This window comes from Mesocricetus auratus, unplaced genomic scaffold (genome assembly GCF_017639785.1).
Source record: "Mesocricetus auratus isolate SY011 unplaced genomic scaffold, BCM_Maur_2.0 Super-Scaffold_100015, whole genome shotgun sequence".
NCBI lineage: Eukaryota > Metazoa > Chordata > Mammalia > Rodentia > Cricetidae > Mesocricetus > Mesocricetus auratus.
The window spans coordinates 9,846,698-9,918,786 of record NW_024429198.1 but is presented as its reverse complement, the minus strand read 5'-3'; the positions used below and the strand labels follow the sequence as shown (position 1 = coordinate 9,918,786).

Below are 72,089 nucleotides of genomic sequence, written 5' to 3'. Positions count from 1 at the left end.
AACAGATTGGAAACACGGCAGGAGGTGGGGGGGGGAGCGGGAACTGGGAAGAAGAAAGGGGGAGAAGAGGAAGAGAGAGTAGGTCATGGGGCAACAGGAAGGTATAATGAATGACATTTTTGAAAATTTCTGTTACCTTGGTGATATTGAGAACATTGCAATGCCTTTGTGTACTATATTTATGTATTTCTGGAGATGCTGGTATAAACAAACTCACTGCATCAGCAGTTGTAGGAAAACACAACACATGCAATTATGGATAACACATAACAGTGATCACAAATGATTTGTCATTTTTTATGTTTTACTCTACAATAATTGATACTACTTAACCATTTAATTATTTGCAAAGTGTACTTTGGAATAATGTGATATATGATATTGGAGCAGCATCAAGCTGCTTCTGTTCATTGTTTCTTCATTGTACTAGAGATTAGTTTAAGTGAATAACTTCTACCATCTAGGTTTATGTCAGTACAGTGCTTAACTTAACACAACATAAAACTGCCCAACTCGACAAATCGTTTTAGTACTCACCATGTGGCCTATGTTCAATGGTGCATTAATGTGTGTGTGTGTGTGTGTGTGTGTTCTAAATGGGTCAGCAGATAAAATTCACCTTTGATCATAAATAAATGTTAAATTATTTCTACATCCATGACACTAATATCCTCTATACTGTGGTGATAATTAGGTATGTGTACCCTCCTGAGGTCCTGTATCTAGTAAACTATTTTATTGACTGGATTGGCTTCCTGTATCAGCAAGGACAATAGAAGGCATTCCATGTCTGGAGAACATCTCATCTGGCCAAATAAATTTGGCCTATGAACATCAACATTATGGTATATTGAATATGCATCAAATTGTTCATTAATGTTTGGATCTTTTGCGATCATTACTGAGTAATTTAATTGGCAATCTTTGGGGCCTCAGGTACTAGATCAGGACTTATCCCTGGCATCCAAATGGACTTTGGGAGCCCTTTCCACATGGAGGGATGCTCTCTCAGCCTAGACACATGGGGGAGGGCCTAGGCTCTGCCTGAGATGATATGACAGACTTTGGAGATCCCCCATAATGGACCTCACCCTCCCTGAAGAGTGGAGTTGGGATTAGGTAGGGGGTCAGGATGGGGGTAGTTTGGAGAGGGAGCTGGGATTGACATGTGAAGCAAGTTTGTTTCTAATTTAAATAAAAAAGAAATAATCAAAAAATGAAAAAAAGAATTAGGAATTAAATGGGGATTTGATTTGGTATAAACAGTCCCTTGTCCAGTTTTGTTAGTATCATCATGGATGGTAAAAAATTGATTAAGTAAAAATCATTATGAGTAATAATTTTTATTTAAAGAAAAATCTCTAGAATCTTTCATGTTTATAAACTGTTTTAAAGTAATTCTAGCAAGATTCCAGATAAATTGGTTACCTCCATTATGATACAATGTAATGCTTAAAATGCACTCTCTAGCGTGATCAGCCTGCGCCGACTCTGTGTGCTGCCCACAACCTGTGCAGAGGAGGTGCTCGGTACTGCTATGGCTCCTAGCGGGGTGACGGTGAGCGCTCCCGGCTCGGCCAGCGAGGCCCCTGAGGTTCCAGACAATGTGGGAGACTGGCTCTGCGGTGTGTACCACTTAGCCACAGATAGGAACGACTTCCGGAGGAACTTGATCCTCAATTTGGGACTGTTTGCTGCGGGAGTTTGGCTGGCCAGGAACTTGAGTGACATTGATTTGATGGCACCTCAGCCAGGGGTGTAGCCAAATAATGGAAATCCTGTGTACTCAAACTTCCCAAAGACAACTTACTGTCTGTGACCACAGGATACTGCCCCGTGGCAGCTGAAGTGGATTCCACTCCTCTGCTTGCCTGAATCTCCACCCCTGGCCAGTCCCCAGCCCTGGCTTAAACGTTACCTCTGCACAGTTCTGCAGAGGGTGATCTTTGCCCATGTCCTGAGGTCTAGTAATGGTTCTTGGAAAATATTTCAAATAAAACCTGCACACAACAACAAAAACAAAAACATAAATAAATAAGATGCACTCTCTACTCATGCCTCCTATCACTAACTCATCTTAACATCCATGGTTGTGTTGCCATTGGGAAGAGCCTATTACTATTTTTCTGCTGACTGAATGTAGTATTACTTCCCATAAGTTCTTACCTTTATGTCCATAGCTTAGAACATTTTTCAAAGATCATTAGAGAAATTTCTATTTGTACTAGAGAGTGATTAATATAAGAACCACAACTCAGAATAAGAGAATGTGGAAAGGCAAGTTCTATATAATGCATTTATATCACACTCTCCCAAAATTTCAGGCATCAATGAAAAGAGGGATCGAAAGAGGGTTAGACTCAGAGGTGACGGCATCTACAGTGAAGCCATATTTGCTTGACATGGCAGGATGATTGTACATGTGCGTTCACAACAGCTTTGACTGAATATATAAGGCCCACACAAGAGCTAAGGAACCAAAGTCCCATAATAGAATGGGAAGTGGCTTATGAGGTACCACCCTAGCTGAAAACTGTTCAACACTGATTTCTATTAAGGTAGAAAAGTTTCTGTTTGCTTCAAGAGTGGCATTTCTTAGAGGCAGCCAGGCTTGACTACATGGACCTTTATCCATTCACATATAGGGAGCACTATATAGTACAGTTTTAAAAAATAACATACAAACAAGTAAAGTTATATTAACTAAGTAAGCTGTATTTATATTTTCAGTAATAAAATCCCCTACATATACACACCCTACCCCTACGCCCCACACAAATTGACAATTAAGAAATAGAGACAAAGTATGGTATATGGGAAGGGTTGGAAGAGGAAAGGGAAATAAGAAGTAATGTGCTTATATATTATTTGAAAAAAAAAAGAACACATGAAGTTGAGAGGGAAAAGTTGTAGGATTGAGGGAAGGAATTGGAGGGATAAAATGGAGGATGCCTCTAATAAAATGCATGTATGAGATTCTCAAACAATAAAAATCAAACAAAGTTGAAACATACAATAAAACAAGGAAGCATATTGACTGACAAATTGAAGGAATTTAGAATCACCATGATGAATATTCTCTGTTCCTGTCTATGAGAGATTATGCAGATTCAATTAAGAGAAGAGGGATAACCCACCTTAAATGTTACAATAGCTTTCTAAGTTGTAGGACTTGGGTCAAACATACCAATACTACTACTACTACAACAACTACTACTACTAATACTACTACTAATAATAATAATAAAAGACAACAAAAGAAAGCAGCCCAGAAGGAGAATTTATTTACCCTTATAGCCCCACTTTCGATGCAATTCGATCATTCACATCAAGCTCCTGATGCCATGTCCCTGCCTTGGAGGTTTCTAGCCATGGAATGTCATCCAAAACAAGTTCATCCTTTCTTAAATTGCTTTTGTATGGTGTACTGTCACAGTGGGTAAACGTGAAATTAATATGCTTCTATGACTTAAAATGTTTTCCATGGTGCTTCTAAGAAACTAATTTTGAAGGTTAGGTTATTTCAACGCGCATGAGCTTTGGGAACTGTGAACAGTGGGGTAAAAGACAATGATGACATCTTTGCAGGTACCACTTCTAGATTAATGTTTTGCACTAAGTAGCAACATTTTTCATAATTGAAAAACACTTCCATTATATCTCTGGCCTTAATATTTCACAGTATTCTGAAAGAACCTTATATCTTTTTAATTATTTTACCTTCAGTTTATTTTTCATAAGACAGAAGTAGATAACTTTGGAAACATTTGTGAAATCTTAACAAAGAGCATTGTCAAATTAAAATTTTTATGTAATTACCAGCAGTTGGCCTATTTTAACACAGGTGGTTGTCATTTAAATATAAAATTATATTATTTTATATTCGAAAATTATACATACAGGAGCATTCTCAAAGACAAATAAAATCTGCATGAAATAATTCTGAAATCTAAAACCTCAGAGAAAGTGACCAGTCACAGTTTTATGTCCTTGCACTATAACACTCCAACACTGTGAAAGGTAATTTTTTTCCTCTGCAGTGCTAGGCTGCCTTGCAGCAGAAAATGAGATCTATTACACTGAAGAGGGAATATATTACAAAGAAACACGTGGTCTCTTATTCAAAATAATTGTCTTATTTGATATGTGATCACTGAGACCATTTTTTATTTTAAGTTTAAATAGCTTGTTTTACATGTCAATCCCAGTTCCCTCTCCCTCCCCTCCTCCCGTCCCCACCTCACTATCCCCCCCCATCCTCCCACCCTATTGCCAATTCCTTCCACATAGGGGATATCTGGAGTCTATCATTTCACTCAGGGTAGGGTCCAGGCATTTCCCTAAGAGTCCAGGCAGAGAGAGCAACCCTCTTTGTGTTATGGACACACGATGTCTGTTAGTATTCGAGGGATAAACACTGAGACCATTGTTATATGACTGAAATTTTACTAAAACAAAGGAAAATATTCCAAGACATGGGACATGGCTTTGGAATGTAAGATACTAATGGTTATATACTGATTTTTTAGTTTCCAAAAGGATAAAATGCAAATTCACCTCATCTTAGAATCCATAAGATAGGGAAGCCAGGATAATGTGAAACTTTGTATTTAATTAAGATGACTGTCAATTATAACAGACACATTATCTTTCTTTGGTACTTGACGTTTGAAGAAGGAAGCTTCAGGAAATGCTCTGATGGGCTGTCTGTTCTAATGTCAGACAATAGACAGCTGAATTTCTTACATAGCACATCACCATGAAGCCCAATTCCAACATTTTAGAAAATATTCTTATGGTAGCTCTTATTTGGTACTCTCTGAATTCAGATACTATACCTCTTTGGATAATTTGAATAACCTAAGTCTACAGATGTTATCACTGTGTATCCATGTACTACCCAATTTCATATTTATATTAATTATTTCATAGAAACCAACCTCATTAATTCTATTGATTATTTTATAGAGATCAATCACATTATGAATATGAATTTCTAGTATCTAGGAAGCATGCAGTCTTCGTGGATATATAGAAAAATTAGATGAACTAGATCACACAGCTGTTGTATTTTTTTATATTATAACCTATATAAAGTTTCCAACACTATTCACAACTTTAAATTTTCTCCAAGATTACATGAAATGGTAATTTCTTCATGTTTATTGCTATTAGTCATATTCAGTATAGATTTTATTTCTAAAGGATGATTAGTGGTATTGAACAACTCTTTCATGCTACTTAGCACTCCATATAGCATCTATGAAGATATGTCTGTACAATTACTTCATATAAATGTGTGGGTGTGTGTTTTCTTCACAATGGGTGTCAATACCCAAAGATTGTAAGTAGGTTCTGCAGCTCAATAGCATAACAAAAATACAAATGTACCTTTTAACATGAGAAAAGCATTTTAAATATCTTATCTTAGCATGAAAGTATGGATTTTTATGCAAAATGTTCCTACTTGTCTATGTTTTGCTAGTTGCAATTTTCTTAAACAGCAGAGATAATTTTTGATAACAGTGCCATGATTTTTCTTCTCACAAGTATATGCATTTAAATATTTCTTATTTTTAACCTGTTAGTCTACTTTGAACTATTTTTATGTATGATTTAAAAGATTCTGAAGTTATTGGTATGTATGTGAATATCAGACTTCCTCAGAACAATTTAAGAGACCATTTCTTTCTATATTGTGAATTTTTAGCACCCTTGCTAAGGATCAACTGTTCACTTTGGGTGTTTTTCTATCTGAGCACTTACTCCATTCTTTTTATAAGTCTATTATGCTAAGAGACTTCAAGGATTTAGGTTTGTATTAGATTTTCTCCAGGTGGGGGATGGAGAATTACATTGAAATTTTGTTAGCTTTTTATTTGAATTTTCATTTTAATCCTTTTAAAATGTTTGAATGTATTACTTATACTGAAATAAAAATACAATCTTAATTAAACCTTATAAAACTGAAAGTTTTGATGTTATAAATTGTGATTGAATTATTACAGCATTATTCTTGTTTTACCACAGTTCTTTAACGATTGGAGATCTTTTTGTGGTTGCATAAAGTTGAGACATTTTTTAAAGAGATTGCCACATACCTCCAGTAAGTACATCATTCTCAGTAGCCAATATTTAAAAAGTAGGTTAAATGGCCATTTACAAAATATCACTTTTTTCCTCCTACATATATTTATGTTGGTGGAATTCTGTAAAGCTTTTTGATAAAGGAAGAATAAAGGAAGGAAGGAGGAAAGGAAAGAGAGAATGAATTAGAAAGAGAAAAGGGTTATAATTTGCTAGACTTAACTCAAATTTAATTTTATTATATATTATTATAACATTATCCCTCAGAAGCCTGTTTGTTTCCTTTTTAATTAATTAGTTAGATAAATAGATAGATAGATGATAGATAGATAGATAGATAGATAGATAGATAGATAGATAAATGATATTTTAACTGGCCCACTGTTTCTCATTCTTCCTCTCCTCCCAGTATCTCACCCAACACATCTACTCCTCCTACATTTCAAATGAGGGAACCTCCCACGGACATCAACCAAACATGGCATATCAAGGAGAAGGCTGGACATGGCTTCACATATGAAGATAATTGTCCCAAAATTCGGCAAAAGAGTCAGAGCCAGTTCCTGCTCCTATTGTTAAATATCCTACAAGAAGTCCAAGCCAGACAAGCCTAGCAAAAATGCAGTGCCTTGGTCAGTTCGATGCAGGTTCCAGGTTGTTGGACCAGTGTCTGTGAATCCCTGTGATCCCAGGTTTGTTGATTCTGTGGGTTTTCTTGTGGTGTCCTTGTCCCTGCAAGCTCCTAATCATTCTTTCCCATGATGTGTAGGATTCCCTGAGGTCTGTCTAATATTTGGCTGTGGATCTCTGCATCTTTTTCCATGCATTGCTCAATAAAGCCTCTCTAATGACAACTGGGCTAAACACTGGTATATGAATATAGACCAATATCATTATGAATCATTTCATTGGGTTTTTTTGCATGTTGTATTCGGTTCTATTCTATATCTCTGGGCTATCTAGCTTCTAGGTCCTGGTCCTCAAGACAGTAAGTAGCATGGATCTTAAGCTGGACCAGTCTTTGGTTAGTCACTCCCATCAATTCTGCACTGTTAACACCCATGCACATCTGGTAGGCAGGATGAATTTTAGGTTAAATGTTATATGTGACTGGGTTTGTGTTCTATATAACCACTGTAAGTCTAACAGGAGATGGTTAGTTAGATTCTTCAGAGTTTACATTGCTCTGGGTTTCTAGCTCATCTAAAAGATATCAAGATTCCAGTACTCTCTTCTTCTATTTTTCCCCCTTTTGTTCCCCCTACCCCTCTTCCACTTGTGATGTCTATTCTGTTCCCTTTCCTAGGGAGATTCATATGTCCCCCATGAGCTCTACTTGTTGGAGGACACCATCAACAGGACAAAACAGCAGTCTACAGAATGGGAAAAATCTTCACCAACCCCATATCACACAGAGGGCTAATATCAAAATATATATAAAGAACTCAAAACCTAGATATCAACAACCCAAATAAGCCTATTCAAAAAAAGGTACAGTTCTACACAGGGAATTCTCAACAGAGAAATCTCAAATGGCCAAGAAACACTTAAAGAAATGTTCAATATCCTTAGGCTTCAGGGAAATGAAAACAAAAATGATTCTGAGACTCCTGAAGATATGAAATATAATTACACAGTCTGTGATTTAAATGACTGTATTGTATAAGTTTGGTAAGTCAGTCAGGTAAAAGCTAATTTTAAATAATAATATTTTTGAAGCACTAGAATTGTCTAGCTTAAAATTATTTAGAGTATTATCTGTTTAAATTGAAATTTGTGGTTAACTAAGATTGTATATACTTGAATGTTATAACTTGTATGTTGAGACAGTATAAAAGTTTATTAAAGTTAACAAGAAATGGTAGCAATCAACGTTTAACATTGTTTCTAGATGAACAAATGAATTTCCATTCAGAATTTTTTAAAACTACATAGGTAAAGAGAGAAATGGTTTATTTGTTAACAATGGTAAAATAATTCATTAATACCTCTCTCTTTTGTTGGTTGGGCTCTAATAGCCAGATGGATGGCAATAAACATGAACCCCTCAGGTGAGATCTTCTGCGGAAAGACAGAGTAGCCAGAATTGCATTTATATTCTAGGTAGAGGTGCCAGCCACTGTTTTCTAGTGTTTCAGTGGCTATTGCAATTCCCTTCTCTTCAGGCATCAGCTTTCTCACAGATTTCATTCAGAAATTTAATATACTATATGTCAAAATTTGATATAGAACTATATTTTTTCTCAAATTCACAGGAAATGATGGAAAGAGCCACCCACCCAAAAAGAAAAAAATCACTAAAACAGAGATCATCTCTCCATTAAAAATAATACAGTGAATTTCTACTGCAAGAAAGAACAAATCAGAATTGCACAATCATTTTCCATAAGTACCACCTCTACCTTACATGAATTTTTGTTTTGACTAGTTAATATATGATTCACTACTAAATAAATGATATTGATCCAATTGCAGACACTTGGGGAATTGTGGTTTATCCTTTCTAACAATATTTTGTTTTTTTCCTACTAATCTATATAGGAACTTTAGATAACAGCATTCTGAGCATTTCTCACCTCTTCCAGATAACTTTTAATACTAACTTATTTTAGGCTTTCCTCATTTTTTTTTCTCTTTGGACAAAATAAATGTTCAAAGAATGACAAAATTGTTATTCTTCAACTTTTGGAGTTCTCCAAATAAAGCAAGTCTTTCTGTGATCAGTTGGAGACAAAAACAACATAAATTTTAAAAAAAGTTCTTTTGGTTTTCAGGCACTTCATCCATCTGCATGCCTGTTTTTGAGAATTCTTAAGCTGAAATTAATAAGTGTTGGATTATCTGTCAGAGTTAGAAGAACAGACTGAATGCTCCACATAGCTGAAAACTATCAGTCTGAAATTTTCAAAGCTGAAAATAAAATAATTATATCGTTCTCTACTAAAACTATCAAGGCTTATTTTGAATTTCAATCAATTATGTAGTTGAAAGAAATCTTTCATTGTTCTTTCACAACAATTTTTAACCTAAAAGTAATTTTATTACTTGAAAAAATTGACAAATGACATGAATAAGTCTTTCATTTCTTAGATTGGTCAGGATCTCAATATGCTTTTATTTAATTTTCTGAAATATATTTCTCTAATTATATACTGTGATCATTCCAATGCCTGACTGTTCTCTTTTGATAATAAAAGAAAAGGAAAACGTTTTGGGGATTCATTTTAACTTTAAGTCAAATATAAAATACTATGAGAAACTTCAAATACAACTTCAGTAAATGCTTAATACTTTATGTTTTCCACTTAGATATTTTTGAAAAGGACAGATGTGGTACAATATTAGTTCAAGTGTTGTGACTTTTGTTTTTGCTGTACTTGTTTAACTCTAAAGCTGTGATACTTTGCCTGTCTGAAACACCTGATGGTCTAATAAAGAGCTGAACTGACAAATACATAGGCAGGAGCAAGGATAGGCAGGGTTGGCAGGCAGTGAGGATAATCAGGAGAAACCATGAGGAGTAAGAAGAAAGCATCAAGAGAATAAGGAGCAAGGAGGACTTCAGGGGCCAGCTACCCAGCCACCCAGCTAACCACAGAGCAAGAAGGCATATAAGGTATACAGAAGTAAGAAAGGTTAAAGCCCAGAGGGAAACTGCAGATGTGTTAATCTAAATTATAAAAAGCTGGCTAGCAGCAAGACAAGCTAAGGGCAGGCATTTGTAAGTAATGATAAGACTCCCTATGTGATTTATTTGGGAGCTGGGTGGCAGGCCTCCCAAAAGGGAAAAACATAGCATAATATGTAGGGAGAGAGCTACTTACCCATAGCACTGACCATGTCCATTTGGGTGTGTTCACAGGTACACAGAATGTACAGAGGAATAAAAGAGCTGGCAGGGGAAGGGGTGACTTTCTCTTTGGGTTCCAGATGTGGCCTGGAGAGCAGCATGTGGACCTTGATTCTCAGCTTTCGTTCTTGGCTTCTCATGTAAATGATTTCTCCCTCAATAAAACATCATAGTACATCCCTATTTTGTGTAGCTTAATATTTCCTCATTATTTGGTGTTGGAAGTGGGATAGGAACCCATGCCTCCATATATCACTCTACACATGTCCAGTCTAATTAACTGATTTGTTGCACCTTCTATACTCTGGCCAGAGCCTCAGACAAGAACTTCAATCAATATTAGAACTTCTGAACAGAACTTCAGTCAAGCATCTTCTCCCATCAGTGACTGAGTACAAATGTTGTAGCTAGTCCACTTGAGACTTTCACTACATAAACATTTTCTTCCTACAGGATCCCCATGAGGTTATTGTTTTCCCATTTCAGCAGGAAGTAATTCTGAGAATACTATGCCCCTTTTCCCTACTGTTGACATTACACCTGTTAGAGTTAGTTTTCAATTATTTAGGCTTGGGATTGGAAGGAGGTATTCAGACTTAGGCATCTCTTTCAGATATGTTTAGGGTTTAGATGGGATAGACATGCTTAGGATATGATATATAGATTATAATTTGTTTATCATCTACTGTGTATTCATGCTTTATATATGTTTGAGGCATTTTGTATATTGACACAATTTAGTTTTAAGTCTAAATCTTTTCGTAAGACTAAAAAGGGAATTGTAGGGAGAGGTCTACATATCCGTAGCACTGACCATGCCCATTTGGTTGTGTTTACAGGTACATAGACGATATAGGGGATAAAAGAGCTAGGGGGAGGAGATGTTTTCTCTTTGGGTTCCAGTTTCAGCCTGGAGAGCAGTGTGCGTACCTTTGGTTCTTGGCTTTCTTGGCTTCTCACGTAATTTCTCCTCAATAAAATATCATCAGATATGCCTATTTTGTGTAGCTTAATATTTCTGTATTAGCGATAGACTAGGGTGTTAAGTTTTATAGTTTTTTTATTCACTTTCAAAACATCAAAGGGTCTTAGATATCAGTTACTTAACTAAAATAATGAATCAACCAAAATGCTATACAAAACATCAAATATAGAATATTGATTAACTATCTTAGAGGTATACACTCTATTTTAAAAACAGTAGGCCATATTAGATATTTTTAATTAGATATTTATGTGTCCTATCTAAATACAGTAATTTCAACGTATGGACTAGACGGACTCCTACTACCCATCACCTTAAAGTATAGAATTTAAATACATTCTAAAGCAATAACAATTTGAGTGATTATGGCTAAGAAACACTTGTGTGATTATGAAGTTAAAACTAGTTACTGGTGGTCCCTAACTCTCTAATAAGTAGATATAACGATTAGGCTCATTTTTATGAAGATCTCCAAATCTATTCTCAAGAGAGGAATTGGTTACGTTATAGATGCTTATCATTTTCATGTTTCTCCATGAATGTGTGGGTACAAGGAGCTGTGAACGTGTGGAAAGGTACAGTAAAGAATCAATAAATCATGTCTAGAACCAGATGAATCTATAAATAGCGAACATACAGTGTATATAGCTATAGCATTAAATAATCGGTAACCTGGTAATGGAGTATAGAGACTTATCATCAATAAGAAATTAATCAGAATAGAAAGCAAAAGGTTAAGTTAGATCCTTACACACAAAGTCAGAAATTCTGCAAAATTATATTTTAAAATGGTAATTGCTTAGTCACACTTAAAAGAGACTTGTTGGGTGACCTACTCTATTCCTTAGGATTTTCATTGGTACTCTTCTAGGAGGCCAGCTAAAGAGTTTTGATCATCAGATTTCATCTTTTCTTTCATCTGGTAATAACAACAGGAGACTCTCCATTTTTACATCTCACAAACCCAATGGCTGCTCAGAAGCACTAGTGAGCAAGCATCCAAGAGTGCTTGAACCAAAAAATAGAACAAACAAGCAAACAAAAAATGACTGTAGATTGTGTCTTAGATGAATAATAAGATACAAGTCTTTGTCACATTATAAAACAAGATCAAGGTCTGTTAACTGTGGACTAAGACACACTGTCTACAATACACAACCATCACCAGAAGCCACATCAATCTTATTGCTTTCCACACTGAGAGTGACAGAGGCATTGGGGGAAAAGACAGTTACTCTGTGAGACTTCAACAAGCCCATATCTGCGTTGGAAGAGATTATCTGCTGAAAGGAGACATAGGCACAAGCTCTTCCACTTTTGAGTATGTATCCATAAAAATCATAGTGTGTGGCAATAATATACAAGGAACAAAATTACAGAACCATTCATATTAACATCAATAGGAATGTGTGAAAATATACACATGCATGATTAAGTCATAAATAATAAAAGAATCACATCATGTGTACAAAAATTAGGAGAAACTGTAGGTTGTGAGGTTAAGCAAAATAAATCACAATTGCATGTTTTCTCTTAACTGTGCTGAATTTATAAGAATAAAATAAAGAACTGAATAGCAATGGACTTGAAATAAAATGGAAATGAGGAAAAGTAAAACAATGATGAGAATCAGGGCAAGAAAAGGTAGTAGAGAGTGTGAATATGGTTAACATGTATCATGCACATTGATAGAAAGTTATAATAAAATAAAGACTACAAAATTGCTTCTGGTAATCATAACTACCACCAAACACCTGATCCAAACAGCATTATTGCTTTTTTTTGTTTTTTGTTGGTTTTTTTTGAGACAGGGTTTCTCTGTATTATTTTGGAGGCAGTCCTGTAACTTGCTCTGGTCTTATATGTTGGAAACTTTCTGTTCATTTGTAAACCTAGTTTTAATTGAAAACAAACTACAAAAATTTATGTGAAAATTTCTAAAAATACATTGTAGAACAACAAGAACAAAAAAAGAGAGAACTCATCCAAAAAAGAACTTCTCAAAATTTGTAGGCCAGAGTGTGATTTCTCTAGGATTTCAATGTGCTTTTTTATTGGTGTTCCAAGTGTGATAGTAACATGAATTATGGAAAGTCCAAGTAAACAAGATCCATGTGTTCTTTATTTTTCTATTTTTCACATCATGAAATCAGACAGCTGTGCAAATATTTAATAAATCTACATTTTATTTTTTATGTTTATTTATTTAAATTAGAAACAATCTTGCTTCACGTGTCAATCCGAGTTCCCTCATACTTCCCTCCTCCCCTGCCCCCCACCAACTTCCCCAACCCCCCACCCTATACCTACTCCACTCCCCAGAGAGGGTGAGGCCTACCCTGGGGATCTCAAAAGTCTGTTATATCATCCAGGGCAGGGCCTAGTCCCTGCCCCATGTGTCCAGGCTGAGAGAGCATCCCTAAATTGCAGAATGGGCTCTCAAAGTCCATTTGTATGACAGGGATAAATACTTATTTACCACCCAAGGCTCCATAGATTTCCAAGGCCTACTCACTGACACCCACATTCAGGGAGTCTGGATAGGTCTCATGTTGGCCTCTCAGCCATTAGTCTAGGTTTCATGAACTCTGCCTTGTTCAGATCAGCTGTTTCTGTGTGTTTCACCTGCCAAATCATAACCTGTTTGCTCATCACTTCTCCCTCACTGCAACTGGGTTCCAGGAGTTCAGTTCAGTGTTTAGCTATGGGTGTCTGCCTATGCTACCATCTGCAACTGAATGAAGGCTCTAGGATGGCATATAAGGTAATCATTAATCTCATTATCCTGGAAAGGCACTTACGGTAGCTCTCCACTATTGCTTAGTTTTCTGGTTGGTGTCATCCTTGTAGATCTCTGGAAATCTCACTAGTGCCCAATCTCTCCTCAAACCTATAATGACTCCCTCTATTATGGTATCTATTCTTCTCCTGACTCAAACTTCCTGTTCCCTTATATCCTTCTCTTTCCTCCTCTCCTTACCTTCTCTTTCTCCTAACAATCTCTCTCTTCCCCCCATGCTCCAAATTAGCTCAGGTGACCTTGCCATATTCCCTTTCTGGGGGGAACATGTATGTCCCTCTTAGGGTCCTCCTTGTTTCCTCATTTGTCTGCCAGTGTAGACTGGTAGTCCTTTGTTCTATGGCTAAAACACATACATGAGTGAGTACAAATCATGTTTGCTTTTTAGTGACTGGGTTCCTCATATAGAATGATTTCTTCTAGCTCCATCCATTTGCCTGCAAATTTCAAGATTCCATTGTTTTTCTTTTCTGCTGAGTACCACTGTGTAAATGTACCACATATTCTCTACCCACTCTTCAGTTGAAGGGCATCTAGGTTGCTTCCAGGTTCTGGCTCTTACAAATAATGCATCTATGAACACAGTGGAACCGACCTCATCATTGTATGAATGTGCATCTACTAGGAATATGCCTAAGAGTGGAATTGCTGGATCTTTTGTTACACTGATCCCAATTTTCCTGAGGAAATGCCAGACTAATTTGCAAAGTGACTGTAAGGTTGGCACACCCACCAGGCAGAGTTAATGAATATATTTATCCATTCTATAGACTGCCTTTTTTTCTTGTTGACTGTGTCCTTTGCCTTACATAAGCTTCTCAGTTTCAGGAGGTCCCATATATTAAGTGTTGTTCTCAGTGTCTGCGCTACTGGTGTTATGTTCAGGCAGTAACCTCCTGTAACAATTCCTTCAAGGGTGCCCATTTTCTCTTCTAAGACTTTAAGTGCATCTGGATATATGTTAAGGTCTTTGGTCCATTTGGACTTAAGTTTTGACCATGGTGACAGACATGGATCTATCTGCATTCTTCTACATGCCAACATTCAGTTATGCTAGCACAATTTGTTGAAGACTTTTTCTTTATTACATTGTATGATTTAGATACTTTGGCAAAAAAGCAGGTGTTCATATGTGTGTGGGTTAATATAAGGGTGTTCAATTGGATTCCTTTAGTCTACCTGTTTATTTTTGTGCCAATACGTAGTTGTTTTGAGGACTGTATCTCTATAATAGAGGTTGAAATCAGGGATGGTGGTGCCTCCCAATGTTCCTTTGTTGTACAGGGTTGTTTTGGGTTTTTTTTCCATATAAAGTTGAGAATTGTTCTTTCAAGTTCTGTGAAGTATTGTGCTGGGATTTTGATGGAGATTGCATTAAATCTGCAGATTACTTTTGGCAAGATTGCCATTTTTTACTACGTTGATCCTACCTATCTGAGAACATGGGGGATCTTTCCATTTTCTAGTTTCTTTTTTAATTTCTTTCTTTAAAGACTCAAAGCTCTTGCCATACAGGTCTTTCACTTGTTTGGTTAGCATTACCCCAAGGTATTTTAGGTTGTTTGTGGCAATTTTAAAGGGTGATGTTTCTCTGACTTCTTTCTCAGCTCCTTGATTGTCTGTATATAGTAGGTCAACTTTTTTTCTAGCTCATCTTGTATCCTGTCATTTTGCTGAAGATGTTTATCAGCTGTAGGAGTTCCTTGGTAGAGCCTTTTGGGTCAATTATGTAAACTATCATATCATCTGCAAATCATGAAAAATTACTTTAGACTTTTCAATTTGTATCTCCTTGATCTCCTTTTATTGTCTTATTGTTCTAGGTAGAACTTTAAGTACAATATTGAAGAGTTAAAGAGAAAGGGGACAACCATGTCTTGTTCCTGATTTTAGAGGAATTGTGTTGAGTTTCTGCTCATTTAGTTTGATGTTGGCTTTTGATTTTCAGTAGATGGCTTTTATTATGTTTAGGTATGTTCCTGTTATCCCTGCTATCTCCAAGATCTTTATCATGAAGGGATTTTGGATTTTGTCAAAGGCTTTCTCAGGATCTAGTGAGATAATCATGTGATTTCTGTTTCTCAGCTTGTTTATATGGTGGATTACATTGTTGTATTTTTGTATGTTGAACCACTCCTGAATCCTTGGAATGAAGCCTACATGATCATGGAGAATAATTTTTCTGATGTGTTATTGATTTCAATTTGCCAGTATGTTATTGAGTTTGTTGCATCAATGTTCATGAGGGATATTGGTCTTAAGTTCTCCTTCTTAGTTGTGTCTTTGTGTGGCTTGGATATGAAGGTTATTGAAACCTCATAACAAACAGTTTGGTAATGACCCTTCTGCTTCTACAATGTAGAATACATTGAGGAGAATTGGTATTAGCTGTTCTGTAGGAGGAAAACAGAATTCTGCCATTAGCCATGGGACTTATTAGAGGTGCATACAGATGAGGTAATAAAAGGTTGATTTACAACACTGCTAAACACAACCACTTTAGGCATGACTAAAGACATATATGAACATAGGCGGTGAACTATGTTAATAGCCAGGCCCACTTTTGGGCATGGCTAGGGGCATTACGGAGAAAGGTATAAAAGACTGAACAATGGAAGTCTCGGTCTCTTTTTCCGGCTTTCAGCTTCCAGTTCGGTGGCAGAAAACTACTAAGTTCCCCACCACTTTGCTTGGCAAGGCACGATTCCTGCTGCCGGGAACTAGCACCTTCTACCTGCCGTAAGGTTAAGTGGTATTCAGAGATTTCACTCGCTGCCACATGCTCTTTCACTGGCAGCCTGCTGATTTCGGCCTAAATAAAACTCCAATGGTAACAAACTTAACTGCTTTATACAATGTCAACTAACATTATGATGCAGGATGTTAAGAATTTTCTTGTTTTTTGTATGAATGGGATTTTAGAAAGGGTTGAGGACCTACCTGGAAGGTACTTCCTACCCACAATGGTGATTATTAGTTAATCAATATGATTTTGCTAAAGAAATGGTTCAAAAATAGGGTGAAGCTTATACAGGTCATACGGTCATTGCAGGATGGTTATGAAATCCTAGTACAAAGAATTCAGGAAATGGAAAATTCCTTGCAGGATAGTAAGGAAGGTTTGGTAGAAAATATTCAGGATATTAAAAATGATAATGTAGGTCTGACAAACAGGTTTAAAGAGACAGAACACAAAATTGAATTCCTTTCAGGAAAAATGTGTTCAACAGACAGAATAGAAAAAGTGGAACATAATGTTGAAATGTTTAACCAACAAAACTGTTCCATGTTTGATGTTTTCACTAGCAAACTACAAAGACTGGAACATAAGATTGAAATGCTAACAGAAAAGATTTGTTTCATGTCTGAGAGCATTGACAAACTAGCTGATAGAACGCCATTTCTGGAAGGCAGTGTACATGTCATTGAGATACTTTCTAAGGATGAGGATATTAAATATTTGAAATCACATGGAAATGATGAATGCAAAAAAAAGAACAATTCCATGACATCCTTAGAAATTTATTTGTCCCAAGACCTTCAAGAGCTCAGAGAAACAATGATGAATAGACTGCAGGTTTTAGAAGACGTCCAATCTGATACTTCAGAATCAGATATACAGGCAACAGGTCAGGACAGGGGTTTCACAACACCTCTCAAATGCCGGAAAGAACTCCATAAGGCTGCTATGTGTTTACCTATGGTTTTCTTAGTATCTGTAACCAAAAAATCATCAATGAAAAAGCACTCAAATGCTCCCATTGCTTATCAATGGGAACCTATAGAGATGAAGGAACTAAAGAAAATAAAGGAGGCCATTGTTTCATATGGTCTTCATTTTCCCAATGTCAGAGAGCTCCTAACCTCATGGGCCACTGCAAATAAAGTAACCCCAAAAGACTGGGCCCAATTAGCCTCAGCAGTGCTCGAAAATTCTTGTCAAATTAAATGGAATGGAAAGCCTTAGGGATTCAGGAATTAAAGAATGGTCATGACGCACCCCAAGACAAAATTCTTGGGGAGGGTGCTTACGCTGACCTGCAGGTTCAGTCTGCATATGACAAGCACATGTTGTCTTTATGCCGTACAGCTGCTTTGAATGCTTTGGATAAGGTTTGTGAAACATGACAGATAATGCAACCCTATACCAAGGTAGTACAGGGTCCAAGGGAAAGTTTCACTGAATTTTTAGAGAGATTGTCCAGAGCAATATAAGTACAAGTAGCAAATCCAGAATCTAGGCAACTCCTTATAGAATCTTTGGCATATGAGAATGCAAATCCACAATGCATGCAGGTACTTTGGCCATTAAAAATAAGATCAGTACCATTGGAGGAATGGGTCCTATATACAGCAAATTTAGAAGTCAGGATATGGGAGCTTGGGTCGCTGAAGCTACTTCTACAGGCTTGAGGAGGCACCAGGATACCAAATACCCTACCCGTGACAATATAGAGGCCTGGGTAGGGGAGGCAATCTTCAAAAATTTTAACAGACATAACAGACATGCTTTAACTATGGTAAAATAGGACATCTGATTAGCAACTGTAGAGAATGCATTCCTAGAAATAATGCTTTTACCAGGAATGCATCAGACAGAAGGCCTCAGCCTCCTGGTCTCTGCAGGAGGTGTGGAAAGGGAAATAATTGGACTGAGGAATGCTGGTCTACTACAGATAGACAAGGTAGACTTTTACAGCCATGAAACATTAGCAGGGGCCTCAGGAAGGCCCCCAAAATCAAAATTATCCCGTCATTCCCAGTGACAGTGGAGGACAGCCTCTCCCAGGACAATTAGAAGATCCACTGAACATTGTAAATAATACGGCACTGGATAATACATTGGCTCCAAAGGATGAATCAATTATATCAAGAGGATTACAAAACTATATTTGGGCAAACTTCTATACAATATCATAGACCCAAGTTACAAGTTAAAGTAAATAATGGTGATTAATGACATATTGGACAACCTCATTGTTTTTACAATTGCAGGAAATCATCAGAAACAGGACTCATCCTATATATATAACACATATCAGATCCCATACAGGTCTGCCAGGTCCTCTGGCACAAGGCAATGATGAAATTGATCGTTTATTAGTAGGTATTGTGTTGGAAGCTTCAGAATTTCTTAAGAAATACCATGTTAACAGCAAAGGTTTAAAGAAGGATTTTTCTATCACCTGGCAACAAGCCAAAGAAATAGTAAGAAATTGTCCCAGTTGCTCATTCTACAATCAAACTCCATTACCAGCAGGTTGTAATCCTAAAGGTATTCACAGAAATGAACTTTTGCAAATTGATGTATTTCACTTCTCAGAATTTGGCAGTTTGAAATATGTACACCATACCATAGACACATTCTCAGGCTTCCAATGGGCTACTGCCCTCAGCTCTGAAAAAGCTGATTCTGTTATTACACACCTCTTAGAGGTGATGGCTGTTATGGGTATACCTAAAACAGCAAAAACTGACTATGCTCCAGCATATGTCTCCAGTAAATTGGAACAATTTTTCAAATATTATAATATAAAACATGTAACTGGTATACCTTGCAATCTCACAAGACAATCAGTGATTGAAAGATATAATCGAACCTTAAAAGAGATGCTTCATAAACAGCCAGGAAGAGCAAAGACCCCCAAACACAGGTTACATAATGCTTTACTAACACTGAATATTCTTAATGCTGATGAAAAAGGACAAACTACTGCAGAAATACACTGGACTACAGAGAAGACTTCTAAACTGAACCAACCGATGTATTTTAAGGATGTTATGACCTCAGTCTGGAAACCAGGACATGTGTTACGTTGGGGAAGGGGCTATGCTTTTGTTTCCACAGGAGAAGAAAACTTTGGGTTCCATTAAAATTAATTAAGATTTGATCAGAAGAGAAGACATCTCAGGAAGAGGAAGATAACAGTTCATCTACAAAATCATTCTACCATGGGTAAAGTGACCTCCTAAAAGGAAAGAGAAGTGTTTTGTTTTTTGTCTTCATAGGTAAACTCATCAAAGAATACTGGCCATATAGATTCCTGAAGAAGAATGAATAGCTACCCTGAGGACCATCAAACAAACAATAACTCACTGTGTGGTATCAAAGTCTAAATCTCTCTATATTGTTTTTCATAAAACCCTTTTATTTTTGTTTCTTCATATACTTCAGTCCCCATTCATTTAACTGAAGCTGGCTTTGGAGTTGGATTTTCTCTCCTACTCTAAATTCAAGCATATTATTTAAATAAAATTCAGAATTTCTGTATTATAGCAAAGAGCCATTGATATAAGACAGAAGAAAATAAAATTAGGGACTGTTATCTGTGTATTTCTTTTTCTGAAAAGTCTAATTTCCTTCATGTTTACCATCTTCCCTATTGTTACCTCTTCCAGTATGCATACATATAAAAGTTAAATATTTCTTTGTTAACATTAATGTTTGAGTTTTCCAGAGAACAATGGATTTCCTGACAGCAATCTTCAACTGCTTCATAAAGAGAATGAGTATCCACTTCCTTGACTCTACCTGATTCGACTGGAGACATCTGAACTGCCCCACATTGTCGACTCCACCTGACAAGCACTATCCTGAAACTGGCTTGAAACTACATCACTTGACACAACTCCAAACCAAGGAACTGAAACAGCACACCTTCGACAATCTGACCAGATATTCAGATGAGAGCTTCAATCAACACTAGAACTCCAATCAGGAACTTCAATCAGGTATCTCCTGCCAAACAGAGACTGTCTGATCTACTGAAGATTTTGTTACACTAACATTTTTCTTCTCACAGGTCCCCATGAGATTCTGATTGTCCCATCTCAGCAGGAGGTAGTTTTGATAATTCCATGCCCTCTCTCCCTACGGGATTGGAAAGAGGTGTTCAGACTTGGGTGTTTCTTTCAGATAAATGCAGATTTAGATGGGATAGATGTTTGATACATTTTGTTCATTGACACAAGTTAGTTTTTTTTTAAGTTTAAATATCCTTTTTATACTAAAAGGGGAATTGTAGGAGGAAAACAGAATCCCGCCATTAGCCATGTGACTTATTAGAGGCGCATACAGATGAGGTAATAAAAGGGCAGTTTAACACACCGCTAAACACACCCACTTTAGGCATGACTAAAGAAGTATACGGATGTAGGCGGTGAACTACGTCATTAGCCAGGCCCACTTTTGGGCATGGCTAGCGGCATTAAGGAGGAAGGTATAAAAGATTGGACAAAGGAAGTCTTGGTCTCTTCTTCCGGCTTTCGGCTTACAGTTTGGTGGCGGAAAACTACTCTGCTCATCTGGGTTACTTGTGTGGTCTCTTGTGAGTAATTTCTACAATAAATACTTATTTTTACTTTCAGTAAGTGTGCCGTTAATTGTTGCAGCATCACAGTTCTTTGAATTTCTGGCAGAATTTTGCAGTGAGGCCATTTGGCTCTGGAGTATCTGGTTGGGAGACTTTTGATAACTTCTTCCATTTCATTGGGGGTTATAGGTCTTTTTAAGTTGCTTATCTGTTCTTGATTTTGTTTTACATATCCCGTAATCCAAGCCTACAGAATGTTTGGGAAGGAAAAACCCAACACAAGGAAGTTAACTACAACCAGAAATACATAGGCAATTGATAATCCCACTTTGCCAACAGCCAAAAGAAAAGTGATGAAATCTACACACAATTCCACCAACAACAACTCCAAAACAAACAAATATGAGCAATCAATGGTCATTAATATTCCTCAATATTAATGGCCTTAACTCCCCCATAAAAAAAGGCACAGTGTAACACAATGGATTGGAAGAGAGAATCCATCCTTCTGCTACATACAAGAAAACACCTCAGTTTAAAGACAAATGTTACCTCAGAGGTAAAAGTTGGGGAAAGATTTTCCAATCAAATGAACCCAAGAAACAAGTGGGGTAGCAATCCTAATATCTAACAAATTAGAGTTTAAATTAATATCAATAAAAAGTGATGAAGGATATCATTTCATACTCATCACAGAAGAAATCCACCAAGATGAAGTCTCAATTCTGAACATCTATGCCCCACATACAAAGACATCCACATTCATAAAAGAAACATTACTAAAACTCAGATCACACATAAATCTCACTCACTTACATTGGGAAACTTCAACACCACACTCTCACCACTAGACAGGACCACCAGACAGAAACTTAAAAAAGAGACAAATGAACTAATAAAAGTTATGACTCAGTCAGATTCTATATGACATCTATAGAATATTTCATCCAAACACAAAATAAAATACCTTCTCAGCACCACATGAAACTTTCTCAAATATTGACCACATACTTAGCAACATAGCAAACCACAATAGGTAAAAAAATAAATCAAATGGAAGAACACTGTGTATCTTATCAGACCAACATGCTTTAAAGTTAGAATTCAACAACAGCACAAATTGCAGAAAATCTACAAACTCATGGAAATTGGATAATGCACAATTGTTCCATTCATAGGCAAAATAGGAAATTAAAAAAAGAAATTAAAGACTTCCTAGAATTCAATGAGAATGAAGATATAACATACCCAGATGTATGGGACACTTTGAAAGCAGTGCTAAAATGAAAGTTCATAGCACTAAGTGTCCACACGAAGAAATTGGAGAATAGTCACACTAGAGAATTAACAGCACAATTGAAAGCTCTAGAACAAAAAGAATCAAACTCACACTGGAGGAATAGAGGCTAGGAAATAATCAAAATGAGAGCTGAAATCAATAAAGTAGAAACTAGGAAAACAATACAATGAATCAATGTAACAAAGGGTTGGTTCTTTGAGAAAATCAACAAGATAGACAAAACTTTATCCAAACTTACCAAAAGGCAGAGTGTGAACAAGCAAATTAACAAAATCAAAAATGAAAAGAGGAACATAGCAATGCGCATTGATGAAATCCAGAGAATCATCAGGTCATACTTTGAAAACCTGTACTACACAAAATTCGAAAATTTAAAGGAAATGGACAATTTTCTGGATAGATATCAATAACTGAAAATAGTTAATAACACTAACTAGTGAAGGATCTGATGTTTGAGATCTGCCTGGCAGTTATGTAGAGATGCATGTCTTAATAAAAAGAATAAATGAAGTTCCAGTATAGCAGACTGAATGTAATTGGCTCCCATAAGCTCATAGGTAGTGACCCTGGAGATACATTGTCACTTTGGGGGCTGGCTTTGAGGTTTCCTACACTAGGGATACTGCCCAGTGTCTTAGTAGACTTCTTGTTGCCCGAAAGATATAAGACTCTCTGCTATTCTTCCAGTACCATGTTCCTCTTCATTATGATAATTGACTGAACCTCTGAAACTGTAAGCTGGTCACCCAATTAAATATTATTTTTATAAGAGTTGCCATAGTCATGTTGTTTCTCCACAACAATAAATACCCTAATTAAACCAAAATTATTCAGTATGCTTTTAACCAGGAATTGTTTGATAAGAATGAATAAGATTTAAAATTGTAACAATGTACTATATGTCTAAAGAATTCATACATTTTCCTCATATTTTAACCATCAAATTTTCTGTTTTCTTTTCCTCTGATTTAATATATAATAATGTCATCTATCTAAATTGTATTTGCTAAGAGGTAATAAATATTGTTCACATGTCATTGCTTACTTTCTTGATATTTAATGCAATTGAAAAAGTGGTTCTTGCATGACATGTTATATCTGAAAGTATTTAAAGAAAATTGATATTATGAGTCAAATATAATAAATGGCTTCACACTTTATATAATATAATTATTTCAAATTAGTCTAACTATAAGTTGGGTACATTGGTTTTCATTTAAGCAGAACATTCTTTTATTCTTCAATCAGGCAGGTAATACAGCATAATTGAATTATGTACTAACATCAGTGTTTCTTTTTCAGGGTGAGGAGAAGGGAAATCTGCCTATAATAAATGGACATTTCAAATGATTTTCTCTGTACCAAAGGTAGAAAGGTAAGCTCTGTTTTTTCCCTAAAGTAGTGGTTCTCAACTTTTCAGTCAGGACCCCCTTAGAGGTTAAACTCTCCTTTCACTGGAATTGCATATCAGATGTTCTGCATATCAAATATTTACATTGTAATTGATAACACTAACAAAAGTACAATCATGAAGTTGCAATGAAATTATTTTATGATTGGAGATAACCATACCAAAAGGGGAATAAAAGGTTTCAGCATTTGGGAAGATTGAAAACCATTGCTCTAAAGTGTATTTTAACTAAAACTAAACTACTAGAAAATTTCCACTTACTTTACACCTTTCTACTTGGATTCTTTGCCTCCAAGAAATAAGGGATTATAATCGATGTCAAAATAGTCCATTGAATCACTTTAAGTAGAACATATATCTTACTGCCAGTAATGATCACAAATCCTTTTGATTCTGTAGTACACACATTCAATGAAGTAATAAGTTTGCCAGAAAGGAAATAGAAAAATTATTCAAAAGCATGATTTTTAATTAAATTAAGATATGTGCTGCTAATCAGAGTCCTTATGATGTCATAGTTGGAGATCTCAGCCAATCTTTATTTGGAAATAATATCTAAATTCCCAGCTGAAAATATTTCTAATGTTATTTTAATGAGAAATTTTCAAATAGGTTCTGAGAAAAATATGTCTATTTAAATAATCAGTTTGAAAAATCTCTGCATTTCAGAACTCCTGAGACACTGATATGCATCAAACCAACTCACTTAAATCAGACATAATGTTACTACTTTATATCTTTTTATTATTTAATTTATACGTGTCTTATTCATTTGGATATGAATTTATTATTTAATGCATTTAATATCCACGAAAGGAATAGCAATTGCATATGTATTTCTTCTGCTTACTGACATATTCATCCCTCTGTACTGTACATCCCTCTATCCAACCTGCAGGACACATCATGTGGATTCTAAAGTCCCTGCCCAAACATAAGTTGCTACGATGACTGATATGTTGCATCCAAGTGACAAATGAAGCACATAGGAAGCTAATAGAGGGAATCAATGGGTGGAACAGGTTGTTTTATCCCTGAAGACATGCGGCAGGTGAGAAAGAAATTTGCTCCCAATTTAGAAGTTAGGATTTCCAACATCAAGGTCAGCCAATATCAAGAGAGGACAGCATGTCTTCAACAAATTCTTAAGCTCTTCCAAGTGCTGACAGCCCTTCTGTACCTATGCTATATTGTGTCAGTACCGGCTTTTTCAATATGCTGTCTTTGCTCTGTATGCCTCTACTCCCTTATGACTACATCTTTAACAGTTTAATTAATGAACCACTGTGAACCCATACACCCACTAAAACACCTGCAATACACTTCAAGTTAGTAAAAGAAACTAAATAGAATGGAACATAACAATAACGATATGCCAGGGAAAACATAAATTAAATGCAATTCATGAAGTACAGATAATTATTTGTTTAGGTTTAAAGGAGATACAGTTATCCTATGCCTTTGTCACTGAACTTAATTTAACTACTACAGTCAAGAGAAGTTAAACACTCATATTACGTGAAATTCAAATGCTTTCCCATTGCCATAAGGTGTAATCTACACATTTTGAAGTGAATAAAAGTTTACTGTTTAAAGTTCTTTTTTCTCTATTTTCTTTATTCTTCTTTCAAAAAATACATCCTGACACAGCTTCTCCTCTGTCCCCTCCTCCCACGAACCCTCAGATCCACTGATTCTCCATTTTCCTTCAGAAAAGAGCAGGACTACCCATGATGTCAACCAAACAGGGCATAGCAGGATGCAATATGAGTAGGCATAAACCTTCCTATCAAGGCTGGGACAAGGAAACCTAGTAGGAGGGAAAAGGTCCCATGAGCAGGCAAAAAAATTCATAGACACTCCCACCTCCCACTGTTAGAAGTTCTACAAAAATACCAAATTAAGCAAATACAGCATGTATGCAGAGGGTCTAATGCAAGCCCATGCATACTCAGTGGTTACTGCTTCAGTCTCTGCAAGCCCCTATAAGACCTGTTTAGGTGATTCTGTGGACTGTGCTCTTTTGATGCCTTTGACCCCTCTGGCTTCTACTGTCTTTCATCTTTGTGTTCTGCAGCATTCCACAAGCTCTACCTGGTATATGGCTATGGATCTCTGTATCTACTCCTATCGGCTGCTGGAGATAGCCTTTAAGATGATGATTTGGATAGGAACCATCTTCTCATATAATTACTTTGGATCTTTAGATTATAGTGGATGATCCTTTATTTAACAACTAATATACACTTGAGTGAGTACTTACCATGATTTTCTTTCCAGGTCTGGGTCGCTTCATTCAGTATGATTTTTTTTCCTAGTTCCATCTATTTGCCTAAAATTTTCATGATTTCATTTTTTCTAACAGCTGAATAATACACCATTGTGTAAATATAGCACATTTTCTCTATCTGTTCTTTTGTTGAAGGACATTTTTGTTGTATCAAATTTCTGATTACCTGAGGAAGTGTCCTTATAATAGATTGGGACATCTTTTGAGTAAATGTCCTACACTGGTATAGCTGGATATTGAGTTAGATCAATTCCCAATGTTTAGAGGATCTGCTTTATTGGTTTTCATAGTGACTGTACAAATTTGCACTCCCATCAGAAATAGAGAAGTGTTCCCCCTTGTTCCACATCCTTAACAGCATGAAATGTCACTGTATTTTGAGCTTAACTATTCTGACATGTGTAAGATGCAATCTCAGAATCATTTTGATTTGCATTTCCCTGATGGATAATGATGTCCAAAATTTCTTTCTCACCCATTTGAGATTCCTCTAGGAAGAATTCTCTGTTTAGTACTATATCCCATTTTTTATTGGATTGTTTAATTTGGTGATGTCTAGTTTCTTGAATTCTTTCTGTATTTTGGATATTCGTCCTCTAGTAGATGAGAAACTAGTGAAAATCTTCTCTTGTTCAGTAGGCAGTAGTTTTTCCTACTGATTGTATTGTCTGCTTACAGAAAATTGATTTCATGAGGCCCTGTTTATTATGTATTAGTCTTATAGTGCCTGTGCTATCAGTGTTATTTTTAAGAAATTGTCTGCTATGCTGATGCATTCAAGGATATACCCTACTTTCTCTTCTATGAGATTCAGTGTGTTGGGTTTTAAGATGAGATTTTTGATGCACTTAAGAGTTGAGTTTTATGCAGGGTGATAAATATGGATGCATTTGATTTCTTTCACATGGAGACATTCAATTTGACCAACAGTATTTGTTGCAGATGCTTTCTTGTTTTCCATTTTGTCTTTCTGAAATGTTATTACAAATCATTTGTTCATAGATATGTGGCTCTATGTCTGGGACGTAGATTCAACAAGTCTGTTTTTGTATGCTAATACCATGCAGATTTATTTTATAATACCTCTGTAGTACAGCTTGAAATCAGGAATGGTGACACCTCAAGAAGTTCTTTTATTATTCAATATCATTTTAGCTATGATGAATGTTTTGATTTTCCATATGAACTTGAATATTTTCCTTTCAAGATCTGTAAAGAATTGAGTTGGAATTTTGATGAAGATTGTGTGGAATCTGTAGATGACTTTTTGTAGCTTGTGTATTTTTACTATGTTAATTCCACCAAAACATGAGCATGATAGATCTTTCCATCTTATGATATCTTCCTCAATTTCTTCCTTTAAAGACTTGAAATTTTGTCAGTTAGGTCTTTTACACAAGATATTTTATTTTGTTTGTGAAGGGGAATGTTTCCCTGATTTCTTTTTCAGTCTTTTTTTCCACTTGTATAGAGGACTACTGATTTTTTTCTGTTGAGTTAATCTTGTTTCCAGCTTTAAAGTTAATGGGTTACTCTTAGTAAACCTGTAAAATTATTTCAGTGTATGAGACATTCTCTTGTTTGCATGGTGAGAAAATAATTTTACTGATCAAATGAATTCATAAACAAATAAACAATGCTGACTTGTTGAGAGGGATATAAAAATATCTCATTCACAGATACTAAATGAATCCCTAGTTTTACAATCCTTGGAATATGTCTTTCAGTAATTTTTACTAAGTATGCTTTTAAAAACTTTTTATATTATATGATACTTTCATTCATTTATATAATATTCACGTCCTATTCTCCTCCTTCTCCCTCTGAATCCTTACTGCCACCATCCCATTTTTGTCTTCTTTATTGTATGTGACCCAACTAATTGGTTTCTTGGCTATACATTTGTTGGAACTATTTACTGGAGTAAAGGTAAAATATCAGTGTCAAAACATACCACCCCAACACAAGAAATTTTAACTGACACTAATGAGTCTTGACTTATGTTGAGATGTATGGTCCCAAACATGTTAAAGTATTATGAACATAACCACATTATGTTTTAGGATTATAAGGTATCACTTGTCAATTGTGAGCCTTAATCTTGGCCATGTGGGGTCGTATTTAGAATTTCTGGCACTGACATTATTTTCTTTTAGAGGTCTAACATTTAGGTCTTTTATCCTTTTGTAGTTAGTTTTTTGTGCAAGAGAATAGACGCATATCTAAGATCGTTTTTCTGCATGTGGATATCCAGTTTTCCCAGCACCTTTGTTCATGAGATTGCTTTCTCATATATACAATTTTAACATCTCTTGAAAACATTAGATGCCTGCAATTGGGCATACTCATGCTTGGTCTTCAATTTTGTGTCATTGGCCAACATATCTACAGTTTCTTAAGCATTACTTTTTGTTATTGTTTTTAACATAGCTCCAATATCTTAATATCTGTAATGGTATTTCCCTCAGAACTGTTTTTTTATTCTCCTCAGAATTATTTCTATGTCTGAGATCTTTTGTGGTTCCATATAAATTTTAGGATTCTTTCTGTTTCTATGAAGAGTGATGTGAGGATTTTGATTGGTATTTCATCTGATCTTTAAATAGATAGTGGCAGAATGATTATTTTTACATTATTGTTCATCCAATCAAAGGGCATAGATGTCTGTCTAGTTTCGAGTGTATTTATCTATATCTTTATTCAGAGATTTAAAGTATTCATAGTAGACATCTTTCACCTCCTTGATTAAGTTTATTCCTAGATTGTTTTATAGACACAGTTGTGAATAGAAATGAGTTAATGCTGCCTTTCTCTGTTTGTTATTGGTATGTAGAAAAGCTATTGATCTTTTCAAGTTACTACCTAACCTGCCACACTACTGAAATTGTTGATCTTCTCTAAGAGATTTCAGGTAGAACTTTCTGGGTCTCTTCTTGCATACATTGATAAGTAGTCTATAAGTAAGAATAGGGGTTTTTCATTTTAGTTATATCCTTATAATCTTTTTATTAACTTAATTGCTTGAAGTGTACATTTTCAGTCAGGTTTGTTCAAGAGATTCCCAAAACCTGACCTGAAATATCTGGCATTCATGGTTCCATAAAGTGGCATGTAAGCTTCCAAGGGATGGAATTACTCAATAATCCTCCTATCCTATGGTGCTTATAATGTAAAACCAATGAGGCATGCTATCCTTAAGGGAGCAACAGTGGCATGCATACCTTGGCATTAACCAATATCTCTTTAGCTGAATTTTGAGGCCTGTGTAACAAGAGGAAATTCATACCATGTACTGAAAACTTAACCAATTCCTTGGAACTTGTGAAGTTATAGACTTTGGAAGAGAATCTACAATCTTCACTGTTCTAAACAGAATAATTCCTAACTATGTTGTAGTTCACCATATACACATGGATAAGAATATATCTCACCCATCACCAAGGAAATTTCTTTGCAATAAACAGAGTCAGCAATGGAAAATCACAATCAAAATGCAGAGAATAAGTAACTGTGAAGTACCTAACCCAAATGATCATTGAGGAAGATAGGGTAGATTGTTAGAACCAGAGAAACAGAAAGAGTGTTATGAGAGTGTCTCCTAGTATTTTCAAATAAGCCATATCTATTAAGTCTCACTAGCATAGCTTCATAAATAAGACATACACAAGGATAATACTAACAGACACATTAACATCAAAGGGGAGAATCTCAACTCTAGAGTAGAGTCAAGAAACACTGAGAGAAAGAGAAGTAGTCTTCCAGAAGGTTGACTACAAAAATTATTGCTCCAATATAAAACAAAGTGGTTGTCTCTCAAATCATACACATATAAGTAGCATTAAATACATCAAACAGACTGAGGATATAGTGTCAGTATTGTGTATGTGACAACAACTGAAGATTTAGAATTGAATTTAGAGTTGCTATGAAAAATAAATAACAAGGAAGTTCATGTAAAGAGTTAGAGGGAGGAATGGGAAGCTTGAAAATGATGACATTATATTTTGCCTAATCTTTTTGAATGAATAAATATTTATGAATATGTCTCAATGCCAATTCATACCAAAATGTGAAAAGACCTGTTTCAAGATAGGAAAAGGTTTGTCTAAATTTTAGAAAAATTAACTTTTGGCACAGTGCATTTTAAAACGATGATTTCTCAGAAAATCTAATTTAAATTCCAAATTTGCAACTTCTAAGAGATGTGTTTTGACCTTATTTGCTGAATATTTCTTTACGGGAAAGTGGAAAATGTGATATATTTGTTTAAAAGGATTTATAAATGTGAATAATATAATAACTCCTTAATATAGCATCTGACACCTACTACACAGTAAGTGACAGCAGCTTGGCATTATGGGAAAATTTTAATTTTGAATGTATCACTTGAGGAAAAAATACTTTTGTTATGATTCCAGTTATCAGACAGTATGTCATATAAAAACTAAATTGTCAAACAATATTAATGAACATAAATATGAGTATAGATAACATTAAAAACAAAATAATATTCAGCAAACCAGGAATAATAAATGGCTAACAAATGATTTTGGCTCAGAGTTACGTTCATGAATATCTTACTGGGAAGATTTTCTTTGCCAAATAATTATGAATTTATTCTCACTTTGTGTTGCAATTTTCTTTACTCTTTCCTTAAAAGAATTAAATATTTATAAGAAATTCATGTTTTGAAAATTAACTATCAAAGTTACCACAAATAAATGAAATGAAATCAATCAATGGCTAAATAAATATAAGAACTTCTTGTTTATGAGAAAATATTGGATTTTAAATGACAATGTGCTAAAATGTCTATGCTGGATGTTATTTGCCATTGTTGTTTTTTGTTGTTTCTGTTTTTAGAGACAGGGTTTCTCTGTATTATTTTGGAGGCTGTCCTCGAACTAGCTCTGTAGACCAGGCTGGCCTTGAACTCACAGAGACCCACATGCCTCTGCCTCCTGAGTGCTGGGATTAAAGGCATGTGCCATCAACACGGGCTGGATGTTTTTTTGTCAAGGAGTTTTTGTGTCCCTTGCTATTCTCTTTGGAAGACCCAATATGTTACAAAACAACTTGAAGGAAAAAATATTCAATTTGACTCACAGTTTCCTAGGGTTCACTCAAGGATCCTTGGGCTTAGAAGTATCATGATGGCATTGGGAAATTATGTTAGATGAGTATTTTTGACTTCATGGTCTCCTAGGAACAGAAGCAAATGCCCATATAATCCTAAGTACCTAAGTCTTGTGATCCATTTCTTCTACCTTGGCTCTACCTCTTGATGCTTTTACATCCTACTAAAATTAGTGATACTAAATAAAGAGTCATGATATAATAGATTGATTTGTGAAGGACAATTAGTATTCAATATAAAATTGTGAAATTTGAGTGACCCACCTACCAGTAGAACCACTCCATTCCCTAGATTCTGTCCCTGGCAGCTCTTCTCCAGGCTAAAGTTTTCCTAGATTGTCACATCCCTACTGGTGCCACTGATCCCATAGCCCCAATCACAGTGTATTTCAGACACTGAGGCTCAGACCATACAAAGCACAACTGTTGACTGACCATCCTGTCCTGTGGTTCACTCTCTCCCTTCTCAGTACCAGTACCAGTGGTGGGCCCTGCCTCCAACTTCATGCTGCTATGCTGCAGCTCTCACCAGTTGACAAGAAACTGACTGACCCACTACCACCACCCCTAGGTTCTGTCTCCCATGACCCATGCCATCACCAAACCCCTACAACCTCATCATCCCTCCTGTGGCCAGCTCTTCTCTAGACCACAAGAATACTCTATAGGCTCAGACACAATCCACACCAGTTGAAAGAGCTGTCAAAGTAGCTCTATCAGAGGCCAGGCTGGTGTTTGTAATGGGCATTCATCCTATCAGCCTGGTCCCAGAGCTGCATCAACCCCAAATAACACACAGAGACTCTATTAGATACAATGCTGTTGGACAATGTCCAGGGCTTCTCATTCTTCTCATTGGTTAGTTCTGTCTTAAATATTAACCGATAACTACTAACATATATCTATAAGGTCTTATCTTACTGAGGACACAAGCCTCATGCATCCTCTCTTCCTGGGACTACATTTCCCTGAATCCTCCTTGACTCCTAGTCCCACCTATCTGGCTTCACTATTGCCAAACAGTACTTTATTAATCAACCAATAAGACAATCATGTACACAAAAGGACTTCCCCCATCAGGTCTTAGGCAACACAGAAGTCTCAGTATTTACTGGATACCAGAATGCATCAAAGAACCGAAGGTCCCAAAACTCCCATGGAAATACCCTATTGGACCTGAAGACTCACCAGTCACTAAAAGCCTTGGCCACTTAAGCCAGATGACAAGAGAGGCAACAGAACCCAAAGAAAAGTTACAAAAATACCACAGTAAACAACACATAGACTATACTCATCCCAAATCAAGATGCCTAAATGCCAGTGTAAACTAGGATGAGATAAACAAATTAAACACGCTTATAATTACTAACAAAATAGAAGGAGTCTCCCAAACAGAAATGCACAGAGCCAGATGGTTTCAGCACAGAATTCTACAAGACTTTTTAAAGAGCTTAATACCTGTAACAAACTATAGAACAGATCCCTGAAAATATAGGTTTAAAGAGAAATCTGGCAATAGGGAATTAAACAGAGATCAAAAAGGATGACCCCCAACTAGGACACTAAGCACTAGTGGAGAGACTGCCTTAAATACCTGTCCCCTATAATGACAATGAGGACTACTCTAAATGCCATCCTAGAGCCTTCATCTAGTAGCTTAAAGAAACAAAATCAGATGTCCATAGCCAAGCACTGAGCCAAACTCATGGAATCCAGTTTCAGAGAGGGAGGACTAACAAAGAAAGGGGTCAAGACCAGGCTGAGAAAACCCACAGAAACACCTCACCTGAGCAAGTGGAAACTCATGCCTCGCAGTCTGACAAGTGGGGAACCAACATAGGATAAAACCAGGGCCCCAGAGTGTGGGTCTCAGTTTGGAGCACTGCGAAATCTCTGGGGCCTCTGGCAGCATAACCAGCATGTATCCCCAATACATGAACAGACTTTGGGAAGCATTTCCCACAGAGGGATGCACTCTTAGCCTAGATAAACAGGGGAGGGTCTAAGCCCTGCCCCAAATGATTTGACAGACTTTAATGATCTTTCATGCAAGTCCTCAATTTACTTGGAAGTGGATGGGGCATGGAATGGGGGTGTTTGTTTGGGGGTATGGGAGGATGGGAGGAAAGGGAACTGGGATTGACATGTATAATAAGATTGTTTCTAATCTAAGTTATATATGTATATATATGAGAGAGAGCTAATACCAGTACTTCTCAAATTATTTCACAAAATAGAAACAGAAGGAAGACTGCCAAATTCTTTATATAAGGCCACAGTCACCCTGATATCCAAAAGACAAAAAAGACTCAACAAAAGAGAGAGACAGAGAGAGAGAGAGACAAAGAGAGACAAAGAGAGAAAGAGAGAGAGAGAGAGAATTACAAATCAGTTTCCCTCCTGAACATTGATGTAAAAATACTCGATAAAGTAATACTGGCGAACCGAATCCAAGAAACATACAACTGAACATCCGCCATGATCAAGTGGAATTCATTTCAAAGATACAGGGATGGCTTAACATGTGAAAATATGTTAATGTAATCTACTCCTTAAGAAAATTAAAAGAATAAAAGCACATGATCATCTTTCACAATATCTGGCATCCCATTATGATAAAAATCTTGGAACAATCACGGAAAAAAGGACATAACTAAATATTATGAAATGAATATACAACAAGCCAACAGCAAGCTTCACATTAAGTGGAGAGAAACTCAAAGCAATTCCAAGAAAACCATTAACAGGACAAATCTGTACTCTCTCTCCATATCTGTACATTATAGTATTTGAAGTTCTACTAGGGCAACCAAAAAAAGACAAAAATAAGACAACAAAAGAAAACACAGGGGATACAATTTGGAAAAGAAGTCAATGTAACACTATTTGCATATGACACGATAGCATACATAATCAAATCCAAATATTTCCACCAGGGACTTCTACAGCTGATAACACTCTTGTATACAAATAATGAAAGGGCTGTGAAAGAAACCAGGGGAACAGCTGCCCGTTGATGGCGCACGCTTTTAATTCTGGCACTCAGAAGGCAGAGGCAGGTGGATCTCAGTGAATTTGAGGCCAGTCTGGTCTACAGAGCGAGTTCCAGGACAGCCTCCAAAACAATACAGAGAAACCCTGTCTAGAAAAAAAAAGAAAAGAAAAGAAAGAAAAGAAACCAGGGAAATAACACCCTTCACAATAGCCCCAAACAATATAAAATATCTTGAGGTAACTTTAACCAAGCAAGTGAACCTTAAGTCTTTGAAGCAAGCAATTGGAGAAGATATCAGAACATGGATCAGTAGAATTATCATATTAAAAATAGCCATCCTACCAAATGAAATCTACAGATTCAACACAATCTTCATCAAAAATCAAACACAGTTCTTTACAGACCTTGAAAGAACAATACCAAACTTTCTACGGAAAAACAAAAACTCAGGAGAGCTAAAACAAAATTGTACAATAAAAGAACTTCTGGAGGTATCATCATCCCTGATCCCAAGTATTACAGAGCTATAGTATAAAACAAAAACAAAACAAAAAAAACATAACATAAAAATACCAAGTATGGTATTCACATAAAACAGACTTATGGAGCAGTCAAATTGAATTGAAGACCCAAACATAAACCTACACACCACTGGACACTTGAATTTTGACAAAGAAGCTAAAATTATATGAAAGAGAAATTTATGCTAAGCAATGATAATTCTATAATATTATTTATAGACACATACAATATTCTATTTATAGAATATAGCTACTAATTTTAGATATATTTCAGATGTAAATATGCTTTCTTATTAGCCTTCTGAACCCATGAAATTAATATTATCAACTATTTTACCTATTACAACAAATATTTTTATATTAATTAATTAATAATTTATACTAATGATTTTCATAAAATTTGTACCAAAATCTTACCTATTTGGGGGGTGCAGTTTTAAGACAAAGTTTTTCTTTGTAGCTCTGGCTATCCTGGAACTTGCACTGCAGGCCAAGCTTAGCTCAAACTCACAGAGATTCTCGTGCCTTGGCCTCCTACGTGCTGGGATTAAAGATCACCACTTCCCAGAAAAATCTTGCTTTTTGACTTTTTAGGAATAAATGAAATATGCCTTGATGTTTAATTACAAATTCAAGTAAAGTTCATTTGTTCCTTAGGTTTTCAATTGAATTTTATTTCTAAAAATCTTTAATTTTTCAAAAGGGAAATTGGAAAGAATATAAAACAAAAATCGAAAACAAATAAATAACATAATCTTTCATCATGTACAAAGCAATGCAAACATTGTAATTTCAAAAATTTATTGGGACATGTTTAATGAATGTTTGAGCAAACTTAACTTCCCCTTAATAAGTATTATATACATTTTATATTCAGTTTTAACAAAACAAACCTTCATTTTAAAATAAGGATTGGTTACCCTTAAGGATATTTAGTATGTTTTACATATAATTTCTGGATATGTGTCTTTTGTTCAAACAATTGTAGGGAAGTTTATTCATATATGATTATTCATGAGTCTCTGGTAAAACTGTTTTGGGTTTGCATTGGCTGAATTTAAGTACTATCACATTAATTATTTCTCTGTTACCTATGGTATGGCTTTAACAGAAATTTAAATCTTATGCCTAATCAATGTATGTTACAGTACTTCCCTTAGGTTAACACATGTTAGAATTTAATAATTAAATGAAAATTAGTCTAACAGCAAATAACTATGAAAACAAACTATAAAACAAGGGTGAATCCTCTTTCAATAAACAAAACAAACAAACAAAATTCCATAAGTGGTAAGTTTATAAGCATGTAGTTATTTTTCACTTTTCATTTCTTAAACTTTAATTTCCAAGTAGTTACTTAGGACTACTTAATTACTTGTCTAAGAAAGCTTCTTTTAAATTTTCATCTTTGGTCAAGTTGATATTTTTATAAGTAATAATATAGTTATTTATTATTAAATTGTTTAAACAATCTCAAACCTACATAAGCGCCCTCATACTGTACATTTATTTACTTTTTGTGCACATTTGTACATATCAAAATGAGAATAAAATTGTAATTATAATTGTAATATAATTATAATGATAATTGTAAAGATTTTAAAATCAACAACATCCAATATATTTCAATAAAATAAGTGGTTCAATTGTTATTCTACTTATTTCTTTTAAAAAAAAATAAAATTCTTAGGCCTCAAGCACAGTGCTAATTTGTAATATGTTTTACATGTTTATTTTACTGTAATTAAAATATCAATCATATTGTATTACAGTGATGAGTTTTTCATGTCTTCAAGGAAAACATTGTTTAACAAAAATATATGTTTAAATTTCTGATTTCAACATTCATTACTTCACTAAAATTTTCATAGGAATGAAAGATGGATGAGATGTGATAAAGGCAAATACTTTCATAATAGTGTGGGAGTTTGCCTTGTTTTGTACTATGTTTGACAAACTGCGACATCTGTCTAAAATCTGTCAACTTGATGGATGGGAAACATAAATCACATTATCTTATGTCAACATTCCTCTCAGAACAATACTTTAGCATATATTTATTATTGTGTTCTGAACATGACTTGGGGAGAGAAGGAAAACCTGTAACACTGACCAGGATCTTATTATTTTTAAAACCTCTTTTGACTTAAAAATGATAACTTTCAAAGTAAACAATTCAGAGATAGTAAATTTACTCTGAAGAGATTGAGCATCATTGGGATAATACTGAAAAGACTCTTAAGAATATATTCTAGTCAAATGAGCTTTATTCATAAAGGAATCTAGCAGATTCATGCTAAAAGGGACTTGAGCATTCAGTGGAATTTTGGACTTTTAGCAAAATTTAATTCTTACATATTTATAAAAGCTTTATGAAACTGTAATATTTTGGTCCTTATTTTAGAGGAAATGGTTTATGTACAACCCTGTAAAGTATTGCAAAAAATTACAAAACCTATGACTAATAGCAAGCATTACTTCCGATGATGACTTATGGCATAAACAGTAAGTCAGATATAGACCATCATTTGTGGGTATATTAAAAATTGCCATGTGTCTTGGATAAATTAGGTTCTTCAGGCTGATCTAATCTGTATGGGCATAGTAAGCAGATGTGTGTTGTTTAGACATTGGTTTTCATGCCCAACATTAATGAATATATATTTCTCAAAGCATGAAAATAATTGTATTATTCTATGTGAACTCCTTCTCTTCAGTATTCAGACAAATGAGCACTTGAACATGTCTGTCAGTCTGGCATAGGACAGGACTGCCACATCTTTCTCTCATGCTAAAGTGAGAGGAACCAGCATGCTGTTCCTGCACTGACTGCCCAGGTCCTGATGTGATGCCTTCACATTCACCAGTCTCAGCAGAACTGCTTCTGAAAGGAGCAAATTACATAGAGGACCTTAGTGACTGAAACAGATCCAGGCTCTAGCAATGCCTCAACATTTTATGGGCAATTCCTGTTTACATCCTTTCATTTGTAAACTGTAACACTGGGCTTCCAAAAAAGAGAATTCAGAAAATTATTTAACTTCTGTGTATATCGTGATCTTTACTTTCAAAGTCAATGAATATACAGAATCCAAACTCAATGAATTCATAGATCCCGTTTCACATAGCCAACATGGAAACCAGACCGAAAGTTTACACAGTGTAAACAGTGAAGTGTCCCAGCGCCATGTACTATTTGGACAATCAAGAAATCTTTATGAATAAATGAAGAATCCTCTGTATCTCTAGGATTTATTTATTACAATTCACCTCAATGTTTAATACCGAGTCATTTTATATTCATTGGATGAATATAAATTTGCTAATATTTTAGTATATGAAAATTGATATCATTTTCACTACACTGAGAAAAATCAATAATTCTTTTTACCAAACAAATAATTTTCTTCTCTAGTGTTTTATTTCTTTTGCTTCTAAATATACTGGTTACTGTGTTGCTCTGGCTGTTGTTCTAGCTAGAAGCAATTAGCTTCAACTCACGTGATGTAAAATGGAGTGATAGAGTAGTTTAAACAACAACACAATAAATAGAACTACTGCAAACATTAATTAAAGCACCGGGACATTATTCATTGTTTATTATTGTCTATTTTTTGTTGGTGCACTATTAAATCATCAGGCTTAAATTGCATTTGCTAAAAGAAAAGAAACAAAAGTCCACTCTATTTAGTTCTGTGTAGTATTAATTGGATTCTGTCTATTCACTCATTCAGAGAAGAGAACTCAGTTGGCTAAGAATGCAATCTCATTAAATAATTTAAAAATTCACTCCATCCTACCTCACAGATCTTGACTCTTTATTAAATTATAATAGTCACTCAAATTTTATATCTAACTTGGCTACACCTATAATAATCTTGAACAAAATAGTAATCTTATTAAATTAATTAACCTGCAACTAACTTGCAAATAAAATATGGCTTATGTTCAAGTAAATCTTTTAAACTTAATTTTTCTTTATTCATGAGAGATTTTTCACTTCTTATCAGAATGTATACCTCTGAAATGATGTTGTAGAACAGTTTGCAAATATGGATAAAGCATTATTCATGTCTGAAAATCCTCCTTTGAGGTTAACTTTCATACTACTCGTTGCTGTATCTAAGAAAAATAAGTGTTGCTAATGAACTACAAGGTGATCTGAAATTCACAACAGAAGACATATTTTAAGTCAGGGTGGACAAGTCACTATGATAAATTACCTATAGCTCTGACATGAATGCAGTTATGATTTCAAGGAACTTGAGATGTTCTCTTGATATCCTCATTGAAATTGCCACTGAGGCTAAAGGAACCATATCCTGAATCATATAGGTGGCAATGACCTTGAATACAAAAGTACAAAAAAGATATCAAAAAATAGGTTGAAATATTTTCAATCTGAAAAACTTAATTTAACCATGAACTCTCAATTTAAATGTTTTGTTTTGTTGAGTTTTCTTTTTTGTTGTTGCTTGCTTGTTTACTTTTGTGTTGTTTTGTTTTGTGACATGATCTCAAATAGTACTTGCCACACTTTGATTCTAGCATGTATGCACCTGAAGAATGTCAGTCAGATTCTGATCCTTCTGCTTCTACCTCCCCAGAACTGAAGTTTAAAGGGACACACTACCACACCCAAGTTATGTATGCAGTACATACACAAGCACTCTCTGACTGTACTATAGATCCCAGGTCCCAGGAAAATTTTGGCTAAATGAAAACTTGGATTCAAGTACATGCAAGTACATAAATGAACAGGGATATATAATGTAGTAAAAATAGTCATAACCTATACTTTATTGTATAGAAAATATTTCATACAAAAAGTAAATAACTTTAAATGAGATGTAAATGGCATTATTATGTCTTTAAGTTAATTTCTCTTTCAACTGTAATACTTCATAGTCTGAGAACTATGAATTAAGTGAAGTTTTACAAAGAGTTACATTGTTTTAGTAAATGAGATATCAGAGAAAAGGTAAACTTAACTAAATGCTTCTGAAATAACTCATTTGCCAAGAGTGATAAGGGTGAAGCTATGCTATTAGCTACTGGATATGGCAGGAAGGGTTCCTGCAGGGAGCCGAGATGTGTGACCGCCATTCCAAGATGGCACTGGGCCACTGTAGGGTTGGAGTAAACAACTCCATATAAGGCCTTAACTAGAATCGCCAACTCGAGCATGCTCAGTGTCCTCAGGTCACTAGACCAATCAAGGAGCCTGGAGTGTCTGCCGAGTGAGCTCGGCCAATAAGGCACTTGCACGTTGCCTTAGTCCCTATATAAGCAGCTGCAGTTCCCTGTTCACTCTCTCTTCCTTCCTGCTCTCCCTTCAACCAAGTGGCTCCAATAAAACGTGATTTGGGAAGAATCCTCGTCTGGTGGTTGTCTTTCCTGCTGGTCAGGGAGCGCGCCACAGGTTCCTAATATTACTATGCAACTCCAGAGCATTACCATCAGGTCACTGGTTGTCATACATAGGCAACTGCCTAGGCAACTAAATATGCAGTATGATCACTTAACATTCTAAAAGCCAGAGAGTAGAAGACACAAGCTAAACCAAATTATTGACAAGTAACAAATGTATTTCAATGACTCATAATTCCAATTGTTTGTCAAAAAATTACATAGCCTTAGTTGAGCTAGTGTATAATTAGAGTGAAGGCTTTTTTCTTTAACTTTTCTTTCTTGGTGACAAATGGAAAACTCAGAGTACAGCTTATTAACAACCTCCTATGTGTGTCTTTGTGTATGTGTATACTTATATGCATATACAGACACACACACACACGCACTTGTGCTAACATAAACTTGTGTCGATGAGTACATGGATGTAGAGTGTGACGAGGTCTAGATCAATTTTTTCTTTAATTATTCACCTCAATTTTCTTTGAGATAGAATCTGTGCAAACATAAAACTGACATCATTGGCTGAACTGGCTGGCCAGGAAACTGCAGAGATTCTCTTGTGTCTACCTTGTATACTTAGGTATTACATTCGCAAATGTTACTGGCTTTTTCTATTATTTAAAATATTATTTTTAAAAGCAATGTATTCTGATTATGGTGTCTCCTATTTCAAGTTTCTGCAGATCTTTCAATTTTATTATTATTATTTTTTTAATTATGAAGCTGTTGGCTGTTTGCTTGTTTCTTTTTTTTATATTTTATTTTCCACTTTTAATTTAGATAAGAAACGAGGTTGCTTCACAAGTCAGTTACAGCTCCCTCTCCAATTCCCTCCCCTCCTCCCGTGCCCTCCTCCCAACCCCCACCCCCCCGCTTTATCCCCTCATTCCCCCAGGAAGGGTGAGGCCCTCCATGGGGGTGTCCATAGTCTGTCATTTCATATAGGGCAGGGCCTAGACCCTTCCCCAAGAGTTCAGGGTGAGAGTGCACCTCACATTGTTCTATGGGAGTCCAAAGTCCGTGTGTATACTTGGGATGGGTACTGATCTGCTGCCCAAGGCTCAATAGATTCCCAAGGCCTCCTCACTGACACCCAGATTCAGGGGGTCTTGATCAGTCCCATGCTGGATTGCTAGGCTGATGCCTGGGATTCAAGAGTTATCCTTTGTCTGGTCAGCTGTTTCTGGGGGTTAAACCAGCCCAGTCTTAATCCCTTTGATCATAAGTCCTCCCTCTCTGTTACTGGCTTTCTTGAGTTCAGCTCAGTACTTAACCAAGGGAGTCTGCCTCTTCTTCGATCAGCAACTAAATGAAGTTTCTGTTTCCCAGACTCTCTGGCCATAGGATTGTAGAGTGGCACTCCGCAGATCTATGTCTAAAATCCATATATGAGAGCGTACATGCCATGTTTCTCTTTTTGTGACTGGATTATATCACTCAGGATGGTTGTTTCTAGTGTCATCCATTTGCCTGCGAATCTCATGATTCCATTATTTTTATCTGCTGAATAGTACTCCATTGTGTAGATGTACCACATTTTCTCTAACCACTTTTCTGGTGAGGGACATCTAGGTTGCTTCCACGTTCTGGCTATTACAAATAAAGCTGCTATGAACATAGTGGAACAGACATCTTTGTTGTATGAATGGGCATCTTTTGGATATATGCCTAAGAGTGGAGTTGCTGGGTCTTGTGGTAGGTTTATTCCCATTTTTCTGAGGAATCTCCATACTGATTTCCAAAGTGGCTGAACCAGTTGGCACTCCCACCAGCAATGGAGGAGTGTCCCCCTTTCACCACATCCTCTCCAGCATAAATTGCCATTGGTGTTTTTGATTTTAGCCATTCTGACAAGAGTGAGATGGTATCTCAGAGTTGTTTTGATTTGCATTTCCCGGATGGCTAAGGATGTTGAGCCTTTTCTCAAGTGCCTCTCAGCCATTTTAGACTCCTCTATTGAAAACTCTCTATTTAGTTCTGCAGCCCACTTTTTAATAGGGTCCATTGGTGTTTTGGAGACTTGCTTCTTGAGTTCTTTGTAAATTTTGGAGGTCAACCCTCTGTCAGATGTGGGATTAGTGAATATTTTTCCCATTCTGTGGCCTGCCTTTTTGTCTTGCTGACTGTGTCCTTTGCCTTACAGAAGCTTCTCAGTTTCAGTAGGTCCCATTTATTAATTGTTGATCTCACTGTCTGTGCTACTGGTATTATGTTCAGGAAGCTGTCTCCTGTACCAATTCGTTCAAGGGTACCACCCACTTTCTCTTTTAAGAGGTTCAGTGTGGCTGGATTTATGTTGAGGTCTTTGATCCATTTGGACTTAAGTTTTGTGCATGGCGATAAACATGGATCGATCCGCATTATTCTACATGCCAGTCTCCAATTATGCCAGCACCATTTGTTGAAGATGCTTTCTTTATTCCATTGTATATTTTTAGGTTCTTTGTCAAAGATCAGATGTTCATACGTGTGTAGGTTAATACCTGGGTTTTCAATTCGATTCCATTGGTCTACCTGTCTATTTTTGTGCCAATACTAAGCTGTTTTCAGGACTATAGCTCTGTAATAGAGCTTGAGGTAAGGGATGGTGATGCCTCCGGACGTTGCCTTGTTGAACAGGGCTGTTTTGGCTATCCTGGGTCTTTTGTTTTTCCATACAAAATTGATTATTGTTCTTTCAAGGTCTGTGAAGAATTGTGCTGGGATTTTAATGGGGATTGCATTGAATCTGTAGATTGCTTTTGGCAGGATTGCCATTTTTACTACATTGATCCTACCTATCCAAGAGCATGGGAGATCTTTCCATTTTCTGAGGGCTTCTTTAATTTCTTTCTTTAAAGATTCAAAGTTCTTACGATACAGATCTTTCACTTGTTTGGTTAGCGTTACCCCGAGGTATTTTATGTTGTTCGTGGCAACTGTAAAGGGTGATGTTTCTCTGATTTCTCTTTCAGCCCTTTTATCATCTGTATATAGTAGGGCTACTGATTTTCTTGAGTTGATCTTGTAGCCTGCTACTTTGCTGAAGGTGTTAATCAGCTGTAAGAGATCCCTGGTAGAGTTCTTTGGGTCATTGAAGTAAACTATCATATCGTCTGCAAACAGTGAAAGTTTGACCTCTTCCTTCCAAATTTGTATCCCCTTGATCCCCCTTTGTTGTCGTATGGCAATAGCTAGAACTTCAAGTACCATATTGAAAAGGTATGGAGAGAGTGGACAGCCTTGTTTTGTTCCTGATTTTAGAGGTATTGCGTTGAGTTTCTGTCCATTTAGTTTGATGTTGGCTGTTGGTTTACTGTATATAGCTTTTATTATGTTTAAGTATGTCCCTGTTATCCCAGACCTCTCAAAGACCTTTATTATGAAGGGGTGCTGGATTTTGTCAAAGGCTTTTTCAGCATCTAGTGAGATGATCATGTGATTTTTGTTTTTCAGCTTGTTTATATGGTGGATTACGTTGATGGATTTTCGTATGTTGAACCATCCCTGCATCCCTGGGATGAAACCTACTTGATCTTGGTGAATGATTGTTTTGATGTGTTCTTGGAACCCGATTTGCCAGTATTTTATTGAGTATTTTTGCATCAATGTTCATGAGGGATATTGGTCTGAAGTTCTCTTTCTTAGTTGTATCTTTGTGTGGCTAGGGGATCAAGGTTATTGAAGCCTCCTGGAAAGAGTTTGGCAAAGACCCTTTTGCTTCTATTGTGTGGAACACTTTGAGAAGAATTGGTATAAGCTGTTCTTTGAATTTCTGGTAGAATTCTGCTCTGAGGCTATCTGGACCTGGACTTTTTTTGGTTGGGAGACTTTTGATGACAGCTTCTTTTTCCATAGGGTTTATAGGTCTATTTAAATTGCTTATCTGTACTTGATTTAGTTTTGGCAAATGATAGCTGTCCAGGAAGTCATCCATTTCCTTTAAATTTTCGAATTTTGTGGAGTACAGGTTTTCAAAGTATGACCTAATGATTCTCTGGATTTCCTCAGAGTCTGTTGTTATGTCCCCCTTTTCATTCCTGATTTTGTTAATTTGCGTGTTCACTCTCTGCTGTTTGGTAAGTTTGGACAAAGGTTTGTCTATCTTGTTGATTTTCTCAAAGAACCAACTCTTCGTTGCATTGATTCTTTGTATTGTTTTCCTGGTTTCTACTTTATTGATTTCAGCCCTCATTTTGATTATTTCCTGGCGTCTACTCCTCCTGGGGGAGTTTGCTTCTTTGTGTTCTAGAGCTTTCAGCTGTGATGTTAATTCTCTGGTATAACTGTTCTCCTGTTTCTTCATGTGAGCACTTAGTGCTATGAACTTCCCCCGTAGCACTGCTTTCAAAGTGTCCCATAGGTTTGGGTATGTTGTGTCTTCATTCTCATTGAATTCGAGGAAGTCTTTAATTTCTTTTTTTATTTCCTCTTTGACCCAGGGATGGTGCAGTTGAGCATTATTCAATTTCCATGAGTTTGTAGGTTTTCTGCAATTTGTGTTGTTGTTGAATTCTAATTTTAAAGCATGGGGGTCTGATAAGATGCATGAAGTTCCAATTTTTTTGTAGCTGCTGAGGTTTGATATGTTGCCAAGTTTGTGGTCGATTTTTGAGAAGGTTCCATGTGGTGGTGAGAAGAAGGTATATTTTTTTTATGTGGATGAAATGTTCTACAGATATCTGTTAATCCCAGTTGGGTCATTACTTCTATTAGACCCTTTGCTTCTTTGTTGAGTTTCTGTTTGGTATTCCTGTCTAGTGGTGAGAGTGGTGTGTTGAAATCTCCCACTGTATCTGTGTGGGGCTTTAGATGAGATTTAAGTTCTAATAATGTTTCTTTAACGAATGTGGATGCCTTTGTATTTGGGGCATAAATGTTCAGGATAGACACTTTATCTTGGTGGGTTTCACTTGTGATGAGTATGTAATGACCTCCTTCATCTCTTTTGATTGATTTTATTTTAAAGTCTAGTTTGTTAGATATTAGGATTGCTACCCCTGCTTGTTTCTTGGGTCCATTTGATTGAAAAATTTTTTCCCAACCTTTAACTCTCAGGCAATGTCTGTCTTTGAGGGTGAGGTGTGTTTCTTGTATGCAGCAGAAGGGAGGGTTCTGTCTTCGAATCCATTCTGCTAGTCTGTGTCTTTTTATGGGTGAGTTAAGGCCATTAATATTGAGGGATATTAATGACCATTGATTGCTCCTCCTTCTTAGATTTGCAATGGTTGTTGTTGGTGGAATTATGTGGGGAATTTCACCCCTTTGTTCTTTTTGCTGTTGGTCGAGAGGGATTCTCTAATGCTTATGTTTTTCTGGTTGTAGTTAGCTTCCTTGGGTTGGAGTTTTCCTTCCTAAATTTTATGTAGGGCTGGGTTAGTGGACTCATATTGCTTTAATTAGTTTTGTCATGGAATATCTTGTTTTCTCCGTCTATAGTGATTGAGAGCATTGCCGGGTACAGTAGTCTGGGCTGGCATCCATGGTCTCTTAGTGTAGGTAGAATATCTATCCAGGACCTTCTGGCTTTCAGAGTTTCCATGAAGAAATCAGGTGTAATTCTGATAGGTCTGCCTTTATATGTTACTTGACTTTTTCCTTAGCTGCTCTTAATATTCTTTCTTTATTCTGTATGTTTGGGGTCTTGATTATTATGTGGTGAGGGGATTTTTTTTTGCGGTCCACTCTTTGGTGTTCTGTAGGCTTCTTGCACATTCATTGGCATGTCTTTCTTAAGGTTGGGAAAGTTTTCTTCTATGATTTTGTTGAATATGCCTTCTGCCCCTTTGAGGTGGATTTCTTCTCCTTCTATACCTATTATTCTTAGGTTTGGTCTTTTCACGGTGTCCAATATTTCCTCGATGTTTTGTGTTAAGGATTTGTTGGATTTAAGGTTTTCTTTGGTTGATAAATCCATTTCTCCTAGTGTTTCTTCAACACTTGAGATTCTCTCTTCCATCTCTTCTATTCTGTTGGTAATGCTTGTATTGGTAGTGCCTGACTGTGTGTCCAGCTTTTCTATTTTCTGCCTTTCTTCAGATTGTGTTTTTTTTAATGTCTCTATTTCAGTTTTCAACCCTTGCAGTGTTTGCATTGCTTCTTGCAATTTTCTGTTTATCTTTTCTTCCATCTGTTGCCTTTTATGAATTTTTTGGTTTGTTCTTTCTTCCATTTCTTGCAATTTTTGGTTTGCTTTTTGTTCCATTTCTCGCATTTTGTGCTTTGTTTCTTCTTCCATTTCCTGCCTTTTTTGGTTTGTTTCGTCTTCCATTTTTTTTCAATTTTTGCTTTGTTTTTTCTTCCATTTCTTGCATTTTTTGGTTTGTTTTTTCTTCCATTTCTTTGAGGGATTTTCCTATATTCTCTTTTAGGGCCTCTATAATTTTCATGAAAGTGCTTTTAAGGTCGTTCTCTTCTGCTTCGTTTGCATTGGAATGTTGGGGTCTTGCTGGTGTGGGGTCTCTAGAATCTGGCGGTGTCATATTTGTCTTTCTGGTGCTGACTGTGTTTTTGTATTGTCTCTTTCCCATCTCTTCTTCTAGTGGGTGCAGAAAGAGCCCCTTATTGGTCTGGGGACCAGAGTTCCCTTTTGGTGGGTGCTAGCAAGGCCAATAATCTGGTGGTTCTTCTATTCCTTGTCCAAATGCTGGTCCCGTGGGTGGAGAAGAAGAACAGGAATCTGGAGCGCTCAGCCTCCTACCTGGTCCCCTGGACCCTATGCTGGGTCCTGTTGTACCTGATCCGGAACAGCTACTCCCCTGATCTCCCTGCCTCCTCTGGTTTCCTGGTCTCTTTGGTGGGAGAGAAGATCTGGAGTCTGGGGTGCTTGGCTCCCAACAGGATTGGGAGCTCTGTGCAGTTCCCAGGCGATCTGCAGGCACTGGAACACAGGCCGGGAAGCAGGCCTGTTTACCTGATGCTGCTGGAGGAACAGCTGCTTCCCTGGACTCCCTGCCTCCCAATGTTATTATTTTTTAGATGTCTGTGTATATCCCAGTGACAAAGAAGAAAGGGTGTGCATTTGGGGGATTCCAGAATGGGACAAAAACAAATAGAAGAAAAAGAGCCAAAGACAAAACACAAGAGACACACAAATATGCACACAGAGAAATCCCATAAAAGCACAAGTCTAAAAGCATAATATATGCACAAAGGACCTGTAAGATTTCAATTTAAAAGTCCTGACAAAGTATTATGAGAACAAGAACCTTAACAAAATTCCTTTGAAGTGGTGCTAAATTATTTATGGCTTATTAAAGCTAGCATGAGTGTACAGAAAGCAAAGCCAGTCATGCTAGTTAGGTATAGAAGCTAGGCAGTGGTGTCACACTACTTCAATCCCAGGACTCAGGATTAAGAGGTAGAGAGTTCTCTGTTAGTTCAAGGCCCTACTGAGCTACAAAAAAATTGATCCAGTCCTAAAAAGAAACAGCTCACAGAAGAATGGCCACAAAACTTGGGATCACATGCTTTAATCCTAGCACTAGGAAGGAATATAAAGCAAAGGGTCTCATGTGGAGTCTGATGCTTGGTGGTGAGCTTGTGGAGACAGGATCAGCCCTTACAGCCTAAGACTGAGGGTAAGAGGTAGTGGCTTGCCTGCTTTGCTTTTCTGATCCTCAGCTTGAAGCTTAAACCCTAGTATCTGTCTCTGGGTTTTTATTGTTTGGGTTATATTTGAGTTAATTTTGTGCTTGCCAAGAAATACTGGATATGGGACCAGGCTGTAAGAGTGGTTGAGACTACACTGCAAAAACTAATCTTATATTTGAGAGGAGTTATTAATTGAGGAAATCTTTTGGGTTAGAGATGGGATCTTGTGTCTATTTTTCTTCTAAAATCTTGGACCACAATAAGCCAAGAACATTGCCCTGTTCAAGCCGCCACAGTACTTTTGAGTTCATATGTACATCAGTCCTGCTGTGTTTATAAGACTTGTTCCTTTGTTTTTTTTCATCCCCAGGGGCTCTTACAATTTTTCACCTCTTCTGCAGACTGCCTGGAGCCCTGAGGGGTTAGATTTGATAGAGACATCCCATTTGGGACTGAGACTTCTAAGGTCTTTCATTCTTTTCATGTTGTCCAGTTTGGGTCTCTGTTTCTATTCCCATCTGATACCAGAAGAAGCTTCTGTGATAATAGCTATATAAGTCACTGTGAGTACAATATGAGCATAGTAAATCTATGAGTATACTATAGCATCACTGGGAGTCAATTTATTGCTATGTTAATTTAGCAGAATGTTAGTATTTGTTTTTCTCCTAGAGCCAGGTTCTTGGCCACCTAAGTAGTGTTGATATGTTTTTATCTCATGGAGTACACCTTAAATCCAACCAGATACTGATTGATTAGTACCACAAGCTTTCTGCCACTGTTGCATTAGTACATCTTCAGGAAAGTCACTATCGCACATTGAAAACTTTGTAGCTTGGATGAAAATATTGTTCCTGTCTCATTTTGGTTGTGTGCAGAGTACATTCAAGTACCATGAACACTAGTCAGAAGGGATGCAAGCTTTAGATAGTTACCCACTCTGCTTCTCCATACTCAGTTGTATAGGTATTGTCTTCAGCAATAGAACCTTGCCATCATTTTTAGAGAATAGCCTATTTGTTTTGAAGTGTACCTGGGGACTTTTATAATATAACTCATTCCCAGAACTTGAGATTTTATTAGATGCCCCCAGCATGGAAAGAGACACACTATCACCATGATAGCCACAAAATATTTGACCTATGAATTTTCCTGCCTGCAAATATGCTGGGATAATGGTGGCACAAAAGTCATGAGAGAAGCCAACCAATATCTGATTTGACTCAAGACCCACTTATTGAGAAGGAACCAAAACTGAAGACACCTTGGGTAACCAAGAAACACAGATTAGATAGCAAAGACGTCTAGGGTAAAACCATATTCAACTATAAATTTCAATAAAATGACTCCTAATGATATTCTTCTATACACATAGATGAGTGATGATGATCACAGATGGGATCAGATGCAGAAACCCACATCCTGACATTATACATAGAGAGTCTAAATTGAAGGTCTCCATCTCCATCAAATACCTCCCTTGGAGCTCAAGGAATCCTATGGAATTGGGGGAAACACAGATTTTAAGAACCAAAGTAATGGAGAACAATAGGAAAACAAAGCCCTCTGAATAAACTTACCAAGGTGCCAAGAGCTCACAGAGACTGAAAGAGTAAGCACAGGGTCTACATACATAGGGGATTTCATATGGTAGTGTATGTTGTAGCAATTAGCTTAGTATTTTATGGCACTCCTGACTGTAAATGAAAGGCTCTCTGTCTCTTGTACCTAGTCTTGGGACTCCTTTTCTCTATTTGGGTTGTCATGTCTAACTTTGATATGATATTTTGTCATGTTTGGTTGTTGTCTCTTACAAGCCTGTTCTTGTCTAGATAGACAGGGAGTGATTTCAGAGAAGAAGAGAGATGGAAAGGAACTGGAAGGATTAAAGTTAGAAGAAATTATAATTGGGATATATTGTATAAGAAAAGAATCTATTTTCAATAAAAGGAAAAAATAGATCAAACCTACTTAAATGAAAGCATGTCCTAAGCTTTGAATTTTAGGTGTGAGACTCACAGTATTACCTATGAGTTGTAAATGACCTGTATATCCTAGAACATTTTTACCTAACTTTGAACATTAAAAATTCAAGGTCTTATTCTATCAGAAAACAGCATAGATGATGCATTTCTGGCATCAGGTTTAGGAAATATATTTCATGTGCCCCTCCCTGCTCTGTATTAACTCCAGTCAGGCTGTTCACATCACATTTAGTCAACAGTCATTGAATGCTAACCATTTCAATGGCCAATGCTATGAAAGGTGTTTAGGTCTGGGAGGCACCTTTTCACAGGAATGAATAATGGCTAGCAATGAGAGTTTGCCTGGAGATAGTATGGAAGAAAGTAGTATATATTTTATACAAAAATTTCTCCCCCAAAATGATTAATTTCCAAGCCTCAACAGAATAGTATTTGCTGCTAAGCTAGATAAATCATGAATTCCTCCAAAGAAAAGTTTCATCGTTCAGTTAAATCACAGTTGAGAGATTTGCTTGAAATCTATCATTTAGATCAAAGCTGAAAAAAATAAATAGATTTAAAAGCTCTGAATCAGAGTGAAACTGCATATGCAAGAGTTCTTTTTTGGCATCCTGTTTGCATTGTGTGTGCTGGAGTGATTTACTATCCTTGTGTTCATAGTCAGGGAACAGCAAACACTGGTCCCTAACCAGTAGCTGCAGTAAAAGTGCATCGCATGGCATGTACATAAAATGTAATCACTTCCAGGCAGTTTCAGTAAGTGGATGCTTTTAATTGTAGATGTTAACGGTGTGCTAACATTATCTTCCTAGCATGCCACTAACGCATTGTAAGATGACTCTGTCATATGAATTAGAATTTCATGGGGAGATTTGCTTTTCTGCCATGTGACACTAAATTTTTCAGTGTTGCATAATTTACATCCCCATGACTACTGCAGTTTCCTTCACAAATGGCACATGTTATTCATTTATATCTCTGTGATGTTAGACTCATCCATTCATGAAACTCAAGATCCAAATTTTGTATCATGTAGAAAATGCAATGTCATAGAAATGAAAATACCAATACTCACTTCTTTCATTGTGGAGGTGCAAATGAACTTTAAATATCCTTGCAAATTTGAGTTATACATATTATCACCAAGTATTTCTATAATGATATTTCTTAAAGATCTTATGTTTGGTTAAGTGGTTAAATAATGTTTGAGAATTTAAATTAAATAGCCAAGCCATTAAAAGCACTTGTCATATCATCCTAGGACCTGAGATGGATGTGTTGAAAACAAGGTAAAAGAAACATGACTCCTGGAAGTTTTCTTATAAACTTGTGTGTACACCATACTCATACACACACACACACAGACACACACACAATACACACACACATGCACACACATGGGGTGTGGTGATAGAAACACATAATAATAATATCATAAAAAGCAAAACTAATACAATATAATGATGAAATAAAATTGTATTTGAGAAAAGAATTAAATGACAAAATATTTCATGTTGTCTTTTATGCACTGAAAATTATCTAATGTCTATAATTGGTAAACCCCACTATTGTTATGTTAAATATTAAAACCCAAACCTTTTTTGTTTTGTTTTTTATGTTTTTATTTAAATTAGAAACATGCATGCCTCAAATGTCAATCCCAGCTCCCTACCTCCCTTGTCCCTCCACCAGCCCCTCCACTCGTCCCCAGCCCTATCCCCACATCATTCCCCAGGAAGGGTGAGGCCCTCCTTGGGGGGAATCTCCAGTCTGTCATTTCATCCAGGGCAGGACATAATCTCACAACCAAACCTTTTTTTATTTTTCAGTGAAATATAAGTCAAGTCAGATGCACACATATAAACAAACACACATACACTAATGTTATTTATACTTTGAGAATTTCATACTTGTACACAATGTAATCTGATTATATATCCAAATACCAAAACAAGGCTGCACCAAGACCAATTCTACTTGAGAGAGAATTGGGTCTATTTCATTGTAGAAGTAGTTGTAGCATTGCTAGAAAAGTGTAAAATTGCGGGTGCACTCTGAGGTTTCTGAATCCCATGTCAAGCCCAGCGTTTCTCTGTTCCTGCCTCTTGCATTTCTGAATGTAGAACTCTCAGCTGCTTGTCCAGCACTATGTCTTCCCATACACTGTCACACTTCACACCATGATAATGACGCAGTATGCAAACACCAATCAAATGTTTTATTTCTATGAGCTTCCATGGTCCTGGTATATCTTCACAGCAACAGATCATGCAGACAGGAAGAGCGTCACTCTTCAGATGCTGAAAAACAGCGGATTTGTGTCCAGTGATAGTTACTTGAAAATTATTGTGTAAAATGATGATACTCTGGTTACTGGCTTTGGTAAAAGAGTCATGCACTTGGTAATACTCCTGGAGTCCAGTTTAAAGTTGTGAATGCTCCAATATGTCAATTTTGGATCTTTATAAAAAGCACAAAGGAAAGACCAAGACCATAAATTTGGGTGATAGAAAAAAAAACCCCAGGTAACATTTCCATATCCTATATAAGAACTGTTTCCTATTACATGACAACTGTTGTGTTAAGAGTACAGAACAATACATTCATATGAGATCCTTCAAAAGAAAATACCTAATTACTTAAAAATGGGAGTGTAAAGGTAGTCTTTAAATCCAGAGAAACAGAATAATGTTATTAAAGCCTTGAAAGTAAATAACTGCTAATCGATATAGTAATATTCAGAAAGGTGATCCCTTCAAATCTATTGAGGGATAAACACTAAGAAAAGTACAGATGAAAGTAATTCTTAAACACTAACTCAGCATTGCAGAAATGCCTAGAGGAATCCTACACACCAGTGGGGAATAAAGACATTCCCAATTATGAGAGCTTAAGAAAGATTAAATCTCATGAGAAGAATAGATAAATAGATGAGAACAGGAATAAATCAACATTTCAATTTGGCAAGCTAGCAAAAATTTAAGATGAATAAACCACTAAGAACAAAGAATCAACAAGGTAAGAAGCTTACAAAACTAAGATATTAGAGACTGTTACCTCTCAGTGTGAGCACTTAATGACAATAGTCTTAACTCTCCAGTTAAAATTCAGACAGCCAGGCTTACTCAAAACTTGAATTCCTACACCCAAGGGTCTTGTTCAGTCAGATGTTTACATGTTCTAGGTCCAGCTGGTCAGTATAGAGAATTGCAGGCCATCCAGGGAAATACAAAGTGACCACATGTCTTTCAAGGGGTTTCTGTTACTCGAACACAATGCTATGACTTACAGCATGATCTTATGGAGGCTCTTTTATTTTAATTGAGGCTTAGATGATTTTACCTTGTGTCACATTGGCATGAAATTCTCCAGCACAGCCTTTCTCTAACATGCAAACAATTGGGGAAGGAGAGAAGGGAGATGAAGACTCTGATTAAAACCCAAGATCTAGAGAAGCTCCCTTAATAAAGGATACAGACTATACTTACCTATTACCTTCAAGTCTTTGAAGAAAGAAATTGAGGGACATATCCAAAGGGCAGAAAATCCCCCATACCCATGTATCAGCAATATTAATATAGCAAAAATGACAACCTTACCAAAAGCAATTCCAATAAAATTCTTTATACACCTTGAAATGAGTTCTCAGCTTCATATGGAAAAATAAATACAAATAAAGAAACAAAAAAGCAGGTTTGCTAAAACAAACCTGAACAATAAAATAACTGATGGAAGTATCACCATCTCTTATTTCAAGCTGTACTATAGAGTCATAGTAAGAAAAAACATATGGTATTCCATGAAACAGACATGTTGATCAATGGAATTGAAGTGAAGATGCAAGCATAAACCTAAACACATATGGACACCTAATTTATTATAAAGAAACCAGAAATATACACTGGAATAAAGAAAACATCTTCAACAAATGATGCTGGTTAAACTGGATTTCTTCATGTAAACAAATTCAAATAGATCCATATTTATCACCCTCCACAAACTCAGCACTAATTTCATCAAAGACCTCAACATAAACACAGACACACTGAAGCCTATAGAAGACACAGTTGGGAAGAGTCTTCAATGCATTGGCACAGGAGTTAAATTTCTGAGCAGAACACCAATATCACTGCCACAATATTGGAAAGTGGTCTACATTAAGAGTCAGTTACACACTCTTGGACACATGCCCAAAGGACGCTCAACTCTACCATAAGGAAACTTGTTCATTGTGGCTTTATTACTAATAGACAAAAACTGGAACAACCTAGATATCCCTCAACAGAGGAATATCCACTCGGTACGTTTACACAATGGAGAATTCCTCAGTATCTTAAAAAATGACAACATAAAATTTGCAGTGGGAAAAAATCATCCTGACTGAACTAACCCAGACCCAGAAAGACAAATAACTTATATACTCAGTTACAAATGGATTTTATCAGTTAAGTAAATGATAATAACCAAGCTACAATCAATAGACCCTGAGAGGTTAGCTAAAGAGGAGAGGTCAAAGGCAATATCTTGGGCATAGGAAATGAATCAACTTTGGTGGACTGAGCATGCTAGTATTGGGATCAGAAGGAATCAGGTGTGGGGGGATAAAGGGATGGAAGGAAAGAATGTGGAGATAGATGGCTGGAATCGGGGACCACTTGAGCGAACACCTAGTACAGTGGGAACTTCCTTGGAATCTGTGAATGTCATCTTAATAAGGATTTCTCATCATTAATCCACTAAAATTTTAGATTGAATAAATAACAAATTTTACTACATATAGCTGAATATTTTTCTGAGTAATCATATATTGACTTATATTATTAGAATAACAAAATATAACATGGGTTTCACAAATATTGGTCTATAATATGTTTATGTCTATTATGAAATAAAATTTAATGGTAACTATATTTAAAAAACAAGTAACCGTTGAGGCAATTCAATGATAACACACTTATTAGACTATGAGTTTGATTCTCATACCCATTTGTAAGCCCCTCAAGCCATATCAGTGGTCAGGCCCCTCCTCCAGGGATGTCTAACTTCCAGGTTCCACCCACAGAATACTCAAATTCCTTAAGTGCTGGACCCTGCCCATACAGAGTAAAAAGCCCAATCTCTGAACATGAAATTCCACATTGGAAAGTTCCACCCTGAAAAGTTCTGCCCATTCCCAAGAAACTCTATATAAGCCATGTATCCTGATCAGTTCGCTACTATTTCTCGCTCAAGCAGAGGCAACCACACTTCTGTTTTTTTTTTCCCTCCCAATAACTCTCATGTGTGAGGTTGTTGTGCAGTGTGACTTTGTAATATTCCTTGGCTACTGACTGCCAATATACCTTTCCATCTACAGGCAAATATTAAATAGACCTATAAATAGAGAATATTTACTTAAACCAGTGTTTGGTATTACTTTGCTGAATATGTTATATTAGTTTTGAAATTTTTGACACTGAAATACCAAATATTACTACATATTGGTGACAAACCAAATTTTTATAAAGTTTTAATCTTTCTCACAACCCAATCGAAAGTTATTGAACTAATATCAATAGTATTTTCCTTTGACAATAATGAAAAAATATGACCTGTACTATATGTCACACCTAAAACATGTATGAAACTAGATACGATATATTTAAAAATCATTTTTCAAATACTGAATAGCCAGCAGCACAGAGGCGTGATTCAAGAGAGAGCATGAGGTGAGAATTCAGCTTATCTACAAGAAACATTCTTAACCCAGAACAGAACATGAACAATAATGAATAGATCTCCACACTCTTGCTAAACTGAAAACATACAGTTCAAAGTCATGCATGAAGTTTGAGTTGGTGGAATAGAGCTCAGACTAGATGAACACATTCAAGTCTCAACATATCTGTTTCTTTAAATCTTGTTGAATATCTATGTGTTCACGTGAAGGGTAAATCTTCAGGGACATGCACTGTCTATATCCTATACTTCCCAGAGTACACAATATGCTCAGAATATTTTTTCCTAGTTAGATCAGGAAGTTCTTAATAATTAAGTGAAATATTGACTGGAAATATTAGATGAGCTGTGCCAATGTAAACTAGTAAATAATTAAAACAGACATGGTATTTAAGATGATCCCAGTAAAATGTTATGTTTCAGAGCTGGCCTGATGGTCAAGTTAGCTGTGCTTGATTCCTTAGACCAAAATGTTAGAAAGACGAAATTAACTACAGAATTGCCCTCTGACTTCCACATGAGATTCCTGGTGTACTGGCAAGTTTTATGTCAGCTTGACACAAGCTAGAATCATAAAAGAGAAGGGAGACCCAATTGAAAAAATGCCTCCACAAGGATTGTAGGCAAGGATATAGGGCATTTGCTTAATTAGTGATTTATGGCATAGGACCCAGTGCCTTACAGGTGGTGCTAGCATTGTCTGGTGGTCTGGTGTTCTGCAAGAATCAGCCTGAGCAAGTACCCCTCCATGGCCTCTGCATCAGCTCCTGCTTCCATGCTCCTGTCCTATTTTGTTCCTGTCCTGAATTTCTTTGATGATGAATAGTGGTATGGCAATAAATCCTTTCCTCCCCAAATTGCTTTTTGGTCATGGTATTTCTTTGAAGCAATAGAAACCCTGACTAAAACACATAGTATAGCATGCAGAGACACAGACAGACACAAAAACACACACAAAGGCACAAAACACATACACACAAACATAATTAATTAAAAAACTTTTAAATATAAAGTTTCATAATGATAGCACAGAGTTGAACATGAATTAAAAGCCTAACAAAAATATATCCTTGAAGAAGTTTTACAAAATTCTAAGTTTAATGACATTTGATAATAGAATTTTAGCATATAGGATTAGATTTCCGAAAATATGACAAATAGCCAGTAAAATAGAAATAAAGCAATTAATAATGGAGATAATGGAAGGGCCAACACAAAAATGTGTTCTTGTGTATTAGAACCAAGGTTTTAGTGAGGCCATGAAAAACTGCATATTTAGGTACTGGCAGAAATGCTATATTGTTTTTAATTGAACTTTTTATCATTGTCTATTTATAACATCCACTCAGGTTGCAACTTACATTTAAGAATCTGTGTCGTGGGCTATAGCTCAATCAGGACAGTTCGTGGCTCGCGGTGTAAAGCCCTTGAATCAGTACATACTGGTGTGGTGGTGCATGCTACACTCAATGTGCTTGGGACATTCAAGCAAGTGGATAAAAAGCTGAAAACCAGTCTCTGTCACATAATGTGTTCAAAGCCAGTCTGGGGATACTTTGAGAGATTTTCTTAACAAACAAAAGACAGAGTAATAAAAACATATATACATTTTGCAGGATATAATTTTCAAAATGAAGATTGGAAAAATATTCAAAATATTTTGTCAAAAGTGCTTTATTGATTCATAATATCTTAGCCAATATAAGACAGGAAATAAACAAAGACAAGAAAAATGTTACCAGGGACAAAAGATATTACTGAAGCAGGTAAATGCAAGTTTTGATCACCAGTATAAACCAAAGAGCTTAGAATATTAGAACACATCTGTAACCGAAGTGAAGGCTAGAGACAGATGCATGCTTGAAGCTCATTCACTAACCATTTATTAGTCCAATGATTGAATTGTAGGTTCAGTGAGATTCTCTGTCTCAAAGAATAATTTGCTTACAATTTGGTTGGTGAATTTGCTTGTAGAGATGGCTCAGTCAATAAATTACTTGTGAAAATACAATGTTCAGTGTTTGGGTCTTCAGAATCCATGTAAAGATAAGTAGTGAGGCACACACTTACAATATTCTTATTAATTATTAGTTCATTTATTTTTTGAGATCATACTATAATTTATAATGACATAATTTCCCCTTTCATTTCTCTCTTCCAAATCCTTCCATATATTATTCTTTGTTCCCTTTCAAATTAATGAACAGTTTTTCACATTTTATATACACACACACATCCATGAATGTACATGTGAACATACATTATTCCTAACCCTATAAAAGCAACCCTATTCAGTATATGTGTAATTTTATTTTTGTATGTACATTTTCAGGGGTCTCCATTTGGTTTTGGATACACAATTGGTGCCATTTCACGGAGAAGACTATCTCTATTGCTTGCAACATTTTTTAGTTGACTGTAGCTTTTTTTGTAGGCTTGGGGGTATCCTGGGCACCCTATCTAACATGCCTATTGGTTTTTATTCTTGTTTAGTTGGCTATGGTGGTGAAACATTGCAGATGTAGTTTGACATTTCTAGGAGACACAATCTCAAATCAAACTCCATGTTCTTCAGGTTCATAGAATGATTTACTCCCTAATTTGTGATGATCTGATATTCTTGGGTGCAGGGGTTGTGTTGTGGATGTAGGGGTTTGGACTGAACTCCACACTCTGCACTTTAGCACTATTATAGTGAGATAGGAGGAGAGGCTAAACTGGCACACGAACAACAAGAAAACCCTTTCACAAATAAGGCAAGGTCTGACAGCTGAGGGTGCTCTTTGATCTCCATATAAGCAGTGAGACTCTTGGGCACTTGAAGTCATATTATAAATACATGTGCACAATGATTAAAAATTAAGACCTCTGTGCATGAACATACGTGGAGATACCGACACACAAACCTGTAGGGAGGTGGGGAGGAAGAACAGCAATAGAAAATTTAAAAATACATGAATGATATATTTCAAGTTAGAAAGAGATTATATGCAAATGTTTTGCAAATTTTATAAAGTATACATTGCTTCATAGAGTGGTTACTGCTCTGTTATGGTGAAAACATAACACTACTAAAGGAATTTACAGGAAAAAGTTGAAAAAGTCATGGTGAGAAAGCATGACAGCTGACAGCAAGCAGGATGGAATGGAAGCTAGGGCCTCACATCTTGAGCTACAAGAAATAGCCATGAAAGCAAATGGGAATGACATGCAAACTTTTTCTAAACCCCAGCAATGCCACTACTCCCGCCACTAGTTGGGAACAGTATTGTTAGCTGAGGACCAAAATATTCAAACATCTCAGTCTATGAGGAACATTTTCATTTAACAAAACACTGAACTGAACTCCTGGTACCTAGTGACAGAGATGGAGGAATGATGAGCAAAGGGGTCAAGACCATGATGGTGAAACCCACAAAGACAGTTGACCAGATAAAGGGGGAGCTCTTGAATCCCAGACTAATGCCTGAGAGGCCAACAGGGTACTGATCCAGACTCTATGACTGTAGTGCCAGTGAGGTGGCCACAGAAATCACTGGGGCCTTGGTTAGCGTTTACCATGGTGTAGGAATGAACTTTGGGAGCCCATTCCAAATAGAGCCTGGACACATGGGGAAGGGCCTAGGTCTTTCCCTGGATGAAATGACAGACTTTGGAGATCCACCAAGGAGGGCCTCATCCTCCCTGGGGAATGATGTGGGGATTGGATTGGGGGCTGGGAAAGCTGGTGGAGGGATAGCTGGAATTGACATGTGAAGCATTCATGTTTATAATTTAAATAAAAACATATATTGAGAAAAAAATAATAAAATGAGGTGGAGAGCAATAAAAAAGAACCACAACTTCAGTTATTAAATAGATGAACCAATTATTTTGTTTAAAGAAAGCAATATTACCAAAGATACAAAGAAATATTTCATAATAATATATCAGTATAGTCCTAAAAGTATGTGTCTATAATAGCTAATTTCTGAGGAGTAACAAGTAAAAATCCAGGGTTGAGATAAGAAACAAAAATTTCAATTAGAGATATCAATATTCTTCTCTTAATAATTAACGCAAATTACTGAAAAACAATTCAAATGCAACACAGTTGTAATACACTAACAAAAACTAACATAAAGGAATATGTTCATAGCAGCATTATTTGTAATAGCGAGAACCTGGAAGCAACCTAGATGCCCCTCAACTGAAAAGTGGATAGGGAAAAATGAGGTACACTTACACAATGGAGTATTATTCAGCAGAAACAAAAATGGAATCTTAAAATTTGCATGCAAATGAATAGCACTAGAAGAAACCAACCTGAGTGCGGTAACCCAGTCACAAAAAGAGAAACATGGTAGGTACTCTCTCATATAAGGATTTTAGACATGAATCAGTGGTGTGCCAGCATGCAATCCCACTGCCAGAGAGTCTGGAAAACAGAACCTCCATTCAGTGACTGATGGATGCAGAGGCAGATACCCACAGATAAACACTGAACTGAACTCCTGGAATCCAATGACAGAAAGGGAGATCTGATGAGTAAAGAAGAGTGGACTGGTTTAACACACAGAAACAGTTGACCTGAACAAGGAAGAGCTCTTGGACTACAGATTGATGGCTATGTAGAAAGCATGGGACTGACCCAGACCCCCTGAATGTGGGTGTCAGTAAGGTGGCCTAGGTAATCTATGGGGCATTAGGTAGTATTTATCCCTGAGATACAAATGGACTTTGGGTGCCCATCCCACAGTGTGGGATGCTCTCTCAGCCTGGACTCTAGTGGGAGGGCCTAGGTCCTGCCCTGGATGAAATGACAGACTCTGGAGATCTACCACGGAGGGCCTCAACCTCCCTGGGTATCAGAGTGGAGATTGGATAGAGGACAGGGGGCCTGGTGGGGAGAGCAGTGGAGAAGCAGAGCAAGAGTGAGCTGTAATTGACATGTGAAACAAGCTTGTTTCTAACTTAAAAAAAAACAGGAAGAGAAAAAAAAGAGTCACCTAATGAAGAAAAACAGAATATACATTTGAAGGGGACAGGTGAGTTACATTAACCCAAACAACATGTTCACAACAAGAAAACAGAAAGAAGGAAGGAAGGAAATAAACAAGGAAGGAAGGAAAAAAGAGAAAAACTTAATCAGTATAGAGTGAAAACAATGTTAATAACAAAAGGGAAGAAACAACAAATCCTCATTAACTAAAGGAAACAGTCATGAAGTAATCCCTGGGAGACCATTCCCTTGACACATAAGTAACAGGCAGAAATGGATATACAAAACTGAACTACAGAGTAAATGTACTACCTGAAATAATACCAAAATGTCATTAATTTAAATGACATTTAGTAAGTCTTGCAGAAAAATATATTATCACTTACTTAAATTTCTGTAAGGAGATATGTTTTAGAAAACACGTACATTGGTTAATTCCTTCTTGAGTCTCCCATCTGTTCTGTAACAACCTAATTAATTACACTTATCCATAGGTGAATTAAAAGCATTTCTCACCTGCAATATTAATTAGGATCCCTAACATATCATTAGTGGCTTCCATATAATGCTGCTCATTTCTGCTTACATCATGTAGGATTCGTGGGAGAAATGCAAGTCTGGTCAGAACAATAATCGTGTTGTTTATTTCTTAAGAAACAGAAGATGCCTAAAGCAAGTATACCAGTGTAGTAAGACTTAATGAGTCCAATTAAAGTTTGATAGAATAGTCTTGTTGATTGTGTCCTTTGCCTTACAGAAGCATCTCAGTTTTATGAGGTCCCATTTATTAATTGTCGATCTCAGTGTCTGATATACTGGTATTATTTTCAGGAAGCAGTCTCCTATACCAATTCGTTCAAGGACACCTCCCACTTTCTCTTCTAAGACTATACGTGTGGCTGTATTTATGTTGAAGTCTTTAATCCATTTGTACTTAAGTTTTGTGCAAGGTGATAGACATGGATCTATCTACAGTCTTCTCCATGCCAATATCGTTATGCCAACACAATTTGTTGAAGATGCTGTCTTTTTTCCATTGTACTATTTTAGCTTCTTTGTCAAAAATCAAATGTTCATAGGTGTGTGGGTTAGTATCATGGTTTTCAATTTGATTCCACTGATCTACCTGTCTATTTTTGTGCCAATACTAAAGCTGTTTTCAGGATTGTAGCTCTATAATAGAGCTTGAAGTCAGGGATGGTGATATCTCCGGAAATTCCTTTATTGTACAGGATTGTTTTGGCTATACTGGGTCTTTTGTTTTTCCATATAAAGTTGAGTACTTTTCTTTCAAGGACCCTAAGAGAGATATGCATGGTAACCCAAAGAAGGGGAACAGGACAGAATCTTCTGAGGGGATTGGGAGCATGGGAGGGGAGTTGAGGAAGTTAGGAGAAAGAGAGGGGTTAAAGAGGAGGGGGGAGGAGGACATGGGGGAGCAGGAAAGTTGAGTCGGGGGAAGAATAGAAGAGAGAAGGATGAAAGATACCATAAAAGAAGGAGCCATTATAGGTTTGATGAGAGATCTGGCACTAGTGAGATGTTCAGAGGCCTACAAGGATGACACCAAACAGAAATCTAACCAATGGTTAAGAGGCTGCCTTCAATGCCCTTCCCTGATAACATGACTGACAACTTCCTTGTGTGCCATCCTAGAGCCTTCATCCAGTGGCTGAAGGGAGTGGCGGTAGATACCCACAGCTAAACACTGAACTCCGGAAGCCCAGTTGCAGAGAGGGAGGATTGATGAGCAAAGGGGTTAAGACTTGGTGTGTGAAACCCACAGAAACAACTGACTTGAACAAAGGGGAGCTCATAGACCCCAGATGATCCCCCATGAAGGGCCTCACCCCCCTTAGAGAGTGGAGTGGGGGTTGGGGGAGGACTTGAGGGAGGGCTGAAGGGGGTAGGATTGGAGGTGAGGTAGAGGGAACTGGAATTGACATGTGAAGCAATCTTGTTTCTAATTTAAATTAAATTAAAAAAGGAAAAATAAGAAAATGCTATTTTCAATTTTAAAAAGGTTTGATAAAATAATTGCAAATAATGTATGTATAAGGTATGTTTAAGAAATACATTTAAATGGATGTGTCTGCTTAATAGATGTATTCTAAAATAGAAATCAGTGAAATTAGTTATTGTTCCAAATTCTGTTGTGGAGCCTTATTTTTGGCAAAGTCACTTGCATTTCTATTGGACAGTAATTCCCACCTAGAAAACAGCCACAAATTCTGAACATATTAAACACACACACACACACACACACACACACACACACATGCACATACTTTGAATCTGTACACAATTTCAATGTAATGAATAACCTTTAAGAGAAGGCACTAAGTGCACCATGAAGAGCACATAGTTTGATTTGCTTGAAGAATCACAGGGCCAAATTTGCAGAAAACAGAATGACTAGAAAACATTAACAAAAAGACCATGAAAGGGAGGGAGGAGGGAGGGAAGGAGGCAGAATGAATAGCGTGCTATCTAAAGACAGCAGTCATAATAATATTTCAGCAATCTCAGCACAGATGTTATTGCCTGAACATCATGAAACAACTAGGATGCTCCTACCTACCAACTTGGATACTTACTCATCCAGTTGTACATAGTTTCTATCATTAGAATCATTATTTCAAAGACTTCCCTGTAACAGTTTGATGATGCTGTTAACAGCCACCTCAAATTTGGTAGCTCCTCAGATTCAGAGTCTCAGAGCCTGGCAGCTGATCCTGATATCCTGAATATCCACTTGATCTCAGGCTAATCACCTATCCTCACAAAAGGAGCCTTTCTTGGTTGTGGTCAGAGGGAGATATGACTACAGAAGTGTAAAAGGCCAGAAAGATAAGATACATTAATGTTGGCTTTGGATATATAGGGAAAAGGAAGGTAGGCAGCCTCTAGAAATGAACAGAGAAGAAAGTGAAGTTACCTTCAGAATCACAGGGAAAAAATTAGCTTGCTTGGACTTCTGGCATGCACACTTACAAGATAGTAGAATTTTGTTTTCTGGTAAGACTTTAAGATTTTGTGCAATACTTTTTAAGATTATTTATTTTTGTTTTGAGGGCATATATGTATATATGTATACATATATATACATATATATATATTGTGTGTGTGTGTGTCTGTGTGTGTGTGTGTGTGTGTGTAAGCACGAGCACACTTTTTACCACAAATCAGAGAACAATCTCTGTAAGTTTGTTCTGTCCTTCCAGTGTGAGATCCTGGTCATAAGGCTTGGATAGCAAATAATTCTACTTGCTAAGACATTTTGCAGTCCCAATCCTAATGATTTAAATCACTAAATTTGTATTGCTGTGTTACCATAAAAATAGATAATGGAAACAGAGTGCTATCTATTTTTGACACAGAAGAGAATCTCTGCATATATCCAACAACAAACACATAACTGCTTGAAGTAGGCATGCATTGGGCAGGCTATAAATAACCTTCAACTTCTGCCCATCAAGGGGTGAAGAATTTGAGGTGTGTTTCTAGCAAAGAAGTTTTCTGTAAAACAAAAAATTGTCAATCACTTGAATGGGAACAAATAAAAATTTAATACTTCTCTATTTTCAAAAGGTGGAAAAGTAAGACAAATTTATTATACACATGGCAAAATCAAACTTAATCTATAGTACTGGAGAAGGTCATGAATATGGTTTGATCACAAGGTGACCAAAGATAAGAAATCAGCAAACAAGCATTTTAGAGTCGATTTTACCTTAGCTTAATAAAAATGTAAACAATGTCATAATGATGATTGAGAGAATATCAAGAGGAAAAAATAAAAATGACTAAGGAGGATCATATGACAGATTTTATATAAACCTGAAATGTAACGCCTCAAATGCAGACTGAACTTAACATGGGTAAAAAGGTCAGTGAGTTCCAACATAAACCAATAAAAATTAGAATATTTTTACAATGGAAAAAGCAAGCACAAGAACATAAGGTGATACCAAAAAATTTAATGACACTTGACTGGACTGAACTATTCATCCAGAGGATGCCTGGGAAGAAGTTTAGGAGTAAAGCTCTTGCCAAGCAAGCATGTGGTTTGGAGATCATATCTACAGCACCTACTTAAAACAAATGAACATGACTGCCTGCCTGTAATTATAAAACAGGAAAGCAGAGACAAAAGATTCATAGAGCTAAACTGTCAAGAGAGATTGTTCATATTGGGGAGATCTGTGTTCAAATGAGAGACCCTGTTATAAAGACTAGGGGACAGAATAATCTAGGAGCTTCCTGGACTGTCACATGAACATACTCTCTCACACACAGGAAACTACATTTCTTCATGCCTTCACACACATGTGCCTCAAAACATACACACTCTTATGTAGACCACATACACAAATACATAAAAGAGGGAAAAAGAGAGAGAAAAGAGTAATTGTGTTAAAATACAATCCTCAACTCTTTCAGACTAGCAAAATAAAGACTATATAAATCAAATAACACAAAGTATATAGTTATAAGGAAAATATTAGTAAGAAGTTGAAGAAAATCATAGTTAAATATAATTAAATAGAATTTAAACATAAAAAATCTTAAAAATAAGAATGGAAACATACATATAGGTATTTGGGGTACTTATGACCCATGTCCTGCTGACAGAAACAGTGAGAGTCAACATTAAAAATGTGTTCTGTCAAAATGCCTTTCAATACTCAACTTGAAATAAAAGGTATTTTCATACAAACAATCAAAAACAGACCAATATAAACAAACAAAACCCCCAGAGAATGGGTTGCCAAAGGAAAGACACTGCAAAAGCATCAAGGATTGGGCAGATGAAAGTCCAAGTCTTCAGAAAGAAAATAAACACTAGAAATAAAAAATGTCAAGATTAAATATAAAAATTTAATTAAAAGCTGACCCAGGATAGCCAAAACAACCCTGTTCAACAAGGCAACGTCCGGAGGCATCACCATCCCTGACCTCAAGCTCTATTACAGAGCTATAGTCCTGAAAACAGCTTGGTATTGGCACAAAAATAGACAGGTAGACCAATGGAATCGAATTGAAAACCCGGGTATTAACCCACACACGTAAGAACATCTGATCTTTGACAAAGAAGCTAAAAATATACAATGGAATAAAGAAAGCATCTTCAACAAATGGTGCTGGCATAAATGGAGACTGGCATGTAGAAGAATGCGGATCGATCCATGTTTATCGCCATGCACAAAACTTAAGTCCAAATGGATCAAAGACCTCAACATAAATCCAGCCACACTGAACCTCTTAGAAGAGAAAGTGGGTGGTACCTTTGAACAAATTGGTACAGGAGACAGCTTCCTGAACATAATACCAGTAGCACAGACAGTGAGATCAACAATTAATAAATGGGACCTACTGAAACTGAGAAGCTTCTGCAAGGCAAAGGACACAGTCAGCAAGACAAAAAGGCAGCCCACAGAATGGGAAAAAATATTCACTAATCCCACATCTGTCAGAGGGTTGATCTCCAAAATTTACAAAGAACTCAAGAAGGAAGTCTCCAAAACACCAATGGACCCTATTAAAAAGTGGGCTGCAGAACTAAATAGAGGGTTTTCAATAGAGGAGTCTAAAATGGCTGAGAGGCACTTGAGAAAGTGCTCAACATCCTTAGCCATCCGGGAAATGCAAATCAAAACAACTCTGAGATACCATCTCACTCCTGTCAGAATGGCTAAAATCAAAAACGCCAATGACAATTTATGCTGGAGAGGATGTGGTGAAAGGGGGACACTCCTCCATTGCTGGTGGGAGTGCCAACTGGTTCAGCCACTATGGAAATCAGTATGGAGATTCCTCAGAAAAATGGGAATAAACCTACCACAAGACCCAGCAACTCCACTCTTAGGCATATATCCAAAAGATGCCCATTCATACAACAAAGATGTCTGTTCCACTATGTTCATGGCAGCTTTATTTGTAATAGCCAGAACTTGGAAGCAACCTAGATGTCCCTCACCTGAAGAGTGGATAGAGAAAATGTGGTACATCTATACAATGGAGTACTATTCAGCAGAAAAAAATAATGCAATCATGAGATTTGCAGCAAATGGATGACACTACAAGAAACCATCCTGAGTGTGGTAACCCAGTCACAATGTACTCTCTCATATATGGATTTTAGACATAGATCTGGGAAGTGCCAGCCTACAATCCTATGGCCAGAGAATCTGGGAAACAGAAACTTCATTTAGTGGCTGATCGAAGAAGAGGCAGACTCCCTTGTTTAAGTACTGAGCTGAACTCAAGAAAGCCAGTAACAGAGAGGAAGGACTGATGATCAAAGGGATTAAGACTGGGCTGGTTTAACCCCCAGAAACAGCTGACCAGACAAAGGTTAACTCTTGAATCCCAGGCATCAGCCTGGGAAGCCAGCATGGGACTGATCAAGACCCCCTGAATCTGGGTGTCAGTGAGGAGGCCTAGGGAATCTATTGAGCCTTGGGCAGCAGATCAGTATCCATCCCAAGTATACACATGGACTTTGGACTCCCATAGAACAATGTGAGGTGCACTCTCACCCTGAACTCTTGGGGAAGGGTCTAGGCCCTGCCCTATATGAAATGACAGACTGTGGACACCCCCATGGAGGGCCTCACCCTCCCTGGGGGAATGAGGGGATAACAGGGGGGGTTGGGGGGAGGGCATGGGAGGAGGGGAGGGAATGGGAGAAGGACCTGGAACTGACTTTTGAAGCAACCTCGTTTCTTATCTAAATTTAAACTGGAAAAAGAAAAAAAAAGCTGATGTTAGCTACCCTATAATAACCAGCCTCCAAACACCATGTACTATATGCATAAGTGCAGTTCTTATGATCATTATAGCAACATACAATAAGGAAGTAAATGAACCTTCTATTATAAAGTTTTTCAAATTTCTGGAATCCAGTTCAATATTAACATGATGAAGACTTAGTGCACACTATGAAGGTCAAAAGATTATATTGACATCTTTAGTCTGGGATGTAGCTTAGTCTTAGAGTAATTACCTTGCAAGCTTTAGCCCATGGGTTTAATCTGGAGTAACACACATGCACACATTTAAACACACACACACACATAAAATTTTATATGAATTATTTTCAAAATTTCAGAACTATAATTCAAATATCACACATTAAGAAGAAATTCTTAAAATGTATAGTTAACCTAAATGAGGTCAAGTGTAAAATGAAACAGAATTGGAAAAGATGCAGATTTTTGAAAATTTACCTTATATTCTAAAACCCATGTTCCTGCATATGTTTCTGATTCATATTTAATTATGTTTATTAATTTTTAGAATAATTTAACTTATAGGAATCAGACTATACTATCAGCCAGTTTTAATGGAAAAATTCATATTTCAAAGATATTATTATTCAGTTAAAGCCTAATTTACTTTCATAGTTATTATTTCAATATATGAAATCCAAAATTCATACTGAATTTGTTCTCATAAAAGGAGAAGAAAATTTAAATAATTAGAATCAATCCATAAAACTTTCTGGAATCTTCACAAATTAAAAAAAAACACAAATTATCTTCATAAATGTTATAGAATTGTGATAAGAAAGAGTAGTAATAAATCAGAGTGGAGAAATGATACACGGAGAACTATGGTTTGTCTCATCCTTTACCTGGTATTCATGATAAAGGGAAAGTTTTAGAACTTTTAGTCACTTGGACCTTTGAAGAAGAAAGCTGCTAAAGGTAGTTGGCAATTCAATCAGAAATAAATAACTGGGCATAGACATGTGTAAAACAGGGGAAAGAGACAGCTAGCTCCCACCCAGTCAGACTCTTGTGGTTCAAATGAGAAATGTCTCGTAGGCTCATGTATATGAACAATTGCACCCCAGGTGGTGCCGTTGTTTGAAAAGGTTATGAAATTCGGAAATTTGAAGGAGGAAGTATGTGGATAAGAGAGTGTTGGGAGTTTAAAGCCTCACTCTGCTTTCAGTTCACTCTCTTTGCTTCTCTTGGTCAATGAAATATATGATGAGTCAGCTTCCTGCCACTACTGCTACCCCTTCTTTGTTGTTGTCCACCCAAAGCCCCAGAACAGTAAGCCAAAATTAAACAAAGCTTGGTCTTGGCCATGGTACTTTCTCACAGCAAGGAAAAAACAAACTTGTGACAGAGTAATAAAAGGCTACCTAGATTTTCATCGTGAGTGGTAGCACAATATTAAGTATTGGGTGGAAAGAATCAGAATTTGAGGAAGCACTACATGCAATTTTGGCATAATTTAATTTGTGATTAGAAGTTCCTAATACTATAAGATGCAATATTTGTGACTAGAGGGCTTCAGTAGCAATATAAGATTTAATTCAGTGTGCTGTTGAGTGAACCTGATTTGAAGTTTAGAAAGGCTTCCATGGGTTACATTTGGTTTGCCTGACAGTTGTCACCATGAAACTTTAACTACTTACAAATACAAATTCTATTCTTTCTTTGGTGAATAGAAACCTTACTTAAGTATTTCTGAGTCCTGGTGAGAATTACATAGTGATCTCAGCCAGACATTATTTATTGAAAGATTAATCAAAAGTGATTTTCAAAAGTGCAAACAAAATACGAGCATGCATTTAAGAATGCTTTGTCCCACCACACGTTAAGTAAAAGAGGGGGAAGTTCTTAAATATGCCTCCTCCTAAGAGGGAAGGAAAGGAGCCACATTTTCACAACAATAAAGATTAAGCCAGCTTTAAGAAATATGCAGTCACACTGTGTGAATACAGTGATTTCAGAGAGGCCTTCTCAGAGACCACCACAACATAATGAGGATTCCTTTGGTGCAGTCAATAATGAAAAACAGGAAAGTAAAGATTAAATATTCTACTTTATTTCTTTCAAGTGTCCTTCTGTTGACTCTATTAATCAATTGATAATGGATATGAATTCCCAGTTTCAGTCACAAATGTTTATAAGAATGAAGACATGGGTCCAGACTGGAAAGCAAAAGATGTGTTCAAGAAAATGAAGAGGTGACAATGTGTTATACTTCAGGGTCAGGGAGTAGATGTCAAGTATCCCAAGTAGAGAAGAGGCACTTATAAAGAGGATCGTCAACCTGTAAAACAAATTGCCCATCTTTCAACAGTTCTAGTATGACTTTAAATGGTCCTGCAAAATGAATCTAAAATATAATAATATTGCACAAGAATTTGTAAGACACAAATTTATCTAAGGAATTATTTGTTCTTCAGCTGTTTGAGACATTATTTTCCAACTTCAAATGTGTTCTAAATGTGATTTACTGTAAACACAAAAATAAGCCATTATTTTAATGAACATTAAAAACCAAATGCATGGGCATCAAGATGTCTTGGTGGTTAAGAGCACATCTTGCTGATGAATGGGGCTTGAGCTAAATCGACAGCACCTACACAGTGGCTTACAACTATCTGCAGCTTTAGTTCACTGGAATCCAGAACTCTCTTCAGGACTCTGACAGTATCAGGCAGGCTCATCCTATGAATGTACACATGCAGGCAAAACATTCATAAAAATAAAAGAAAATTAATTTAAAACTTCAATCCTCTGTTTGTAATTATTCTACAGGAAAAGGAAGTTAGGAGCTCTTATATTTTTACATAATTTGAGATGAAGATGCGAAATTTGATTACCATTTTATTTTCTGAGAGCACAGTTTTGTGCCAAGCTAAAACACCCATTCTTTGTCCTACTGCAAAAAATAGCCTTGATTTAATTAGTAAAAGCCACTGACTATTTGATTTCTAATTATAAGCAATTTTATATAGTTGAATATGATAAAAGGTCACACTATTTATTAAATAAAGGAAACCTGTGGGGTTGTAATAAGATACGTACTTGACACTAGGATTAGCCCAAATCAAGGATATTTTCCATTTATTACAGCAATTTTTATAAAGAAAATGCCTTGAGATATTTGGAAATTATCCAGTTTAATTTTCTCCTCTTCACTGAACTTTCATAAGACATTGTTTTTCTTATATATTAGTATATGTAAGTTTACATGTGTGCATTTTAATATCTATTAGTATATACAAAGCATGGGCGTAATTTATATTTTTGGACATAAACATCTATTAAAGATCATATTAAAGTTACTTGCTCCTTGTAAGAAACAGCATATACATACTTATTTAAAACTCTGAATTTTGTTCTATTATGAATTGTAAAATGGTGCTAAATGACAGTATTATAATGTTCAAAATCAAGAAAAAATATTGTTCAAAATCTTACATTAAGTGGTGCCTCAATTTTGCATTTGTAAGTATAGGTATAATGTGGCCAATTTTTACTATGATTGTCAATGGCTGCAGCATCTAGAAGAGAAAAGATAAAGGTGAATAAAATCTTGTGCCTTTGCCTAAGAAATTTATGTGTCAAGTATCTATCTCATTTACTCTGAAATAAGAAAACATGTTATGATATACTTAACTAATACCCACCTGAATAGATTTATTCTGTTTACTATAAAGTGCTATTTATAATGCTTTAGAGATAAGCAAGTATGTTTAGTTACATAATTATGATGTTTATTATTAATAGCATTATTGTGAGAGTGCCATATAATTTTGGTGAATGTTAACATGTGAATATATTTTTAAGGAAGTTCCAGTATAATGTGACTATTTCATCAAAGAGTAGGTACAATGAAGATTGAGTAGATACTGACTATTATCCCAAGTGTTGCAGCTGGTGAGTGGTTGGGTCAGGACGTCCACCTGGTGCAGGTGGCAAGGGATGAAGGGAGGCATCTTGCCCTCACTATATGGCAAGTGCATCCTGCTCTCCCTTTACAAGATGGATTCTTAATATTCTAAGTTATGTTTTAAAAAATTACATTTGTGTGATATATGTTTATGATAGCTATCTCCCAGTACCTCCCTCCAGCTTGCTATACTTCTAAAACATCTCATGACACTATATAAGATAGCTAGGAGAGATCATTTTCTGATTAGTTGAAGTTTAAAACTTCAACTCTTTTAAATTTAAATTTTCTGTCCTGAACATAAACTGATTAGTTTTATCAGCAATAAGGTTTCAGTATCTAGTTATGGTGTGTCTACAAAAGCAATGGCAATAACCAAAGTTGATTTGGGTTTCTCTGAGACCTCTATGCAAATAACTTGTAGGGTTTTATCCCTTAATTTTCTGTCCCCAGTATTTCCTCTTTCTAGTTTCATAATACATATGCTTGCTAATAAATTGTGTACTTTTGGTTACTTCTCTAGAAAACTTATAGGAGGTAAGTCATAATTCTGAGGGTATGAATAAAGTAACATCAATTTTGAGAAATCACTACAGCAAGGAACATGGCACAGGTAGAGATAGGATATACTCTTCCATGTAATTGGCTGCTGTATTTCTCTTCTTTTGATGATTGACCACCCATGTGCATAACTCTCTGTTTGTTTGTCACCTCCTTTTATGCTACTAGTTTTCATACCAAGCTTATTTCATCTTGCCTTGATAGCATTATCCACACTATCCACTATCTAAACAATAGATTATTGAAAGATTAGTCCCATGACAGCTCAACTGGTTTTGCCAATCTATTCCTTAGGAGAAAATTATGACAATAAGTAATAGCTTTCTTTTTCTTGCTGCTGTCTTAAAATAGCTCTCCACAAGAAAAGGGTGAGTTATACATTCAATACACACTTAATTTGACAAGATCAGGACAAAATTGCTTTTCTGAGTAGTCCTGATTACAGCATATTGTGCTAAACTGTTATGT

At 36.3% G+C, this 72,089-nt stretch overlaps 1 protein-coding gene across 1 annotated transcript; it reads left to right on the top strand.

Annotated features, from left to right (window-relative positions):
* The first annotated feature begins 1,537 nt into the window (after positions 1 to 1,537).
* LOC121144263 (mitochondrial import receptor subunit TOM6 homolog) lies at positions 1,538 to 2,010 on the top strand. The gene has a single exon (XM_040757564.1). The coding sequence runs from the start codon at positions 1,538 to 1,540 to the stop codon at positions 1,760 to 1,762; it is 225 nt and encodes a 74-aa protein (XP_040613498.1). The 3' UTR covers positions 1,763 to 2,010.
* The last annotated feature ends 70,079 nt before the right edge of the window (positions 2,011 to 72,089 follow it).

What these genes read in the sequence shown, in the direction of transcription:
- LOC121144263 (XM_040757564.1), top strand. Translation starts at nt 1,538, where the DNA reads ATGGCTCCTAGCGGGGTGACGGTGAGCGCTCCCGGCTCGGCCAGCGAG.